This window comes from Camellia sinensis, chromosome 11, assembly GCF_055761805.1.
Source record: "Camellia sinensis isolate YWXY chromosome 11, ASM5576180v1, whole genome shotgun sequence".
Taxonomy (NCBI): domain Eukaryota; kingdom Viridiplantae; phylum Streptophyta; class Magnoliopsida; order Ericales; family Theaceae; genus Camellia; species Camellia sinensis.
In genome coordinates, this window is record NC_138971.1 from 114,166,560 (window position 1) to 114,238,648 (window position 72,089).

General features: G+C 37.9%; 3 protein-coding genes across 3 annotated transcripts; 2 read left to right on the plus strand and 1 right to left on the minus strand.

Moving 5' to 3' along the window:
* Positions 1–4,629: 4,629 nt before the first annotated feature.
* Positions 4,630–7,290, plus strand: LOC114263940 (receptor like protein kinase S.2). The gene has a single exon (XM_082894541.1). It carries the CDS (start codon positions 4,966–4,968, stop codon positions 7,123–7,125), a length of 2,160 nt encoding a protein of 719 aa, XP_082750667.1. The 5' UTR covers positions 4,630–4,965; the 3' UTR covers positions 7,126–7,290.
* Positions 7,291–9,949: 2,659 nt separating this feature from the next.
* On the minus strand, positions 9,950–34,148 carry LOC114287817 (uncharacterized). The gene is made up of 8 exons (XM_082895298.1): positions 34,049–34,148; positions 32,928–33,035; positions 28,943–29,210; positions 25,563–25,609; positions 25,420–25,472; positions 24,215–24,426; positions 18,407–18,586; positions 9,950–10,817 (listed from the first exon to the last, which is right to left on the minus strand). Exons 1-6 carry the CDS (start codon positions 34,146–34,148, stop codon positions 24,397–24,399), a joined length of 606 nt encoding a protein of 201 aa, XP_082751424.1. The 3' UTR covers positions 9,950–10,817; positions 18,407–18,586; positions 24,215–24,396.
* On the plus strand, positions 11,778–14,717 carry LOC114287806 (uncharacterized). The gene has a single exon (XM_082894542.1). It carries the CDS (start codon positions 12,209–12,211, stop codon positions 14,366–14,368), a length of 2,160 nt encoding a protein of 719 aa, XP_082750668.1. The 5' UTR covers positions 11,778–12,208; the 3' UTR covers positions 14,369–14,717.
* Positions 34,149–72,089: the final 37,941 nt, after the last annotated feature.

Here is a 72,089-nt window from a genome sequence, read left to right on the forward strand (position 1 = left end):
TACTATTAGTCGATCAATTCTATTGAAATTAATTTGGGTAATAAACTAGTTACAATTGCTCAAGCACACACGCATAGAGTAGTCAAGAAATTTTCAGCTCAATAAGTTTCTCTAGGATCAAATCGATATAATTTGAGACCTACGAAGCATAAGTGTGGATATGAGTACTGGTATTGGTACGATATGAGTACATCGACATGGTAAAATCTTAAAAATGTAGGGTACGAGTATGGGCATGGTTTAATATGTTGGTAAAAAAATATTTATTTTTAATTTGAAATAGTACAAAAATTGATTAAATGGTTTAATTTGTTAAACCCAACATACAATTGATATTTAATGCCAAAAGCATAGGTATAAGATAAAATTAAATATTATTATATTAAATAACTTATAAACCATAACTTAATTTTAATACCATGCTAAGCACAAAACTAAAAATGAAAAAGAAGTTTAGTAAAAAGAATTTTATCTTTGTAGTTGAAGAAAAATATTATTTTCGACTGAAGTATGGCACGGCTTGGATATATATTAGATATGTCTGAGTAGGCCAAAAATTAAGAAAGAAAATTTTGAGCACATATTTTGTGTACCCTACGTATGCAGAAATATCATACGTCGGTAAATACCCGGTACAGGTACAATATGTTGTCAAATTATCCACGCTTCATAGTCTCAACATAATTCAAAATGAGAATTCTATATTTTTTATTATTTTTTTGCAAAGTATATATTATTTAAAATTTAATTTTTTCATTATTGAGATAAAAAATTATTTATTAAATATTTAAATTTAATTTTTTATATTTGGGGGGCAAATTGATTTTTAAGGTGTGTGGGTGAAAATCTGACCACACTGCCCGTTTAGTGATCAGCTGGAGAGCACAGGCAGAATAGATGGCTTTAGCAACCTGTAACAGAAAGAAAAAGCTCCGGCGGTGGTTCTTCCACCCGGGGGCACTCCGACGATCAAGTCAGTATATCTCTCAAAGATAATCAAGTGCTAAACTGAATACTCAAAATATAAATTGCATACCTTAGACCCACGGGGGTGCCTCTCTTTTATAATATACTCAATCCAAGTCCCACTAGAAGTATGACTTCTATGAACTCCAATTTACTGCTTACTCTGGACTCTTTAAGAGATAAAGATAAACTCCCTAAGAGCTTTATCCTTATCTTAGTTAAGTCCCCTCTTTGTCTTAGGACTCTTGTCCCTTATCTCGGATTCCGATATCTTCGGAGATAACCTCGGCTTCTCCGAGATTATCTCGGCTTAACTACCAGGACACGTGGCACCTCGGCTGACACGTCGGCGTCACCATGCCACGTGTTGGTATTCAGAAAATACATCCCCACATAAGGTATAGTTTGAGGGGTAAAATGAAATCTCAAATGAACTTTGGTGCCACGTTAGCATATTCTATCCAATTGTAGATGGAATGTGACAGCATGGGTTAAATTGATCAATTTGTTGAAAGTTCAGGTACTAAATTGAAATAAATCAAAGTATGGGGGTCAAATTGAAAAACACGTGATAGTTTGGGAGGCAAAATGATATTTCCTCAAATATAAAATTAAATACTAGATCGAGAAAATTTTCAAATGCTAGAAAATTTCTTAAATGGTTCCATAGTCTCAATCAGTTCAAGACTAAGGGTGTACTTAGTTGGATCCATGGTTTCAAATTCGCAAAAACCTATTTAATTATTCCGTAGTCAAGCAATCATAAGTTGTGCGGAGAGCTTTCAAAAAACTCAACAACACCAAAGTTGATGATCATTGTGTAAATTGAGGACAAGAATACAAATAAATATTAAAATAGTGAGAAAAAGACAATCACACAAAACATTAAAGAATTACGTGATTCGGCTTAGCTTACATCCACGGATAATTTCACAAGTAACAGTTATTTCACAAGTAACAGTTTTCACTATCAAACAAAACAAGTGCTCATAGAGCTACAATGGTGTATCTCTCAATCTCACTCTACTCAAATATGAGTATGAAAATACTCCCAAATTATTGCCATGTTTACTTCTTGCAAATTGCTTTTGAAGAGTGAGTTTTATCCATAAGATTTCCATCATTTGGTATTAGAATTTATAGGCTGAATTAAGGTGCCTATTAAACTGTTGAATACTGATTGATAGGTAAGTGAAGCTTAAGAATTTGTATCTAATATTGCCCTGAGAAAATTATGACCCTATTTGGTGCAATTTACTAAATTACTTATATTTTTTTTAATATTAAAAGAAAAGTTATCATCCAAGCGTCCTAACCATCCATCACACCTGAAATCTTTTCCTCAACAGCTATTCCACTTCCAAGATTGGGTTGGGTCAGCCCCATGAAGGTGGTCGAAGCCCATCTTTAGAAAAGAAAAAAAAGAAAAAAAAAAAAAAAAATGGTAGTGGAATAGCTAGTCTAGAAAGCCAGCCAAAATAATTAAAGTGAAAGTCTAGGTATTACATGCGACAGCCATGAGAGAAGAAAGTGCAGGTTTGGTAGTAGTCCTTAGGGGTGAGCATGGTCCGGATTGGACCGGATTGGGATAAAATTAGGACCAATTCGTTTTCTACGGTTCCTAAAATATTGGAACCAATCCAATCCGTTTAAATCATGGAACCAATCCGAACCAATCCATTTAAATACGGATTGGATCGGTTTAGGACCACGGATTCACATAATTAAATAACCAAAATATATTTATAACACTTTAATTTTATAAAAATATAAACAGTGCTATATTAGTTCCACAATAGCAACATATTTTTCTATAATAGCGATATACTGTTCTAAAATTTAAACAACTATAAGAAAATTGGTTTCACTATAAGTATTTAAACCATTACAAATTAAAACTAAAAACCAACAAACAAGAGTAATAAAAGAAGATATTATATGGTTTTAGATTTGAGTTTAGATTTTATATAGAATTAAGAGAAGATACTATGGGAGATGATGTATAATAAAAATATAAGCTATTTGTATACGGTTCGGATCGGTTCCAATCCGGAACCGTGGGGTTCAATCCGGAACCAATCCGTAGACTACGGATTTTTAATTCTTCAATCCGAAACCGAACCGCGGATTCAAAAAACCAATCCAAACCTATCGAATTGGACTGGACTGGATCGAATTACGGATTTCACGGATCGCTTGCTCAGCCCTAGTAGTCCTTTCGTTTTTTCACCTAAAAAACAAGTAGTTGTCCTTTCATTGCTTTGATTGGATGGTCAATTGAACTTCGATCATTGTGAAATTTGACAGAAAAATTATTCCATACTCTTGACTTGAGATGCACCTGTTCGTGATTTTCACCAATAAACCTACATTATACTTTTTGTTATTTTTCAATCACTCAATATAAAATTATGGGTCTCACTTTCTCCACTAATCAGAACAAATCTAAGGCACTATGGTCATGTTTGTTTGGGTGGATATGAACTTGGGATTGGACTAATAGTCTAATAAAATTATTAATCCGATATTTGGTTAAACAATTGAAATACGGACTAATTATTTTAAACTTGACTATTAGTTAAGATATGATACATAATCCAACGGATTCGTAGTCCTAGGACTATTAGTCATGGAAATGCTAATCCAGTCCGCCCAAACAAACATGGCCTATATGTAGGGGTAAACGTCGTGTGATGTTCGATTGTATTTGTGTTGTATCATCTCGGATTCATGTTAGAATTACCTCAATACTCTGACTCGTTTATTAATTGGTCTTATCATGCCGTGTCATTTTCGATCTGTGTCTGGTTCATATCGTGTTGACATGTTATGTCAAAAAAATTTATTATTAATTAAAAATATTAAATTTAAATTACAAACACACCTCCTAAGGTTTACTAAATTACAAATTACCCCTGTGGTTGTAGAAATTACATTATACCCCCTAAGGTTTCTAATTTCATAACAAATAAGTCCTTTTATTTAGAAATCATCAAGTTAATTAATAGTTTTTAATAATGTTAAAATTTTATTTCAATTAATAATTCAAATAATTTTATTATTGTATAGGTGAACAGTCAGAAATTTCACTTTTTTAATTAATTCTGTTAAATAAAAATTTTGATAGGGAGGTATTTGTAATTTTTCAAACCACATGAGGTAATTCATATTTTAAGCAAATCTCTAAGAGTATATTTATAATTTACCTTTAAATTTATGAAAAAAAATTAAAAATTTCTTCACAAGTTAAATTTAATAAAACTAATAGCTAGTTAATACATTAAGATGAAAATTCTATGTTCTTATCCTATAGAATTCCCAAACAAAAAAACAGGATCACTTGCCCCACGTTGATGCTGCCCACCCTCACACGTTTCCTGCAAAATATAAAATTAAGAGAGAGGCTTCTCTCTAATTTACATAGTAAACTAAAGCATACTATTAGGTCTATAACAGGTCATATTTAAATGATCCGAATCGTTTAATGTATAGATCTCATTAAATATTTTATACCAATAAAAAATCACGTTGATCAAATTTTAAAAATCCCTTAATGGAAATACACTTTTGTCACGTTGAACATAATTTTCACGATCAAACAAAACTAGTTCTCATAGAGCTACAATGGCGTATTTCTCAATATCAATCTACTCAAGTATGGCTGCTGAATCTTGACTTTGTCAAATTGTTTTGTTTCATTAGGCATGCCTTATTTATTGAATCTTCAATTTTGTCAAATTGAATCTTCACTTTTGTCTTGGAAATTCAATGGAGTAATAGTAAGGTTATTGACTGTGGACGTGGAGCACAGCCAACCATTGTTGACCTGAGGAGAGACCCAATTTGAGTCTTCCATATCTTCATTTTGTGATCCTCATGTCTTCTCTCATCCCTCCACTCTTATCTTCCTTCATCGTCTCATTCTATCAGTTGATTGCCAGTCCAATTCCGGTGTGCTAACCACATATTCGATCGTGTAGGGATCCAAATCTGAGCAATATGCCAGCTTTTGACAGTGGGAATACAACTACAAACGGCGTGTATCAAGCCGACGAATTGTGCCGTTGGTTTTCATTTGTTGAGATTCAATCCGCGACCAACAATTTCGATAATGCTTTGGTCATTGGGAAAGGTGGATTCGGTAAGGTGTATAAAGGGTTCATCGACGGTGGAGCTACCACTGTTGCCATTAAGCGGTCGAATGCAGAGTCCAAACAAGGGGCAGCAGAGTTTTGGACTGAGATCAAGACGCTTTCCAAGCTCAGGCACACGCATCTTGTGACTCTGATTGGCTACTCTGATGATTGCGAGGAGATGATACTTGTTTACGAATACATGGCCAATGGGACACTTGCCGATCATCTCTACCAATATAGTAGGGAAGGAAATGGGAATGCTATTTATCATCTTACTTGGGAGGAGAGGCTCAAGATTTGTATTGGTGCTGCCCAAGGATTGGCCTACCTTCATACGGATACTGAGGAAGGTGTCATACACAGGGACGTGAAGACCACAAACATTCTGTTGGACGAGAATTGGGTAGCTAAGATCTCAGATTTTGGATTGTCTAAAATGGTAAACACAAGCCATTTGCAAACCCACGTTAGTACAGATGTTAAGGGCACATTCGGTTATTTAGATCCAGCATATTTCTTGACTCGTAGACTAACCAAGAAATCAGATGTGTATGCCTTTGGTGTGGTTCTGTTTGAAGTGTTATGTGCGAGGCCACCAGTGGATACAAGTGTTGAGGAGGAGCAAATCGGACTAGCCCTATGGGCTCAAAAATGCATCAAAAACGGAATGCTTGACGAAATCATTGATCCCTTTATAAGAGGACAAATATCACCAAATTGTCTGAAGGTGTTTGCAGAAGTTGCTAACAAATGTTTACATAATCATTCAAAAGGAAGGCCTACAATGAGTGAAGTTGTGGAGAGCCTCAAGCATGGCATGGCATCACATGGCAATATCCGTATATCTCGACACAAGGGAATAATAAGCAATCTGTTTTTGAGTACTGCAGATGTAGTAGCTAAAGGTATTGATCTTGGATGGAGAAAGTGGAAGAACAAAGGTCCTAAGAACGGCATGTCATGGCAGTTGGGTAGGGATCCATTTGCGGATGGTGTTACCCAATTGTACCATCGTTTCTCTCTTGCAGAGATTCAAGCAGCTACAAATAATTTTCATGAGCTTGTGGGGATGAGTCTCCGTGGTGACGTCAAAGTGTATAGAGGCCATATCAGCACTGGGAATCTTGAGGTGGCAATTAAAAGGTGGAAAGAAGGAACATCAAGAGAGAGGAACTTGGACCAATTTAGGGCTGAGATCCAGGTGCACTCCCATCTCCGTCACCTCCACATTGTTTCTTTAATTGGATACTGCATCGATAAGCATGAAATGATCCTTGTCTACGAATATATGGCCCGTTGGTCTCTCTACCATCAGCTCTATGAAACCAACAAGTATCCACTTAAGTGGGAAAAGCGACTTGAGATTTGCATTGGTGTTGCACGAGGACTGCAATACCTCCATGCGGGTACAAGGCAAACAATCATTCATGGCAATCTGAAGCCGAGCAATATTCTGTTGGATGAGAAATGGAATGCGAAAGTGGTAACCAGCATTGAATCAAGTACGGGCACCGTGGGATATATCGATCCAGAATACCATGTCAATGGAAATTTTACTATAAAATCCGATGTGTATTCATTCGGTGTCATTTTACTCGAACTGTTGTGTGGTAGGAAGCCAATGATCTATTCAAGGGACGAGGATCAAGTGAATTTAGTTCGTTGGTTCAAAACTAATATCAAAAGGGGCACTGTTGATCAGATCATTGATCCGTATCTAATTGACAAAATAGCACCAAAATGTTTGAAAGAATACGTCATGAATGCAGAAAATTGCGTGTGTGATGAGGGGATTGAGCGTCCATCGATGGATGATGTGTTGGGTAACCTCCGGTATGCACTGCAACTGCAGAAGACTTGGCAGAATAGTAATGACCAGTTCAGTACAGTTAAGTCCCCTGAGGCCGTTCCTAGTTCGGATGGCGCTGTGATTGTTGAATTAGCCAGAAGAGGAGATATTGATGAGATGAGTTTGGGGAGTATAGGGGATTCAGATTTTTTTTCAGGTAATCTAGCACGGTAGCACAACTCTTTGGTCTTTACAATGTGCAAACATAAGGCCTTTCCAACTGAAACAGAATAATGCTGCCCCTGTTAATGGATTGCTCTCCCGTGTATGATGTCTGAAGCTATCCACTTCCTATGTTAAAATAAACTTTCTATCATAATGTAATCCACATATTTTGTAGATTTTTGTGTATTGTACAGTATGGTGTTCCAACTCTTGAATCAATTATACCTGCAAATTCTACCACCAACTCAACATCTTATTTCATTGACATGAAAAAGAGATTTAGACCCACCAGATGATTTAGGTCTAGCCTCGAGGGAATTCATTTCAAGTCAATACCAATGCCAAAGGACATTGTTTTCATGCTTTTTAGTATTTACTCCTCAGACATACCAAACTAGATGCACGCTTGAGCAGAATGCATAACTCATTCTAGAGCAAAACTTTCTTTAATCAATGGAAAAGTTTGACCCCTAGTATAGTAGATGAAATATTATATATATGTAGTCCCATATTTCTCCTCGAAAAGTTTAATTTTTCTCAACCATTGAATAATCTCAATTCAATCCTTGTTCATCATATATTCATGCAAGAAAACAGAAAGGTCATCATTTACCCCCTTGCCTTCAAGATGTCAAAAAGTGCATTCTGAAGTATATTATCCAAATCCCTAACAGCAACCAAATAAAAAACCAAACACAGTCACGACCAACCAAACCACAAGTTTGCAGACTGACACATTTATGCTTGATTAGGAAGAAGTCATGAAAAAACAAAGTGAACAAGGACTCTCATGAAACTACCCCGATCAGTAAACCATAAAAAGATGAAAAGTATTCATACAATGTCCTACTATCTAAAATTTTATTAGTCAGAGACTAGTTTCCTCATTGCCCTCAGTCAACTCCAAACTGGGTTCTCAAATTAATTTGAAGTAGAATTGGGTTGGGAAAAAAAAAAATGCATATTAACTAAAAGCTTTATCTTGAGATGAACAGCTCAGAAAATTCAATGAGATACTCCTAAAATATTTTAACAAGAAATAAATAATCAATTCAGCTTGTCATCAGCCAAAAACTAAATAATCCAAACTGAAAGGTCTACAAAAAAAGAGAAAGCTATTAACAACTCATTGAAAAACTAAAACATTACATGTGTTATTGTGATAATGCTAGATCATGTGAAATTAGGTCCCACGTAAAGCTTCGATTTTTATAGTTTTGTTCTCTTCAAATTTGCCTCTTAATGTAATCCACTGCTTGCCAAGTCGATCTTCCTCATTGAAGGCATTGAATTTCGTAGTGGGCTATAGAATTTTAACACACAATGTACACTAATACACAAAGAATTAGATTTTAATTGAAGTGATTGCTTGGGGATTTCAGGGACTAAAGACTAATTGATAATGTTCTGTTTGGTTGCTGAGAAAATGAGACAGACAAGAACAAAATAAGAACTAAACAATTGACATCCCACTTCAGAGGCATTAAAATGTAGGAATAGATAAAGGAATCAAAATTGAGAACAAAAGAAGCTATGTTTGGTTTCTAGGAAAATGTAGGATAAGAAAAGACATAAGAATGTGGACCAACATTATCCAGTAAAACCAAAACCTTCCAGTTAATTGAGCCTAGTGAAAAAAAACTCCAAATAATCGAACATTGTGAAGACTATTTGGGTATATGGAGATGAATTTTTTGTTTAATTAGTACATAAAAATGTTCAAATTTCCTTTTTGTTTCTTCAATTTCTCCTTAGATTTAGGCTTTTTACTTTAATTGGGTTGGCTAATTCTTATTTCAATAAATCAAAATTCTCAGAAACACTGACTTCCTTACCAATTCCCTCATTTTCTGAGCAAAAAGGTACATAAGAATCCACATTAGTAAAATTTTAGTCCAAAAAACATTTTCTGCCTTTTAAAAGTGAAAAATATTTTCTTTGGCTTGTTTCCATTGACTATAAAAAATATTTTCTGTTGACTTTTGTTTTCTATTATAGCAAACACAAGAAAACACGAAAAAGATATTTCAAAAAATATTTTCCATCAAACCAAACAGAGCGTAAGATATGGAAGGCAAAGTGCAAATGGGCACTAGATTATGATATTATTGTCTTAAAAACATCAATAACATATATTATCGTCCTAAAAAAATAGTAAGTATGTAATGTGCTTCACAATTTTGTTTAAATCCCAGAACAACATCCTAACAGAAGGTATTAAATGTAATAAGATAATAAATTGAAATGGTTAGTTTTGAAATTAAGAGACAAAATGCAAATAGGACTAGTTTAAGAAGTTTATTGTAATTTATTTCATTTATTTATTTATTTATTCTACAAATCCAATTTCAACAACATTTCTCAACAGTTCCTTTCAAGTGAAGTTGAGAATCACAACTGCAGACTTGAACCGTTTTATGTTTTTTTAATTCAAAATTAACTAAATAATGTACAGGTAAATTTTATTTCCAAATTATGGTAAAACATGGTTAGCAGTCACATTTTTATTGAAAACCATTATTACTAACAACACTTTTTACTTGAATATAAACACTTTAAATAAAAAAAGTTACTCATATAGTATTATGCAGTAAATAAACATTAAGAAAAAATGCAGTTAACGACCATCCTTCTTAAAATAAAATAAAAAAAATTTGATTGCTAACCAAGTTTTACCATAATCTGAAGGAAAAAAAAAAATTTGTTCGTACACTATATGTTTAATTTTGAACCAAGAATAGGATTAAACACCCATTAAAAGTCTAAAGAAGTGAACTATTTCAAGAAGTTATCTATTCCTTGGTAGGTAAGACATCATGCATTTTCCATGAGCTTTATAGTGCATTTCAAATCTTTGATGAAGAAGAAATATTTATATACACATACATATGCACAGAAGCAATCAAGAGAGGAAGAGAGATGATAGCAGAGAAACATTATTTACAGTTAATTCACTCCTCAGAGTTGTCCAAAACTTTATTGACTGAAAGCCCAAGAAGCAAATCCATGGTGGGTAAGTCAACTTAATCAACCAAAGACACTCTCAAGTAATGCCTCCAACGCTGGCATTTACTTCTGGGTTCTGTTTAGCAGCTTCAATAACTGAGTTCAATGCTGGCTCTTCCAACTTCATCCTGGTAGGACGTTACCAGTGGCTTTTTTGGCATTCAAACCAACATCTGAAAGCTGCAATCTCTTCTTATGTTCTTATCGTTGGTTTTGGAGATACTTGACATTTTCTTTTATTCAGCTACTATCTCCTGCATGGCTGCCCCTAAAGAATCAACTCTCGATTTTAAGTTTGCAAACTCTAAATCAGACCCCATTCCTTCCCTCTTTTCAATGACTCGAAATTCTATTGCATGATCCTTCCGTTCTTCCTTCTTTTTCTGCTCAGCTCCCTCAGAAAACATTTTGAGTAACAAGATCAACAGAGTTATACAACTAATATAATCTGCCAAAAACTATCAGTTTGATTGTTGGAAGCCAAGATGCAAACGAAGGCCTATTTTGGGAATTGGCATTTTTTTTTTATACTCCATGTCTTATCTGTCAATAAGAAAAAATTGTAATTACCAGGAAGAAATTTGTAAAATTTCTAGGAGCTCCTACTCGTTGGGAGCCAGAGAGGATTATTATAGTTTGATTAGCCTCCATCCGCGCCCCTATAATCTGATCTGCTTGTGCTGCATCTCCAAATTCTGATCAGATAAGATTCAACTACATCAACTTTGTTCTTTCTTAGTAATCACCATCCCTGATGAACTGAACTAATTCAAATTGTTTTTCTTTGTAATCAAAATATCCTATGACATTCAAAAGAAGCATAAAAATGAAGCAATTGGGTGTTATTTCATAGGCCAGAGCAGTTCTTTCCTGCTCTTAATTACTCTTCTTCTGAAGAGTGAAATATTCTTTAGTTTGAGTAGAGGAGAATGGACTTTTTGGCTTCTGATTTCCACAAAAAACATGACGAGAACAAAGCATTCTTTAGTTAATATATTAAGATGAAAATTCTATGATCTTATCCTATAGAATTCCCAAACAAAAAAAACAAGATCTACCATCTGACCAGGGGGAGCTCATCTAACTTGCCCCATGTTGATGCTGCCTACTCTTACACGTTTGCTGCAAAATATTAAATTAAACACTAGACTGAGAAAAATTTTGAATGCCAGAAAATTTCTCAAATGGCTCCATAGTCTCAATCTGTTCTAAGAGCTTAAATTATGGTTAAAAAATGTAGACTAACAGGTGTAACTAGTTGGATCCATGGTTTCAAATCCGTAAAAACCTATTTAATTATTCAGTGGTCGAGCAACCATAAGTTATGCGGAGAGCCTCTAAAAAAACTCAACCATACCAAAGTAGATGATGGTTATGTAAATTGAGGCCAAAAATACAAACAAATATTAAAATAGTGAGAAAAAGAAAAACACTTGACACCAAAGAATTACGTGGTTTGGCTGAGCCTACATCCAAGGGCAATCCCACAAGTAACAATTTTCACTATCAAACAAAACTAGCGCTCATAGAGATACAATGGTGTATCTCTCAATGTCGCTCTACTCAAATATGAGTATAAATTTACTCCCAAATTATTGCCCAAAACACGCAGATGAGTTCTCAATTGACTCACTGCTTTGATGATTTAGCAACTCCCCTGAATGGGGTATTTCTGGTAGAGGTTCGGCACTTAGAAGCCAATTGATTTCTGCGTAAAACCAATCTACAACCTTTTCGACGGTAAAGATTTGCGGTACAAAAACTGGCATGTGTTGGCTGCAGAATTTTCACTTTGTCAAATTTATTTGTTTCATTAGGCATGCCTCCTTTATTGACTCTTCACTTTTGTCTTGGAAAGTCAATGGGAGTAGGTTGTTGACTCTGGCCTTGGAGCACAGCCAACAATTATTGACCTGAGGAGGGACCCTATTTGTGTCTTCCATAGCTTCATTTTGTGATCCTCATGTCTTCTCTCATCCCTCCACTCTTATCTTCCTTCATCGTCTCACTCTATCGGTTGATTGCCAGTCCAAATCCTGTGTGCTAACCACATATTCCATCGTGTAGGGATCCAAATCTGAGAAATATGTCAGCTTTTGACAGTGGGAATACAACTACAAAAGGTGTGTATCAATCAGAGGAATTGTGCCGTTGGTTTTCATTTGTTGAGATTCAATCCGCGACCAACAATTTCGATGATGCTTTGGTCATTGGGAAAGGTGGATTCGGTAAGGTGTACAAAGGGTTCATTGACGGTGGAGCTACCACTGTCGCCATTAAGCGGTCGAATGCAGAGTCCAAACAAGGGGCAGCAGAGTTTTGGACTGAGATCAAAATGCTTTCCAAGCTCAGGCACACACATCTTGTGACTCTGACTGGCTACTCTGATGATTGCGAGGAGATGATACTTGTTTATGAATACATGGCCAATGGGACACTCGCCGATCATCTCTACAAAAAGAGTAGGAAAGGAAATGGGAATGATATTTATCATCTTACTTGGGAGGAGAGGCTCAAGATTTGTATTGGTGCTGCCCATGGATTGGACTACCTTCATACGGATGCGGAGAAAGGTGTCATACACAGGGATGTGAAGACCACAAACATACTGTTGGACGAGAATTGGGTAGCTAAGATTTCAGATTTCGGATTGTCTAAAACAGTAAACACAAGCCATACACGAACCCACGTTAGTACAGATGTTAAAGGCACATTCGGTTATTTAGATCCAGCATATTTCTTGACTCATAGACTAACCAAAAAATCAGATGTGTATGCTTTTGGTGTGGTTCTATTTGAAGTTATATGTGCAAGGCCACCAGTGGATACAAGTGTTGAGGAGGAGCAAATGGGTCTAGCCCTATGGGCTCAAAAATGCATAAAAATGGGAACCCTTGACCAGATCGTTGATCCCTCTATAAGAGGACAAATATCACCAAATTGTCTAAAAGTGTTTGCAGAAGTTGCTAACAAATGTTTACATAATTATCCAAAAGGAAGGCCTACAATGAGTGAAGTTATGGGGAGCCTCAAGCAAGGATTGGCATCACAGGGCAATATTCTTATATCTCGAAAAAAGGGAATAATAAGCAATCTGTTTTTGAGTACTACACATGTAGTGGCTAAAGGTATTGATCTTGGGTGGAGGAAGTGGAAGAACTGGGGTCCTAAGAATGGAGTGTCAGGGCAGTTGTGGAGGGATCTGGTTGAAAATGGTGTCATTCAATCATTCCGTCGTTTCTCTCTGACAGAGATTCGAGTAGTCACAAATAATTTTCATGAGCTTTTGGTGATCGGGCAAGCTGCTGACACCAAAGTGTATAGAGGCCATATCAACCGTGGGAATCTTGAGGTGGCAGTTAAAAGATGGAAAGAGGGAACATCAAGAGAGAGTAACTTGGACCAATTTACAGCTGAGATCCAGGTGCACTCCCATCTACGTCACCTTCACATTGTTTCTTTAATTGGATACTACATTGATAAGCATGAACTGATCCTTGTGTATGAGTATATGGCCCATGGGTCTCTCTACAATCACCTCAATGAAACCAACAAGTGTTCACTTAACTGGGAAAAGCGACTTGAGATTTGTATTGGTGTTGCACGAGGATTGCAATACCTCCATACGGGTACGAGGCAACCAATCATTCATTGGAACCTGAATCCCCACTATATTTTGTTGGATGAGAATTGGAATGCGAAAGTACTACACCACACTGTATCAAGTACATGCACCGTGGGATATGAGGATCCAGAATACCTTGTCGATGCACAATTTACTACAAAATCCAATGTGTACTCATTCGGCGTCATCTTACTTGAACTATTGTGTGGTAGGAAGCCAATGATCTATTCAAGGGACGAGGATCAAGTGAATTTAGTTCGTTGGTTCAAAACTAATATCGAAATGGGTACCATTGATCAGATCATTGATCCGTATCTAACCAACAAAATAGCACCGGAATGTTTGAAAGAATATGTCAAGAATGCAGAAAATTGCACATGTGATGAGGGGATTGAGCGTCCATCGATGGATGATGTGTTGGGTAACCTCCGGTATGCACTGCAACTGCAGAAGACTTGGCAGAATAGTAATGACCAGTTCAGTACAGTTGAGTCCCCTGAGGTCATTCCTAGTTCAGATGGTACTGTGATTGTTGAATTAGCCAGAAGAGGAGATATTGATGAAGAGAGTTTTACAAGTATGGGGGATTCTGATTATTTTTCTGGTAATCTAGCACGGTAGCACAACTGTGGTCTTTACAATGTGCAAACATGAGGCCTTTCCAACTGAAACAGCATAATGCTGCCTGTGTTAATCGATTGCTTTCCCATGTATGATGTCCGAATCTTTCCACTTCCTATGTTAAAAAACTAGTTAATACTTGATGTTTAAACCCACCAGATGATCTAGCTCTAGCCTCTAGGGAATTCATTTCAAGTCAATACCAATGCCAAAGGACATTGTTTACATGCTTTTTAGTATCTGCACCTCAGGCATACCAAACTGGATGCATGCTTGAGCAGTTTGCATAACACATATTCTAGAGCAAAACATTCTTTAATCAATGCAGAAGTTGAAAATACAACACCTAGTATAGTAGAGGGAATATTACGTATTTATATATATAATCCCCTATTTCTCCACGAAATACTTGATGTTTCTCAACCATTGAATAATCTCAATTCCAACCTTGTTCATCTTAAATTCATGCAAGAAAGCAAAAAGGTCATCATTTACCAAACCACAAGATTGCAGATCAACACACATTTATACTTGGGAAGAATGAAAAAACAAAGTAAACAATGTCCCAAAAGATCAGAAGTATTCAAACAATGTCCCAAAATCTAAACTTTTATTAGTCAGAGACTAGCTTCCTCTTTTTTGGGGGGTGAATAACTAACTTTCTCATTGCCCTTGTTGGTGTAATATTAGTGTGCAATATCTAGTGTACTATTAGTGTGCAATATCTAGCTGTCCAGCTGTCCCACTAATGATAATATTTCTGCTTTCGGTGTTAGTTAGTTAGTATCCTATGTGTACCACCTTTTCTCTCTATAAATGAGAGTGTTGTAAATCACTGAATAATCAATCAATTGAATACATACAATTTATTCTCTCTGTATTTCTCTCTTTATACATTGAATTTCACATGGTATCAGAGCTATAGGTTAAGCTCTTGGTATTCTTCGCCTTCCGGCGGGCAACAACCTTGCCTTGGCCGCCCGCCGGACCTCAACCAATTTGAGACCTCCATTAACTCCAGCAAGACCTCTCTCACACTTTCTCTCTCTACTTTACAGTGATAACTGCAAAACTTCTCCATATAGCTAATTCTGATTCTCTTCTCGGTAACCAACCCAACACAACAAGTCTCTTGGGTTCAACTATTATGGATTTGGATATACTGAATCTTGATGTGGATAACCAACCCATCTCATTCTCCATGCAAACAAATGTTGGGTCCAACAGGTGGCTGTGAATCAATCAATATGTCATCTCCAATACCAGATCAATCCTCCCGCCGGACCACTACAAGCTCTTGAAATCAAACGTCGACGCTTTGAATCTCATCCAGCTCGGTCTCACTCTCACCGACGCCGCCGGAAACCTCACACACCTCGGCTCCGGCAAGAGCGGCTTCATTTGGGAGTTCAATTTCTGTAACTTCAACGTCGTGCGTGACCCCCACGCACCGGACTCCGTCGAGCTCCTCCACAGCCAGGGCATTGAGCGACTACCTCAAGGCTACTAGTGGGTCCTTTGCTGCAACCGCAGGCACCACCGACACATCTGTAGGCGGTGGATAACAACTGCGAGTCCCCATCGCAACATGAATCTAACGTCGGAGCTCTACCGCCCTCTTCCGGCATCATTGGCAACCTCCCGGCATCGTTGTCGGAGACAGCACCACCATCGTCGTCGATCTCCGTTGATATCGATCTCGAGCTTGGAATTATAGCTGAAAATGAGAAACAGACCGTTTGAAAGAACACACCATACAACACACCCACACCCATACAAAGGGAGATGAAAGACAGCATTTTTTGGAGCTAAACAACACACCCACACACCATACACAACACACCCAGATATACACCATACATTCACACACCGATACAGACAGCACGACACAGACCCACACCATTCACACTTGCATCGAAGCTCTCTCTCTCTCAATCCGGCAAACAGATTTTCTCTCTCTTACTTTACTTTGTTTCCCACGCACCAAAACCTAATCATCCTGCTGGCCATGTATCTTCTTCCACCATTCTGACCAAACACCACTCGGTTCCCCACTACCCCCTTTAATTTTTAATTTATGTTATGTTTTTACTTTTCATCATCAGCATGTTCACACTCTCTTCAACTTTCTTTTCTTTTCTATATATACATACATATTTTTTTTTTATTATAATACCAACCCACATTCAACACCACCTCACTAATTTTTTTGCTCCAAACAACATTGTGCCATTCTTGCCATCCGGCTTGCACAACACCCTTGTTTTCTTCATGTCAAGGCACCCCGCTCACTGTTCTACACACACAAAAAAAAAAAACAAAAACAAAAACAAAAACAAAAAAACAAAAACAAAAACAAACAAAAAAAAACCTTTCTACCATTTTTTTTTCACATCTCCACTATGTGTTGACCCGTTCTGCTCCACTTTATCAATCCCTTTGTTTCAACCTCCAATAAGTTTCTATCTTCAAACCTATTTGAGTTTGAGGGGGGGTATTATACATATATCATGGTGAGCATGGTTATACACCATGCGAACCACCCAAGCCATCCCATGGCGCACTCTCTAAGCCGCCCCCTTAATGTACCACCAAAGTTTTCTACAACGGTCCGGCATGACCCCGTAAACTGTCCCGACATTGATTCCGGTTAGCTTCTACATCGGTCCGGCATGACCCCATAAATTGTCCCGACATTGATTCCGGTTAGCTTCTATATCGGTCCGGCATGACCTCGTAAACTGTCCCGACATTGATTCCGGTTAGCCTCTACATTGGTTCGGCATGACCCCGTAAACTGTCCCGACATTGATTCCAGTTAGCTTCTACATCGGTCCGGCATGACCCCGTAAACTGTCCCGACATTGTCTGCTACAACGGTCTGACACGACCATACAGTGTCTCGTATCCTATTTTATTTTATTTATCAATTTACTTTCCTGTTTTGTTACTCTCTCCAAACTCAAGTTGGTTAGTACCTATCCTCCTTGAGTTTGAGGGGGCTGTTAGTGTAATATTAGTGTGCAATATCTAGTTGTCTAGCTGTCCCACTAATGATAATGTTTCTACTTTTGGTGTTAGTTAGTTAGTATCCTATGTGTACCACCTTTTCTCTCTATAAATGAGAGTGTTGTAAATCACTGAATAATCAATCAATTGAATACATACAATTTATTCTCTCTGTATTTCTCTCTTTATACATTGAATTTCACAGCCCTCAGTCCTCAAATTGGGTTGTCAAAATATTTGAAGTAGAATTGGGTTAAGGAAAAAAAAAATGCGTATTTACTGCAAAGCTTTGTACTAGGATGAACAACACAAAAAATTCAATGAGATGCTGCTGAAATATTTTAACAAGAAATAAATAATCAACTTAGCTTGTCATCAGCCAAAAACTAAATAAGTCAAACTAGAAGGTTCATGGAAAAAGAGACAAAGATATTAACAACTCATCGAAAAGCTAAAACATTACATGTGTTATTTTGATAAGACTTATCAACGCTATCTCAATTTGAGAGAGCGTTTGGGTTTGGTAGGTCCGTTTTGGGATCCACTTCAGTAATCTAAATCGTTCACTTTTTAAGACTCGTTGAATAAAATATTCATGCAAAAGATTAAGATGATTGGATATCAATAATTATATGTTTGAATCACATTTGTATTACAAAAAATAAATGGCTATTCTTAAAATTATTTTTGTAGTTTATTTTTATATAAAAAAAATATAATTCAAACATATAGCTACTTATATGGAATCATCTTTATTTTTTGTAAAAATATTCTACTCAATTAGCCATAAAACGTGAACAATTCAAATAATTAAAATCGGTCTCAAAATAAGTCTACCAAGCCTTACCTTGTTTGGGGACAAAATATTTTAATCAAAAAGTCAAAAAGTCACCATACATTGTCACATTTTTTTACTTTTTGCACATTTTTTTTCATAAAAAGTCAAAAAATTACTAAAATAGTTTATTCCCTAACGAGCCAAACCAATGATATGCTAGATCACGTGAGGAAAAGGAAAGAATGTCATACCTAAAAATTAGGTTCATGTAAGTCTAAGACAAAGAACTCTATCATCACCAGATTTTGAAACTATAACAGACCCATCAAACATTGTAGCCTCGATTTTTATAGTTTCGTTCTCTCCAAATTTGCCCATCAATGAAATCCACTGCTTGCCAAGTCGATCTTCCTCATTGAATGCATTGAATTCTGTAGTGGGCAAGACAATTTTAACACAGAATGTAATACATTAATACACAAAGAATTTGATTTTTATTGAAGTGATTGATTAGAAAGACTAATTGATTATGTTCTGTTTGATTGCTGTGATAGGCAAGAAGTAAACAACTGGCATCCCACTTCAGATTCAGAGGCATTAGGACATCTCCAATGGTGCATTACTTTTTCATCAAATTTGAGTAAACACTCTTTGATATCGCCTGCTCCAATAGAGGGATTTGGTTTTTCATCAAACCACCGGCCAGTCAGTGCAAATTTTTCACAACAATTGAGTTTGCATCATATCACAACAATTCAAGAGCCATTTGACCCTAACTTTCAGAAAACCCTAGACTCTTGTTGATATGTAGGTAGGTCATGGGGATGATGAGGGAAGGAGAGTTCCACGATGATGGTTCACAGGAAAGTGGTGCTTGAGGCTGGTACATGGTTCATGGTCATCAATGGTTGTGGAAGAGGCTGGGGAGAGATAAAAAGAGGAGGTGGTAGCAACTTAGCAAGAAAGTGTGGGTTTGGAAAGAAAGACAATGTTAATTGTATGAGAAAGATTAAGGTCAGTTTGGTTTGGGTGAACAAAGGTTAATGATAGGGGTTGGTGTGCTTTTGACCAGAGGTAATATTAATTTCAGTTAGCTGATAACTTACAGAAGAAAAAATTATATAATAAAAAAAAATAAAATTAAAAAAATCTATAATTGTTAGAATTAGTTAAATCAAACAAAGACCATAAATGTGATTTCAATTCAAATGGGTTTCAATTCAAATGTGTATATCAACAGTGCTCTTGTTGATATGTATGGTAAATGTGATTTTGTCTCATGCGCTCAACAGTTGTTTGATGAAATGCCTCACAGAAATGTAGTCACTTGAAATTCATTGATGTCTGCTTATTTGCATACCCAATACCCTGAAATGGCCATCGAATTGTTTGTAGAGATGTTCTGGTTGGTTGTGTGCAATTAGAAGATGGAGAATTGGGTGTTCAGATGCATTGTTTTTGTTTGAAATCTGGGTTCTGCTTTAACAATGAGGCAGACCCACTTGGAGCTGTGTCACCTATTTTTGTGAGAAGTTTTCAACTAAGCGGGGTGACCTAGTGGACATCCGGTCGGACGTCCAGCCGGTCGTCCGGTGCCCAAAAATAACGATTCTGAATAGTAAAATGCTAAAAAGCCCCAGATGTTCTCAATTTGTTGAAACATTTGTGATATTCTCGATTTGACACGTATTAAGTGAAACCGTTGGAGCAAGAAAATAAGCACATTTTCATCAAATTTGAATTTGGTAATAGATTTGGTACAGGGTTGGAGATGGCCTTAAAATGTAGGAATAGATAAAAGGAATCAAAATTGAGAACAAAAGAAGCTTTGGTTGGTTTCTAGGAAAATGTAGGAAAAGAAAAGACATGAGAATGTGGACCAACTTTTTCACTACTAAAATAATTGGTTATTTTAATTGGCTATTTTAACTTAACCAAAATAATTGTATTTAGAAAGTTAGGGGGGTTTGGGAAGCTAAAAATTAATTTTTTTGACTAATTCACAAAAAGATAAAATAATTAATAAGATAAAATGTCATATTAAACATATAATCATTTTATTTTCTTTCTTACAAATATCACATTAACTAAAAAAAGTCTAACTCTCTTTCCAAACACAAATATTTTAACATATTAAAATAACCAAAAACTAAAATAGATTACTAAAATAGTCAACTTTCCAAACAAGACTTTAGTTGACTTTTTTTTTTTTGTAGTTGATTTGATAATTGTAAGAGAAAAAGTGAAATAATTATGAATCAGATGTGACATTTTATCTTATTAACTATTTTAATTCATTTTATCTTTTAATTAGCTATTTTAACCAAACTCTCTTCCCAAACACCCCCTAAGACAACCTAGTGAAGACTATTTGGGTAGTTTTTCATTTAATTAGAACATAAAATGTTCAAAATTTCATCTTTGTTTCTTCAATTTCTCTTATATTTGGTTTCAGTAAACTGGCCTACCTAATTCTTATTTCAATAAATCAAAATTCTCAGAATCACTGACTTCTTTTCCAATTCCTTCATTTTCTGAGCAACGGGTACATAAGAATCGACATTAATACGTATAGGACAAATTATATTTTCCTTCAACTATAATCGCTTTTCACTTTACTTTTTCAAACTAATAATTGTTACAATGTATTTCTTTTATCTTCTGAAAGTTTTTAATTTAATCCTTATGTCTTTATTATATTAATAAAACTGGAAAAAAATATATATATGTGTAATATGAATATGTCATTTATGATAGATTTTTAAACTGTATTTTTGTTTTAAATACAGGGTGAAACACCAATAAATCGCAATTTGTGAAATTGTGCTCTAGTTAGTCCTGCCTTTTTTTTTTTTTAAACCAAAAGGTCCTAAAACAATTAGATTGACACATTTGTCCTCTTCCATGCACGCTTTTATGTGTTTAATGCGGGCGAATATGGGATTTTGTTGTGGGTGAAATTACATTTGTGGACATAAAGCGCACTATAGCCATTTTTTGGTTTCCCTCTTTTTGATTGAATGTTTGATATGCATATGGAAACATTGCCAAGAAACATTCTCACATTAAAACATTTCCATGTTAGGGGATTGGAACACTAGATGTGATTGAGGGTTTTCTGAAGAGTTGTTCGCACAAATTCCACATTTGTGTTTTCGACTGAAACCCTAATTAGAGGAACCTCTTCGCCAACGGATCACCTTCAACAATAGTTGATCAATCTCTGTCGGTGAGGGTTTGACGTTGTCGTCTCCAGAGACATACATACAGATACAATGGACAGTGTTCGTTGTCGTATACGCTAATTACGCCATTGTCGTAATTTCAAACATCGACAATGAAAGGCGAAGGTATGTAATGTTTGACACTTTAATTGTTGATGTGTTCTACAATTTGTTACCCTTTATTTGTATTCGATTTTAGTTTTGTGATTTGAGTCGTCATTGCATGCCTTAATTGGTTGATGTAATGTGCAATGTGAGATTTGGGATAAATTTAACATTGTGATTTTGATATATGACAATTCCCGCACATCGAATGTGTATGATTAGACATGATGTTTGTATGGTTTTAATGTTATAGTGTTGTGTATTGAATGTTAATAGTCAAAGTTATTTATTAGTTTATGGTGGAAGGGGTATGTTGATATTGTTGTGTGTATTTATAGTCGGAAGAATGCCATATTAGGACGTAGGATATGCATTCTGTTGTTGTGGTAATTTATACGTGTAGGTGTTGTTAACATCATTCATCCAATGCAGGTAACGGGGTTTTGCATCCCGACATTGGTTGTGCATGTTGGTTTTAAAGTGAGATCAACGGGTACGTAGTTATGTTTCCTATGTGTTGTATCAATATGTTCAATGTGGAAATATGTTATGTACTATAAGTGTGTGTCTTGCAGTATGGTATTTCATTTCGTAATGTTTGTGATTTATGTTGGACTCATCGTAATATGCTTAGTGTGTAATGTGGTATGTCGTGATGTTTCCTAGAAAAAGCAAAATTGATTCTCATGATACAAAAAAACAACATCAGCAATTGAAACCCATCAACCGTATATCACTCTACAAAAATCAAACATACAAAAATGGAAATATAAAATGTTACCCTCTCAATCATTACACACAAATGAGCAAAAAAGAATCCCCCAAAATCATAAGGGTAAATGCATAAACTCCACCCATGCCAAATCAAAGAAAAATATTCCTTACCAATTAAATAGGTAATGATAATATTTTTTTAACCACCAAATTAGACTTTAATAATTATTTATTTATATAATTGTCTCTAATGAGATTACATATGAACTGAACTGAAAATTTTTAAAAACTACCTATATGAAATTGATAAAAAGGTAATGATAATTTATAAGATAAAATTAAAATTAACTATTGTGACCAACCTATCTAGAGTCACAACACCCTTAACCAATCTAAGAAGTTCTAAAAAAATAAATAAAACTTAAGAGTTCGTTTGGGAAGTTGGTTGGCTTTTTGGCTTTTTTAATTTTTTGGCTATTTTAATCTGGGGTTAAAAAGTCTCGTTTGGGATAAGTTTTTTTGACTTTTTTGAGAGAAAAAATATAATGATTATGGATTGAATGTGATGTTTTGTTTTATTAGGCTAAAAAGTCAATGCTATCTTTTTGTGGCTAAAATAACCCCCAACCCAACCCAACCCAACTTGCCGAGCGAAGGCAAAGAATCAACATAATCACAACCTCAATTAATTAAGGCATTTGCAACACAATTTACTTTAAAGGTAGCAATGAATAACCAAAAGACTGTTTGATTGGGGGATATAAAGATTGGGATTGGATATTATATCCGGTGGGGTCCATATATCCCATGTTTGCAATTTTTTTTTGAAGGGGATATAATATCCGGTGGGATTGTATATCCCCCAAAAGTGGAGGATATACAATACCACACCCCCCCCCATTATATCATATCCCCTTGGTGGGGATATGATGTAAAAAGTCCAATTTACCCTTTTTTCTATCTAACATAATATAATTTAATATATTTTTTTGAATTTAATATAATATAATTATTGAATTTAATTTAATATTATTGAATTTAATATAATATAAATATTATTGAATTTAATATAATATAATATTATTGAATTTAATTTAATATAATATAATTTAATATAAATTTTTGAATTTAATATAATATAATATTATTTAATTTAATATAATATAATTATTGAATTTAATTTAATATAAATATTATTGAATTTAATTTACTTTAATATAATATTATTTAATTTAATACAAATTTTGAATATAATATAATATAATATAATTTAATTTAATTTAAGTTAATATAATATTATTGAATTGAATTTAATATAATATAATTTAATATAAAATTTTGAATTTAATATAATATAATTATTGAATTTAATTTAATATAAATATTATTGAATTTAATTTAATATAAATATTATTGAATTTAATATAATATAATTATTGAATTTAATTTAATATAAATATTATTGAATTTAATTTAATTTAATATAATATTATTTAATTTAATACAAATTTTGAATATAATATAATATTATTTAATTTAATTTAATTTAATATAATATTATTTAATTTAATTTAATATAAATTTTGAATTTAATATAATATAATATTATTTAATTTAATTTAATTTAATATAATATAATATTATGAGGGCAATCTTGGAAATTACTTGTTATATCCCACAATATATTTTGTAAAACAAACATGCATAACATATATCCAATCTTATATATCAAGTCAACAAACATGACTTGGGGGATATACTATCCAATATTTATATCCTATTCATTATATATCCTGACTAAATCCCACATCATATTATATCCTCCATTTTATATCCAACGAAACAAACGGGGCCCTAATGGCCAGCTTTGTTTTGAGAAGTGAGTTGATTTTTTTATTTTTTACCTTTTTTGACTATTTTAGTTTGGATTAAAAAGTCTTGTTCGGGTTAAGCTTTTTAATTTTTTGATATTTCTGAGAGTAAAAATGAAATAATTATGATTTTGAAAGGTGCAACCTCTTCTTATGTTCTTCCTCATTGTCTGTTTTGGTGACACTTGGCATTTTCTTCAGTTCATATTCGATCTCCTGCATGGCCACCCCTAATGCATCAACTCTTGATTTTAAGTTTGAAAATTCTGAATCGGACCCCATTACTTCCCTCTTCTCTATGACTCGAAATTCGATTACATGATGCTTTCATTCTTCCTTCTTTTTCAGCTCAGCTACCTGAGAAAACATTTTGAGTAGATCAATAGAGATATGCTGCTAATATTTTAATAATCTGCCAAAAACTATCAACCTGTGGAGTCACAGAAAGCAGCAAAAATTCGGTTTAGCAGTTTGATTGTTGGAAGCTAAGATGCAAAGTAAGCATTACTTTAAGATCGAGGAACACATCTTGTAAAATGTGTGAATATAGTGTTTAGTAGACTCACCAAAATAAATGCATCCAAGAGTCACTGATATGATCTCAGATAGTTAAAAATTTCTGCTGTGAAATATATGCAGATGAGAAATTTTATATTTTACCAATAAATATCTGTCTAGGGTTTTTGGGAAACCTTGAAATAACAAGTAAAAACTGGGATGATCAATAACAATTACTAGGAAAAAACCCATCGTTTACAAGAAGAGAAAGAAGCTTCTTCTTTTTTTGGTTTAGATTCAATCATATTAGAGCAAAATCATGTCCAAGCCTATAATTCTTATCATTTTCCATTCTCTGGCATCCTTATTGAGTAGATGGGCAGTAGGATCAATGTGTTGCCTCCTATTTTTCATTTTTTTCTTTTTTTTTAATAATCTAATTTAAGTGAATCAATTTTCTTCTGCATTGTGAGGAATTCCACATACTTTGGCAGTTGCACCCTATGAACGCCCAAAATCCAATACCCCACCCCAATACTCTGAACAAGACATGAGTACTAGTTCCTAGTTACATCATTCATGAATAACAAAGATATCACCAAAGGTCCAGTGATGTATCCTATTCACAGTAGCAATGCAGAAAAAGAAAATGAAAATGAAAAGGTCCATTTTAACACTCATATATGCAACATCAAACAGTTGGTCTCCATGGCAGCTTTGCATCAGCAATACTTGTATCATCCAAGAAGAAAGATTGCTAAAAATGAAGAGTGGGTATGTGGGGACCAATAAATAACATAAATTATGGTGTAAGATAAGGAACATATTTACCAGAAATGATTAAAATATTACCGCCTTCATTCTTTTGAATTCATAGCTGGCATATTTACCCATTACATATATAGCTGTTAAAGGAAAAAAGCATTTGGGTTAGAACTGCTAAATGACAAGTGCAAATCTAATTAATATGCAATCGGAAGTGGGAACAAGAATACCTAATGAAGATATGCAGGTTAAGAAAAGTTGTACCACTGGGAAAGTCCTGGACATAAGTAAATGTCACAGAATTTATAATAATCCATAAACAAACATAATTATTGCAGAGAGAGGTAAACTCAGACATTTGTCCGATCAAAAAAAAAAAAAAAAAAAAAAAAAAGAGGTAAAAGAAAGAAATTGAGATTTATCAAATCAAAGAGAGTCTTCAAGAAAAAATTGGTCTGGACGAATTTAACAATGAATCAATCTGTTCATTGTATTAGACAAATCAGTGATCATTAGGATGTAATAGCCCCAACAATAGTGTAAACATCAATCACTGATCAATATTTATAGCACAAATGGAAATCTAAAACTAATTCTTCATTGTCTAGAAATCATTCTGAATGCCCCCAATGAACACAAAACATGTCAGATATGACACTATAACAAAGTTTCATAGTAGTTTTACTAAGGAACTTCCCTAAGCATTCTGAGAGGGGATTTGAAATAAAAATATCATATCAAACTTCTTTCTTGAAGGCACAACATAAATTTAGAAAAGTGAAAAATTAAACAAAAGCAAACATGTTCTTGGTAATGAAGACCTGATGTGGTCACCTCCTATACAACAAAGAAAACACACATCCTGAAGAATAATAATATTAAGAAGAAGAAGAAGAAGAAGAAGAAGAAGAAGAATACTTATCAAAATAAATAAACAAAAACAAAATAACCTAAAAGGAAAAAAGAAAAGGAAAAAAAGAAAAAAAGAAAAAAAGAAAAAAAGAAAGAAGTAAAGAAACCTCTCTGTCCTGTAGCCAATGCTTTATTATAATTCTTCACTGAATCATAATTTTTACAGAGAATGTTTTCTTTTGTCACTATGTTGTGTAGTTTAATTGATTCTATAATTAATTTCTTCTTTTAGGAATGCTCAAACCTAAAATAAAAAAACTCCAAGAATGAGGGATTAATAGGTATAAATTTATATTATTTTGATTTTATAATAGGATCCCAATTTATTTCTTTAAAACAATCATGTGTTTGATTTGTGTCTAAGCGATGGACATGCGTATTCCCCAAGTGTTTAAACCATGTCTAGTTCTGAAAGATTTAAAAAAAAAAAAACATAAACAAGTGCCAATGTCCGACACATGTCTGCCTTTTGAGCTTATCTTCTTCCTAAATGAGAAACTATTGCATCATTTCTCAATTCCTCGACTCTCATTCTTCAAGCCTTCCGAAAGTTTTGGTCTTTGTTGCAGTCACCACTGTATTAGGCACTGCTTCTAAATCCTCACTTGGAACTACCTCTAGCTTCTCAGTATATCAGTCTTGATTAGCAGTCATGCTAAGATTAAAACTGATTAAAAAAAGAATTCATCTTCCGCCTTACATTAAAAGTATATTTCAATGAACAATCAATTACATAGATAAGATTAAACAAGAATTCTCTATTCTAGTAATTGGCAAGCACCCAATAAAAATTTCAAATTGGTTAGGCTGAAGGGGCCTGAAAATTTTGAAAAATGAAGAAAGAGAATGAAATTCTAAAAGAAGTGGGTGCAAACTACTGAATATCAACTAGGTGCGGCTTCTCTCAACATCAGATCTCAATTTTAAATCTAAACTTGAGAGAACTTGAGGAGTTCGTAGAGCGCACCATGGGTCTCTTTTTGATAATCCGAACTGTTCATTCTGTAGGGCCCTCTGTATATATCATCAATGGAAACAATAAAGTTGATATCGTAACATTTTTATTTCATTGCGTTCATTTTTAAAAAAATGGATGACAAGAATGTTTTGAAAATAGACTATCCATATTTTTAGAGACACTATAAAAAAAATGCCACAATTATCAGATCAATGCTATTTTTTTTTCATGATGATATACACGACAGCTCTACAAAATGAACAGTTCACATCATCGAAACGGGACCAACCCTATTAGGTGGTGTTTTGGAAAGTTGGTAAAAAGTTAGCTTTTTGACTTTTTTATGACTTTTTGGCTTTTTTGTATTAAAAAAGTAGAGGGTGACATGACCTAAAAAAGCCAAAAAGCCAAAAATATAGCTTTTTACTATGTTGCCTAAACGCCCCTAGCTACCTGATAGCTATTCTTAGCAATAGATTAGCATCATCCAACTCTATGGAGGTATTTGATTGGAAGGATTAGGGTATAGGATTGGATTGAAATCCATTCGAAGACCCTTATCCGGGGTTTGTTTTTTTTAGTCCGCCGGACATGGAGTCCATCCCCCATATGTGGGATTACATTGCCGCGGGGAGGGGGGCCCGGGGGGGGGGGGGGGGGGGGGTTCATGGGATAACAATCCCATGGGATTAAACCGTAAAAAGTGTATTTTTCCCTCATCATATATCATTTGCTTCCTCTGTTGTTGGTAGGTACAAGGTCCGTATTTTTGTTTTTTTTTTTTTTTTTTTTTGAGCCTTGAAAAAACATAGCTGGTTATAGATGTTGCTGCTGCTGGTTGTTTGTAGTGTTATGCTGCTGCTGGTTTTTTTTTTTTTTTTTTTTTGAGCCTTGAAACATAGCTGGTATGTTGCTTTTAATCTGTGGGTGTAAAGGCTTTTTGTTGAAATCTCTTCAACTTTTGTTTTTTATTCTTTTGGTTTTTGGGTGTGTGTTCTTTACTCTTTTTCTTTGTTGATGCATTTATGCTTTGCTTATTCTACGCATTAATAAAGTTATTTTTTTACAGATCAAAAAAAAAAAATTTGTGTTGGATAAAAATTAGAAGTGAAATGGTCTTATTTTATATTAACATTAGAAGCGAAATGGTCTTATTTTATATTGAAAGACAGTGACCATTAAAAAGTGTAACTATTGGGAAAATGTTTGTTTGAAACATTGAAAAAATTAAACAATTAATTGTAGTCCACTAATCAATTATAAATAAAGATTAAATTTAAAGACAAATTTAATATTGCTATTATTTAGTAAACAATTAAAAATAATAAAATAGCCTTTTAATCATTTATCCTTATCCAGTCTATCCAACCAAACATTGGATTCACTAAAAATAGTCGATTTTAGACATTTAATACGGGATACACATCCAATCCAACCAAATAATCCGGAAACTCCGATGGATTCTAACCCCCTTATCCAGTCCGTCTAATCAAACATCCCTATGATCTTCCGATAGAGTGGCATTTGATCAGAGCATCATCTAATTCTGTGACATTCAATATATACTGGGAAAGCAAGCAACAACATCCTAGTTCAAAATTAATGATGATTGTATACGAATGAACCAATCCACCATTTCTCTCACAATCAATTTAACAAACATTAAAACACCCAAAAAAAAGAAAAAAAAAATGATCCACAAAAGTATATGGAAGATGGAAAGAGAGAAAATTGGAGTACCAAAACTTGCTGATATGAGGAGGGTTGGAGAAGGGAACCCTAGAGGCAGTGAGAAAGTAAAGCTTCTCAAGCCGACGATGACGACATGGATTGTCGTCTCTTGCAGTCAATGCCCACCCACAATGCAATGGATATGCTCTGTTGCCATTGCAAAGAAGCCTCCCGTGGAGAATACGGGACAAGGATAGAGAGACCCTAGTCTTCAAGAAATGGTCCACTGCATCACCAATATTTTCTCCCTCAATTGTGTTTGTCTCATTTTGTTCACCTTATAATTAGACAATTTATAACAAAATGATATAATTCTATATTTTGTAGCAATAATTAATCAAGCATTGATAAATCTTCTTTTTAAGTGTTTTATTCCATTTAACTCATATTCTTTTTGAGTATTCAATTAAGTCTTATTTAATATAATATGACTAAATCATCATTTTAAATTTTGTGTACATATTTCTATTTTGAAACTAATACATAGTAATAGTTTCTCATTTTGTGGAGAAAATCACTCCCTCATTTTAAAGAGAAAATCTTTTTCTTATTCTAGGAAGAAAATCTCTCCTCCATTCCATGGAGAAAATATCAAATTATGAATTTTGAATCTTTTTATAATTTAAAAATTTTAAAAATAACGCAAAAAAAAATCTGAATAAAAGTCAAAATACGATGTGAATGTTCACAGTAAACAACAAATATATAACTAACTTTTAAAAAAACAAAACACATACTAAAGTACAATATGAATGTACACAATAAAAAACAAACATACAATTAACCTTCGAAAAAATAAATTCATATCAAAATACAATATGAATGTTCATCATTTATAATTAACATACAACTAATCTTAAAAAAAATAACTCACACCAATGTAAACATTTACATTGCAACGTGAGAACATAAAACAAAATAAAAAAAAAATGAAAATTGAATATTTCAATTGTTCAATGGTAACAAAAATGATTGTTCAACTAACAAGTATAGTAACAAAAACAACAAACATACAATTAACTTTCAAAAAAATAAAACTTATACCAAAAATATAATGTGAATGTCACAATTTACAATTAATATACTAGTTTTTTAAAAAATAAACTCATACAAATGCGAACATTCACACTGCAACGTAAAAACATAAAATAAAATTGAAAAAAGTGAAAATCGACTATTTCGATTGTTTAATGGTAACAAAAATGATTGTTCAACCAACAAGTATAGTAAAAATAATAATAAAATACAACTAACTTTCGAAAAAACTTCAAAAAAAAAAATAATATACCAAAATACAATATGAATGTTCACAATTTACAATTAACATATAGCAAATCTTAGAAAAATTAAATTCATACCAATGTGAACATTCACACTGCAACATGAAACAAAATTGAAAGGAAAAAAAAAAAGACTATTTCAATTGTTTAATAGTAACAAAAAAAATTGTTCAAACAACAAGTATGGTAACAAATAACCAATGATATGTGAATATTTAAATCCTACAAATATATAATTATGTCCATAGCTATATTTAGGGGTGTACACGGTCCGGATTGGTTCGGTTCTAAGAAAATTCAAGAACCGAACCAATCCTAACGGTTCTGTGATTTTGAGAACCAGACCAGACCGTTACACTTGTAAAACCGGACCAGAACCAAACCGAAAAAACGGTTCGGTTTCGGTTTGGTTTACGGTTCCAAAAATTTCTATTTACAAGAATAATTTATTAATATTAGCAAAATAATTATTCAAACTAATTACATTTAACTCATGATAAAAACTAATAATATTAAGGCATTACTTAATATTACATATATATACAATCCTAATATCATTAAAATTATAAAAAATCAATTAATAAAAATAAAACTTGATATTATATATATATATTTCATTTTATTTTTTTAAATTCGGTTCGGTTCGGTTCGAACCGCGGTTTTTTCATAAAATCCATTAACCGAACCGTTTTTACGGTTCTTATATTTCTTAATCCGTAACCGAACCAATTCTTAATAGAACCGAACCAAACCGTATAATTCGGTCTGGTTCGGTCCGGATTACCGGTTTGAACGGATTTTTGAACAGCCCTAGCTATATTCCAACACTTATTTTTTAAACTTTCAAACAATGTGAAATGTGAACATTTACACTAATTGACAAAAAAAAAAATAATGGCAGTAATAGAATTAGAAATCTAAAAAAAACTTGATCTCTAAGAAAAAAAAAAACCCACATTATCATATTTATCATTATCACTATCATTAACAATCTATGCAATTTCACTATTCCATCAATCCAAACCCATATTTGATGAATATGTTTGTAGCAAAATTAACTGGACATAAACAGAGTTTTGACTTACAACAATGGAGAAACATAAAGTTTCACCGCAACCATGAAGGAACATAAAATTAGTTGAGAGGGTAATTTATATATAAATTGGACCGAGCTAGGTAATGGGTCGTTCATTGGGCCACGGAAAGAAGGGCTGGATAAAACAGAGCTTGGAGTTAGCCCGGTCCGGAGAACGCCTTATTATTATCCCGGTCCAAAAGAGCCTTGAAGTTATTTCGGTCTAAAGAAGCGTGGCGATTAGCCCGGTTACCATACTTAGAGTTAGCCCGGTCATGGCATATTATGGATAGCTCGGTCAGAACCTAGCTATTTGTTAGCTCGGTCAGGACCTTGATGTTTTGTTATCTCGGTCTAATCACGCCAGGGTTTGTGAAGGAGGAACCGGGGTAAGAGCAGTGAAAGGAAGAACCAAACTAGCTATAGTTCAGTCTACTCTGCGGCTCAGCACAGCCATGCTTACCTCGGTCATATTGGAGTCCGACCATGGTAAAACCATCTCACTTGGTTCAAGTAGTGAGGAGGGTGTTGAAGGATAAGCATTATCTTTCAGGAATGTGATTCCTATCAGGACTCTACATGGAGGAGTAAAAGTCTTACTAGGATTGTGTCACACGGAACTTATAAAAGCGCATAACATCATCTATGGAAAGGTAACACAACTTTGATTCCCGAACACACAGAGCTTTTTGTCTATTTGTCTATTTTACTAACTTAGGCATCGGAGAGGTATCCGACACACACCCGCCGGCTAGCTCATGTTTGTGTTTTCAGGGAGTAAAGCGACGAGGTACGGAGGAGCGCAGACTTGATCAACAGGATTATATGATAAGGTTTATTTCTTTCCCGTACGATTGGCGCCGTCTGTGGGAAACATCAGACTAGAACAAAACCTCTTGATCAAGCTTTTCCTCTTTATAAGCAATGGCGCACAACGAAGATTTTCCGCAGTCCAACATCGACGGACAAACACCAGAGGGGGGTGCGAGGCGCGAAGGCCTACCTTCTATCCCTCCTATGGCGGACTTGGAGCCACAGCGACAGAATCCCAAGAGGGATGCAAGGGGGAGGAGGAGGACGAACAGCCCCCGTCACTCTCGTTCACAAAGTCTTGACAGACAAAGGCGGAGGATTGATCCTCAAGTTCTGGAGGACCACGTGAAAGAGCAAGATGAATTGATAAGGAAGATGGCGGCGGACATGGAGGCCATGAAGCGCCAGATCAAGGGAAAAGGGGTGGCGATAGGAGAGGGGCGCAAAGGCAATGCGCCTCCTCGCCACTCAGAAGATCGTAGTAGGCATACCACGACATCGCAAGCAGAGAGTAGAAGCCTCAGGACGAGCGACACTCAATCAAGGACTTCCAGAACTCGTTACTCCAGGTCTGAGAGAACGAGATCACTAAGGTCTTACACAGAAGGAAGTACCTATTGACCCTCACACACGCACCATACATCATCCAGGCAAACAGAGTTGTCTAGATCGTCCGACTTACGGACTGTGCTTGAAGAAAGGGCGCGACAGAAGGAGGATGCTAGGATGCGCAATCCACACAGAGTTTCAGCCCTTCAGCAGTTGACCCCTCGGACGCATGGAAGTGTCGAGGTTGGGATGCCAATACCGCACCTTGCCTACGAACCAACAGATAAAGCGTTGGCAAGACTCCATTGCTCGCTGTTCGTTCCAGTAGTGAGGAGGGTGTTGAAGGATTGTGTCACACGGAACTTATAAAAGCGCATAACATCACCTATGGAAAGGTAACACAACTTTGATTCCCGAACACACAAAGCTTTTTGTCTATTTGTCTATTTTGCTAACTTAGGCATCGGAGAGGTATCCGACACACACCCGCCGGCTAGCTCATGTTTGTGTTTTCAGGGAGTAAAGCGACGAGGTACGAAGGAGCGCAGACTTGATCAACAGGATTATATGAGAAGGTTTATTTCTTTCCCGTACGATTGGCGCCGTCTGTGGGAAACATCAGACTAGAACAAAACCTCTTGATCAAGCTTTTCCTCTTTATAAGCAATGGCGCACAACGAAGATTTTCCGCAGTCCACCATCGACGGACAAACACCAGAGGGGGGTGCGAGGCGCAAAGGCCTACCTTCTATCCCTCCTATGGCGGACTTGGAGCCACAGCGACAGAATCCCAAGAGGGATGCAAGGGGGAGGAGGAGGACGAACAGCCCCCGTCACTCTCGTTCACAAAGTCTTGACAGACAAAGGCGGAGGATTGATCCTCAAGTTCTGGAGGACCGCATGAAGGAGCAAGATGAATTGATAAGGAAGATGGCAGCGGACATGGAGGCCATGAAGCGCCAGATCAAGGGAAAATGAGTGGCGATAGGAGAGGGGTGCAAAGGCAATGCGCCTCCTCGCCACTCAGAAGATCGTAGTAGGCATACCACGACATCGCAAGCAGAGAGTAGAAGCCTCAGGACGAGCGACACTCAATCAAGGACTTCTAGAACTCGTTACTCCAGGTCTGAGAGAACGAGATCACTAAGGTCTTACACAGAAGGAAGTACCTATCGACCCTCACACACGCACCATACATCATCCAGGCAAACAGAGTTGTCTAGATCGTCCGACTTACGGACTGTGCTTGAAGAAAGGGCCCGACAGAAGGAGGATGCTAGGATGTGCAATCCACACAGAGTTTCAGCCCTTCAGCAGTTTCAGCCCTTCAGCAGTTGACCCCTCGGACGCATGGAAGTGTCGAGGTTGGGATGCCAATACCGCACCTTGCCTACGAACCAACAGATAAAGCGTTGGCAAGACTCCATTGCTCGTCGTTCGTTCCAGTAGTGAGGAGGGTGTTGAAGGATTGTGTCACACGGAAATTATAAAAGCGCATAACATCACCTATGGAAAGGTAACACAATTTTGATTCCCGAACACACAGAGCTTTTTGTCTATTTGTCTATTTTGCTAACTTAGGCATCGGAGAGGTATCCGACGCACACTCGCCGGCTAGCTCATGTTTGTGTTTTCAGGGAGTAAAGCGACGAGGTACGGAGGAGCGCAGACTTGATCAACAGGATTATATGAGAAGGTTTATTTCTTTCCCGTACGATTGGCGCCGTCTGTGGGAAACATCAGACTAGAGCAAAACCTCTTGATCAAGCTTTTCCTCTTTATAAGCAATGGCGCACAACGAAGATTTTCCGCAGTCCACCATCGACGGACAAACACCAGAGGGGGGTGCGAGGCGCGAAGGCCTACCTTCTATCCCTCCTATGGCGGACTTGGAGCCACAACGACAGAATCCCAAGAGGGATGCAAGGGGGAGGAGGAGGACGAACAACCCCCGTCACTCTCGTTCACAAAGTCTTGACAGACAAAGGCGGAGGATTGATCCTCAAGTTCTGGAGGACCGCGTGAAGGAGCAAGATGAATTGATAAGGAAGATGACGGTGGACATGGAGGCCATGAAGCGCCAGATCAAGGGAAAAGGGGTGGCGATAGGAGAGGGGCGCAAAGGCAATGCGCCTCCTCGCCACTCAGAAGATCGTAGTAGGCATACCACGACATCGCAAGCAGAGAGTAGAAGCCTCATAACGAGCGACACTCAATCAAGGACTTCCAGAACTCGTTACTCCAGGTCTGAGAGAACAAGATCACTAAGGTCTTACACAGAAGGAAGTACCTATCGACCCTCACACATGCACCATACATCATCCAGGCAAACAGAGTTGTCTAGATCGTCCGACTTACGGACTGTGCTTGAAGAAAGGGCGCGACAGAAGGAGGATGCTAGGATGCGCAATCCATTCAGAGTTTCAGCCCTTCAGCAGTTGACCCCTCGAACGCATGGAAGTGTCGAGGTTGGGATGCCAATACCGCACCTTGCCGACGAACCAACAGATAAAGCGTTGGCAAGACTCCATTGCTCGCCGTTCGTTCCAGCAATTGAGAACGCACCATTACCCTCAGGCTTCATCCAGCCTAAATTTACCACGTACGAAGGGAAGACAGACCCTTACATGCACCTAAGCCACTTTCGTTAGGTTATGGCAGTATACCGACGGAACGAAGCTTTAATTTGCATCCTCTTCCCATCAAGCCTTGGTGATCTAGGCTTGACTTGGTTCAAAAAACTTCTAGAAGGCAGCATAGCCTCCTGCGCGCAATTGGCGGAGGCATTCGTTACCAGGTTCAGAACGAACACCAAAACCCCGGTGGAAATTAATCAACTGCTCTCCATCGATATTGGCAAAAAATAGTCATTAAAATCCTACAATAGCTGCTACTGGGAGACCTTCAACCAGATTGGGGACTGCCCCACCAATCTCGCCATCGCACAGTACAAAAGAGGCCTTCCAGTCGGGAACAGACTAAGGGACTCAATCACTATGACACCACCTCTCACAATGGAGGCCTTAATGGAGAGAGTGCACCAACACATTCGGGTAGAAAAAGATGGCGCTCGTGCTAAATCAAAGTCTAGCACGACCACAGTACCAGATAAAAAGACCGCGGCAAAGGTTAACACGGTAGAACGTCCGAACAAAAACGGACGAGGCAGGCGGGACAACAGAGAAGACCAGGATAAAAGATGGTTGAGAATCCGCACTGCCATTACCACGGTATTCAAAAAACCAATCTATCGGATCCTAAGCGAGATACGCGATGAACCTTTCGTCAGATGGCCTGCCAAGCTAGGAGAAGCTCAGAAGGACTACGACGAAAGATTGCGGTGCACCTTCCATAAAGAAAAAGGGCACCGCACTGAAAATTGTACACCATTGAGACAGCATTTAGAGGAGTTGGTGGCAGCCGGTCACCTGGATAAATACATTGAAGGAGGGGCGCAGCCAGCCCCCCAGAATGACGATCACCCGAACGGTATGCCAATCGACCCCTCACCTCAAGGCGTGATCAACGTGATTCATGGAGTATTCGAACTTGAGCGCGTATGCGAGCTCAGGGGCATGATAAAGAAGGCTGAGCACTTAAGAGAGGTACTAAGCGCCCAACCTACCATAAAAAATGGGAGAACAGAGGCCACGAACGTCATGTCCTTTTCAGGCAAGGACTTGGAAAGAATATATTGCCCTACAACGATGCATTGGTCGTCACCCTCCGCATCAAGGACTACGACGTCAAGCAAATTTTGATAGACCAAGGTAGCTCGTGTGAGATCATGTACTACGACACCTTCAAACAACTAAAATTGGAGGACAAAGACTTGGCCCCAACTGTATCCCCCCTGATCAAATTTAACTCAATGCCAGAATGGCCAGTCGGCAAAATTATCCTGCCAGTCAGGGCAGGAAGCGTGACAAAACAAGTGGAATTTTGGGTATTGAAGGTCCCTTCCACTTACAACATAATCTTGGGAAGAGCATGGCTGCATGCCATACGAGTGGTAGCTTCGTCTTACCATCAAGTAATGCGATTCCCTAATGAAACCGGGGTAATTGAAGAGGTCTTTGGAGACCAAATTATGTCCAAGCAATGCTTTGTCACAGTTAATGGTAGCCACGCTGCCAAGGGATATGTTCATTCGGTGGAAGAACCTGAGAGCAATGAACTGTTCGCAGATGTCGGCAAAGTAGCTAACCAAAAAGCGGTGGAAGACTTGGTAGAAGTAAGAATAGATGAAAAGAACCTGGATAAATTCTTTTTGCTCGGATCATCGTTGTCCAGCATTGAGAGATTAGAGGTTTTGGAATTCTTAACCTCTAACATCGAAGTGTTCGCCTGGACACCCTACGACATGCCAGGCATTGATCCAAACTTCATTTGTCACCAACTCAATATCCACCCATCCGCCAGACCAATCATTCAGCGCACTCGCAGATCGGCACTCCACCACGCCGAAATAGTTGCGAAAGAAGTGGGAAATCTGCTAGAGGCAGGAGCTATCAGAGAGGTGCACTACCCTAGGTGGATTTCCAACACAATCGTGGTACCAAAAAAGAATAGCAAATGGCATGCCTGCGTCGACTATAAGACAGTCAACAAAGCATGCCCAAAGGACAGCTTCCCCCTACCTCGGATAGATCAACTGGTAGACCTAACGACAGGGCACAACCGACTTAGATTTCTTGATGCATACAGAGGCTACCATCTGATCGCCATGTACGAACCAGACCAGGAGGTCACGTCCTTTACAACTCCAAGAGGACTATATTGCTACAAGGTCATGCCCTTTGGCCTAAAGAACGCAGGGGCAACATTCCAAATAATGGTCACCAAGATGTTCGAGCCGTTGTTAGGCAGAACAATGGAGGCTTACATCGACGACATGGTGGTCAAAAGCAAGGATGAGAATGACCATCTGAGGGACCTAGGTGAGATGTTCCAGATTTTGAAGAGACATAAGCTGCGCCTTAATGCATCTAAGTGCGCGTTTGGTGTAGGGTCTGGCAAATTCCTGGGCTTCTTGGTGACCAACCAGGGTATTGAAGCAGACCCCTCCCAGATCAAAGCTATTCAGGATCTGGAGAGGCCTAACTCAGTAAAAGAAGTGCAACATCTCACCGGTATGGCAGCTGCACTCAACCGATTCATTAGCCGGTCGTCAGACAGACTATGACCATTTTTTCTAGCATTAAAAGCAAAGTTCAAGTGGGACGAAAAATGCGACCGCGCTCTGGAAAACTTGAAGGAATACATGTCTTCTCCACCACTGTTTGTCACCCCAATACTTGGAGAAGAACTCTTCTTGTACCTGGCGGTCTCTCAGCACGCAATTAGCGCAGTATTGGTCCGTGCAGAAGGAATCCAACATCTGCCCATTTATTATGTCAGCAAAACATTGTTGGGCGCCGAAACGAGGTACTTGCCACTGGAAAAACTGGCCTTGGCCTTAATGATGGCCTCAAGAAAGTTGTCGCACTACTTCCACGCCCACACCATAGTCGTCCTCACAACTTTCCCATTAAAAGCTTTGTTTGAGAGGGCAAACTTTTCTGGGTGAATCTTGAAGTGGGCAGTAGAGTTGGGACAATTCGACATCAAGTTCCAACCCAGAACCGCAATAAAGGCCCAAGCTTTGGCAGACTTTGTCGTAGAATTTACTCTTGGAAGCCATCATATCTGCCCAGTCGACCTGACTAATGCAACCGAACTAGGGATGGAAGTTGACGCCGGAATAGCGTAACCCCTGGTGCAAGATACTCAGTCGGACCCCAAGGCAGATCAGAGTAAAGAAAGCAAAACAGAAGCGAACCATGCTACACCAAGCCAAGACTCACCAACAAATAAAGACTTGGTTCAATCAGATAGCGAGGGGCAGACAACAAGTATGGACCTTGAAGAAGACACCAGCAACATTCTTGACCCCACGGCATCATCTGATCCCTCCACTTACTGAAAATTATTCGTTGGAGAGATATGGAAGCTCTTTGTAGACGGAGCATCTAACCGGCATGGTACAGGCCTTGGCATAGTCTTCTTCTCACCAGACGGCCTGGTTGTGGAGCAAGCAATCAACCTTGGATTCCCAGCATCAAACAACGAAGCGGAATATGAAGCGCTTCTTGCAGGTCTCAAATTAGCATTCTACATGAAGGCCACCGAGCTAATGGTCTACAGCGACTCACAACTGGTGATAAACCAAATTTCTGGCGACTACAAAACAAAGGATGATAGGATGGCCAAGTACCAAGAGTTTGTCAAAACAGAGATCAAGAAATTTGAAGTAGTAAGGATAGAACAGATTGGCAGGGAGAAAAACAGCAGAGCAGACGAACTAGCAAGCTTTGCTTCAATGGCAGATACGTCCATCCCTCACCCACTGCTAATTGACTACCTGCCAAGACCAAGCAGTGAAGACCCCGAAGCAGAAGAGGTATGCTGTGCCGAACTAGGCCCTTCATGGATGGATCCCATCATACTATTCTTAAAAGACGGCGTCTTACCAGAAGAAAAGAAAGAAGCCAACAAAATTAGAACAAAGTCACAGCGATTTTGGCTCTCCCCTTCTATGGCATTGTACAAAAAATCATTCTCAGGACCTTATCTAAAGTGTGTTCACCCCAGCAAAGTGGAAGCATTCTTGTTCGAGATATACGAAGGCGTGTGCGGAAGCCACCAAGAAGGAAGATCGTTAGCCTACAGAGCCATTTCACAAGGATACTGGTGGCCATACATGCAAGCAGACTCAAAGAAGTATGTGAAGAAATGCGAGAAATGTCAGAAGTTCGCACACCAAATACATCAGCCAGCCAGAGAACTCCTACCATTGACCAGCCCATGGTCCTTTGCAATGTGGGGCTTGGACATAGTAGGACTACTTCCAACAGCACCCGGAAACAGGAAGTTCTTTCTCGCAGCAACAGACTACTTCACAAAGTGGGTGGAAGCAGAAGCATTGGCATCAATCAAGGAAAAAGATGTGAAGAAGTTCGTCTGGCAAAATATCATTACTCGATTCGGCATACCTAAAGCCCTAATATCAGATAACAACACTCAGTTTGATGGCAGAATCTTTACAGGCTTTTGTGAAGAATACAAGATAGAGTTCTACAATTCTACACCGGCATATCCCCAAGCTAACGGCCAGGTGGAAGCATCAAACAAGGTCATCTTGGATGGACTGAAGAAAAGGTTAGAAAGAGCAAAAGGCAAATGGGTTGAGGAACTTCCTCATGTTTTATGGGCTTACCACACCACACCTCGATGATCAATGAGAGAAACACCATTCTCCTTAGCCTACAGCATGGAAGCAGTAATCCCGCTGGAAGTTGGCCTCCCTACAATTAGAAGCGAAAATTTTGATCCAGACTTGAATGGAGAAGCCATAGCATTGGAGCTCAACCTCGCCGAAAAAAGAAGAGAAAAAGCACTGGTTCACATTGCCTCATACCAACAAGAGTTATCCAGGAAATACAACAAGACAGTACATCCAAGACAATTCAAAATCGAAGATTGGGTACTGCGCAAAGTAATGGGAAACACCTTGGTCCCAAGAGATGGCAAATTAGGGCCTAATTGGGAAGGACCTTACAAAGTGGTCGGATTAGCAAGAAAATGTGCTTACCACTTGGAAGACGAAGATAGCAAAGCAATTCCCAGACCATGGAACACTGCCAATCTCAAACTATTTTATTTTTAGCTTTACTTTAAAATACTTGTAATTTTTCTTTTCCCCAATAAACAAGTAGTTTTCTTTTCAGCATCAGTGTTTTTATTCTGTAAAAGTTGTTTTAGTAGGCTAGGGGCATTAAAAACATAGTTGGCTGGAAAAACCGACTTAGAGATTGGCTGGAAAAACTAACACCTTTCCTAAGCCCAGGATAAGGATTCAGGCTGCAGGACGTTTGGTCGAAATAACCAAACACTTTAGTTTAGGTTGGTTGGAAAAACCAATCTAAAGGTTGGCTGGAAAAACCAACACCCTCCTAAGCCCAGGATAAGGATTCAGGCTGCAGGACGTTTGGTCGGAATAACCAAACACTTTACTCTGGGTTGCCTGGAAAAACCAATCTAGAGGTTGGCTGGATTAAACCAACTCTTAGTACTCTTTAGCCGAAGTAAGGATATCGGCTAAAGAGTGGTTGGCTAGATTAAACCAACAATTAGTACTCTTCAGCCAAAGTAAGGATATCGGCTAAAGAGTGGATTGACTGGATTAAACCAACACTTAGTACTCTTCAGCCGAAGTAAGGATCTCGGCTAAAGAGTGGATTGGCTGGATTAAACCAACAGTTAGTACTCTTCAGCCGAAGTAAGGATATCGGCTAAAGAGTGGTTGGCTGGAATAAACCAACACTCGCCTACTCTTCAGCCGAAGTAAGGATACCGGCTGAAGAGTGGTTGGCTGGATTGAACCAACTCGTAGTACTCTTCAGTCGAAGTAGGTATCTCGGCTAAAGAGTGGTTGGCAGATATAATTATATTATAAGATTAAGACCGAGATAATTATCTTGGTAAGAAAATGTTAATCTGTATACAAAAGTGAATGCAGGCATGGCACAGATGAAAGGTTTTTTCATTCAACAACAAAAATAGAGTACAAGCATAGAGATCAACCGAAATAAGAGTTGGAACACAAAAGCAGACTTCATTAAAAATTCAAAGCAAGTACAAAGGATAGGGCCTCAGCCCGATTACAATCTGTGTCCAAAAGCAAAGAAAAGAAAATACAAAAATCAAGCAAAAAGAAGAGAAATACGAAGTCAGACAAACAGATCATCAAGATCAGCATCAAGTTCAACTCGCAGCCCGGTTTCATTTGGAAGCTCGGCTTCGGTCGGGAGTATGGTCTCGGTTGGAAGCACGATTTCAGTTGGTAGTTCGGCAGTCAGATCTTCCACCATTGGCTCCACCCGAGTTGACTGATTGGCAGGTTCATTGACGACCGGGATATCATTGGGTACGGTTTCTTCTTCATCATCCGAATCTTCAAGAAACTGTTGTTGAGTGGTAACAGCATACTCAGCCAGTGAGCTTGGTATAAAGTATTGAGGAGGATTAAATACCTCGGTCTCAGGCCCATGATCGAGCTGCACCACAGCACCCCTCCACCCGCATTTAAAGAAGAGATTCTTTGCAGCTTCACACTGCTTAATGTATAGGGCTTCGCCCTCTTTAAAGCCCCGGTCCTCTGCAGCCTCCAGCTTCTTCTCAAGCTCCGTTATTTCGGCTTTCTTTTTTTCTTCAAACTTGGCTATCTCACGCAAGTATTTGTCTTTCATCACGGCCAGGGCCGTTTGTTTATTAGTATTAACTGAGGTAACTAGTCCGGTTGGACGGATCACCTTGGCCTCTAGCTCGGCCGTTTTCTGTTGAGATGCTTCTAGCTCGACCGTCTTGGCTTCAGCTTCTGCCATGGCCTGCCTTGTTGTTTTCCTAAGTTCTAACACTCGCTTGTGAGCGATATGGTTTTTCTGTATGGCCTGCAAAAGGTTGGTAAGACACTTTTTCAATATAACCGAGCTGAAAATTGAAAATTTTCTCTAGAAAAAATAAAGTAAAAGGGCAACTTACCAACACCATGGATTTTGTGGACGAGCGAAGGGCCTTTAGCTCGGTCAGGTGGTCATGATGCCTCATGTCGGCTGGAAGGCAATTACCTTTAGCCAGGTTGAATGCCATCAGGTGGTCTTTCTCTGCGACCACTGAGTCAGAATCCGTAATAACACGGCTCTGAAAGGTAATTTTCGGAGCCCACTTTGAGGAAGTAGCTCGGCCAGAGCGCTCCGGTTGTGGGCTCGGTGGAGGGCTTGGCAGAGTGGTTTGAGGAACCACGGTTTCATCTTCATCAATAAGACATTGCTTGATTTGGGTAGTCCGGGCACGTTTCTTTGGGCGAGATGATGAAGGTTGTTGAGAAGGCAGAGCTACTACGGTTTCTTGAGTTGGACCGGCTAGCGGTACCTCGGTCGGATTTGTTTCAGTCAGAAGGGCTCGCACGGCTCTCTTCTTGGCCATCTCTTGCTTAGTAGTTAAAAGGGATTAATTTGATTTGGGGCAAGGTTGGGTCCGGTTCAGGCGAAGCCTCCAACAAGAAATCAGTTACCTTGGTCTTTCGTTTGCCACTGTATCGATAAGTCGACTGAAAATTCAGTAGCTTGGTCCAACTTCGGTTTGGATATCGCAGCGCGGCACGAAGTGTAGCTAGGTTGGGGTACCTGTACTGTGACTTGAGAAAGTTTGAGTCTGCCTAAAAAGAAGACAACTTTTAGTTCCGATTTAAATATTGAAAACCGAAGTAAAGAAAGGCGTACAATGAAGCCGAGGTAAACCTACCAACTACCCCCTTGTTCCAGTTTATTCTGTCACCAGGGATCTAGGCTTGTTGGTCCTCAAAATTCCCAGATACCCAGAAGAAATCGTCGTCGTTCACATCTTTGTCCGGAGTATCTTTTATTATCTTTTCACGCCGGCATCTTATTCTTAAATAATAGACCCATCCATCTTTGGCGGATCCTATAGAATATTGGTGGAAGAGTTCTGCTAAGCCGAGGTTAAGACCAACCCGGCGATTTAGCTCGACTATTCCGTTTATTATGCGGTAAGAATTGGTGAAAAGTTGGGTAGGGCAGAGTTTGGTTTGCCTGAGGAATTCACAGAGTAAGGGTTATACTGGGAAGCGTAGACCGCACTCCACAATGGAAATAACATTAAAAGGGACAAAGCCTTGGTTTCCCCATGGTGTGATATCTAGGTCGGCTAAGGTGAGGTGAACATCATCAGGGATGTTATAATCCTTTCGAAATTCGGCCATACCACTAGGTGTGTTTACTAAAAACCTATACTTTCCCATTTATGGTTTAAGTTATGAATAAATTATACTTGGGTGTTAGTTCGGTCGGAGAATGGTGCCGAGTAGCTCGGTTGAGCGCTCAAAAGAGTGCCTGGGCAACCTAAGTCTGCAAAGTAAAGAAACAAAGGTTAAGCACAGATCGTTGGACCGTGCTAAAAGAAACACAGGCAAGATAAATGAAGTCCTAGCTCGGCTATGTGAATTGCTTCGTGTCTTAGCTCGGTTTGAGCAAGGGGTCTGTTGGCTCAGTTTAAGCGCAGATTTGCTAGCCCGGTTTGAGCAAGGGATTTATTAGCCCGGTTGAGCCTATAGGGGCAGCATTCTTAGTTCGGTTTGAATTAAGAAGGCTGGTTTAACCTCGGGTTGTAAGCTCGGTCATGGTCAAGGCTTTCAAGCATACTATTGCGCAAACCTAGTACGGATCGATAGCTCAGCTAAATTAAGTGAAAAGATGGTTTAACTTGTTGAAACTACTTGTAAAGCATGAAGAGTTAGTTCGGTTGGTTAGTCTGGCTAGACTGACATCAACTGCAAACAACTTCCTAATTTGGTTACATGAGATTTTGGATCGAAACCAGTGTTTCTCAGGTTATTTCGTAAGTTCAAGTGATTCTATTACTAAGTTTTTTCCAGAAAAACGCATGACCAAGCAGAAAATGTGTTTTGTAAAAACACAAAACAATATGCCATGAATTGTAAAAAAAACAAATGCGAAGACAACAAAAACAAGACAGATTTAAGTAGCTTACCAGGTCAAGAGGAGGAAACTGAAGATGGAAGCAAAGACAGTGAAGAACACGAACTCAGCAAGCTCAGGGTCGAGGAGTGTCAAAGACTCGCAAGAGAGAGAAGTTGAATAGTAAAGTGAATGATTCAAAGCATTAGGGCTTGTTTTGTGAAAAGAGAAAGGAAAAAGGCGGGAACTGTTCAAAAAACACGAAGACGGCGTGACAGCTGCCTTTAGCCAATAAGAGCATGCTGCGTGTCCTTGGAATGAGAAGCGATTCAGTCTCTGTGATTGAAGAGACGTTTTGATCAGACAGGTACAGCCCGGTGTAAATTTAGCTCGGCTAGGAAAGGCTAAAGGGTTTTTAAGCTCGGCTGGAAAGGCTAAAGAGTTTAGCTCGATCGTAAGGATAAAGTTTTTAGCTCGACTAGTAACAGGTAATCCCTATCATGCTATGCAGATGGAATTAAGGGACAATTGAGAAGGTAATTTATATACAAATTGGACCGAGCTAGGTAATGGGCTGTTCATTGGGCCACGGAAAGAAGGGCTGAATAAAACAGAGCTTGGAGTTAGCTCGGTCCGAAGAACGCCTTATTATTATCCCGGTCCAAAAGAGCCTTGAAGTTATTCCGGTCTAAAGAAGCGTGGCGATTAGCCCGGTTACCATACTCAGAGTTAGCCCGGTCATGGCATATTATGGATAGCCCGGTCAGAACCTAGCTATTTGTTAGCTCGGTCAGGACCTTGATGTTTTGTTATTTCGGTCTAATCACGCCAGGGTTTGTGAAGGAGGAACCGGGATAAGAGCAGTGAAAGGAAGAACCAAACTAGCTATAGTTCGGTCTACTCTGCGGCTCAGCACAGCCATGCTTACCTCGGTCATATTGGAGTCCGACCATGGTAAAACCATCTCACTTGGTTCAAGCAGTGAGGAGGGTGTTGAAGGATAAGCATTATCTTTCAGGAATGTGATTCCTATCAGGACTCTACATGGAGGAGTAAAAGTCTTACTAGGATTGTGCCACACGGAACCTATAAAAGCTCATAACATCACCTATGGAAAGGTAACACAACTTTGATTCCCGAACACACAGAACTTTTTGTCTATTTGTCTATTTTGCTGACTTAGGCATCGGAGAGGTATCCGGCACACACCCGCTGGCTAGCTCACGTTTGTGTTTTCAGGGAGTAAAGCGACGACGCACGGAGGAGCGCAGACTTGATCAACAGGATTATACGAGAAGGTTTATTTCTTTCCCGTACATTAGTTCACCACCATGTGTAAATTAGAGTTTCTAAACCCTACCAAATAGAGAGTTTCAAAATCCTAGCACAATGAAATAATACCACAAATATGAATGAAACTAATCAAAAAGAAAAACTTGAATAATGGTAACTACCAAAATAGAGGTAACAATAAAAAGGAAATGTGTATATCCTTTTTCTACATAATACATATTAACAATAGACATAAGGGTATAATAGTCCAATAAACAATATAAATTAGAAAAAAAAAAAAAAAGACCTCATGGAATAAAAATATAAATACATGAGACTAATTAGGTTATAATTTTCCTTGGTGGATTTGTTGGATTAGAACACCTCCAAATAGGATTTATCAATAAAAAAACCCCCAAAAATTATAACCAAATACACAAAAAAAAAAAAAAAAAAGAAGAAAAAAAAGAAGAAGAGGTTATAACTAAATAATTCAAAATAATATTATAATTTAAAAAATGATCATAATTAAAAGTGTATATATGGTATAAAGTTTTGATCATAACTAAATGTGCATACGGTATCTCAAAATAATATTATAATTAAAAAAGAAAATTGATCATAACTAAAAGTGCATATGGTATGTAGATAATAGAATTATCTCATTTTGTGATTGATTTTTGTAAAGGCAAATTACACTTTATCCCGTCAACTATTACAATTTTTCATTTTATCTCTTCAAATTAAAAATTTATACAATGTATAGCTTCATCTTTTGAAAGCTTCAATTTAATCCTTATGTCACATTCTGTAAGCTAAATAGATGGAAAATGTGCATGTAATGTGCACATGTAATTTTTACGATGAAAATACCTCTAAAATCTGTCATAAATATAATATGTGCACATTATATTAGGGTGAAAATTGGCCTGCCTAGTCCTATTTTTTTAGGATTTGGGAGGATTGTTTTAGTTTATAGGACCGAGCTGGACTAACATTTTTAGTCTGATATATTAATGGGATGGATTTGAAATTTATACTTTCAAACCAGTCTGGCCTACTATTAAATTAATTAATTATAATATATTAAAATATATATTTTTTTGTTGAGATCTAAACTTTATATTTATTAATTTTATTGAAACTCACATTTGTGGTGATGTGCGATTGAATTTATTTAAGAAATCTTTTAAGTTATACACAAAATTCTCAATTAATAATGATGTCAGTATACTTATTTAAGAAATCACAACCTAATTTTCTCAAGTTTCAAGAAATCACAATCCAAAAATCATACCTTGATTTTAACAATTAAAATCATAACCTGATTTTAAAAACACATTCTTAAAAACTTCCACAAAATATTTTTCAAATACTTGTGCCTTTCCTTTCCAACTTTAGAGTCATTTTATGAAAAGATCATACATATCAACTTCCAGATGTATACACAAACATATAGACTAACTATACAAAGGTTAGATTAAATGTGACCACACCATAATGTGCTGTGCCTTTCCATACTTGATCAAGACCCAATGGATGGTGCATACCTTCCCATAAGGAAATGGAACAATCTGGAAATTCAAGTGTTTGAATTTTGAACACAATAGACACATTGTTTCATGACATTGTAGCTGTTAGTTTTGTATAACATATTCCAAAAGTTGTGAACTTTGGCAATGGTTGCCATTATGTTTATAAATACTTGGCAGAATGTGTTCTTCAGACATGATTTAAAAACCATTGAACTAGCAGCACAAGTATACTTCTGACGTATTGTTTTCATCTTGCGTGATAAACACCCTCACGGGAATATCAATCATCATCATAATTTGTTTTTCCTTCAGTGGTATCAAAGTCATGTTGTATTATTACGGCAAGAATGGAGAACCATAGTTGGGAGGAAAAAGAAATTTCAAAATGTGTTTTGGAAAAAATCCAAAATACCATTGACGAACAAGCACGTAATTGGTTACATCGATTTGTCTATTCGACCATTATCAACGTATTGTAAACCCTTTAGCGTATCCGAAAGAATTGGTGATTGGTGGAAACGATGATTGTAGTTTTGATGAAATTGAGACCAAATACTATCGGTGGAGGATTTTTTACAAATCATTTTTTGGACATCAATCTGATTCATCGTCACCGCCATCTTGTTCATTGCACAATTTTAGTGATGAAGATGCTTTACCCAGTGAAAAAAAAAATCAGCCCAAAAGAACCTTGTTTCAATCTTTGGTCACCGATCGATCGTTGCCCAAGAAAAAGATGCCAATGGTAACAATACTGTTGTTGGATTTGAGGATTTAAGAGAAAGCCATGTCACCAAGCCATTATTTGTGCCTAAAGCTAGGGGTGTAACTCGGGCGGGTTCGGTCGGGTTGGGAGGTTGTCCAAACCCAGCCCAAGTTGTGCTAAGACTTGCCTAAGCCCGCCCAAGTGCTAAGACTCTGCCCAAGCCCGACCCGGGCTAAACCCGAATTGCCCGAGTTGCCCGAATTGTCCGAATTGTAAATGAATTTCAGTTTTTTTTTATTATTATTATTATTTTTATTTTTTTATTATAGAAAATCATTAATACCATCAAAACAAACAATTTATATAATGTAAGAGAGATGCCACTATAGTAGTCGTTACAATTTATGAGTGAAAATAAAAAGAAAAAAAGTAAGATTTTATATTATTTGTATATATAATATATATTTAATATGATTTAATAATATAAATTACTTTAATATCATGTAATGACTAATAATTTATATTTATATTTAATATTTATATATATATATATATAATTCGGGCTTCGGGTTGCTCGGGTTGTTTGACATCTTTGCCCAAGTCCGTCCAAATTTAATTTGGGTTTCTGAATTTTTGCCCAAACCCATACTGAATTTGAAAATATTTTATCCAAGCCCTAAAAAAATTTGGCTGGGCTCGGGTTGCTTGGGTTGAACCTGCCCAAGTTGCACCCCTACCTAAAGCTGAGTCTCAAACCAAAAAAAAAAAAAAAGATCCACTCAAATTGTTTTGGTCTAAGTTGGACGATGTCGTTTCACAGAAAAAGCAATCAATTAATACTTCTGGTCCATATCAAAATTCAAACAAGAAAGGTCCAATTTAGGAGGACTGCCAGGAAATCTGTAATTAAAGCCCAAAGTTTACAGAAGAAATTGACCCAGCCCAATAAGGAGCCCAGCCCATACGTGCAGACCAATTCTCCTATGTCAGGCCCAAGCCATGTTGCCCCGCGTATGCCACAAATTCAGCCCCAGCCAGTTCAAATCAAACTAGTTTTCTCAATCCTTTGAACTGACAAAACCCATTTTTGGGTGATTTTTCGGATCATTCTCATTCATTTCAAAGCCGTTTTCAATCATTCAAAAGACAAAATTTTCATAATTCAGTTGCAGATTTTTCAGATTTTTCTATGGATCATTGTTATGAGTTTCCAAGGGACATCATTAGGCAAGGAGGTTATTCGAGAGTCTTGCCTAAAGAAACTCCGAAAGAGAAAGCATTTAACAGGCGTAATTGTGTTCCTTGGGCATGTACCTGGGTTCATAAGACTCATAAGAAAAGGATTGGGTTCACAATTCCTGATCGTTTGCACTCTCAGATATCTAACAATCATCGTGTTAGAGGACATAATCCGCTTAGGATTGAAAGGGTCGTGGAATTAAGTCTGAGAGTTAATTGGCCATTGGGTTTTCATCACTATTCTTACCCCAGGCAAGAAGAATGTGTTGCTCTACCGAATCGGCATTTTGCTTATCACAGGGACCGACTTAACAATTACAAGGCTCAAGCCTATTAAAATTGTTATTGTAATTTATTTTACAATTATTTAATTATTATTTGTATTTTATTTTTAGTGAAACACATTTTATTTAAATTAAGAGTGCTAAGTGATATTTCGAGAATTGAGATGCTTAATGGAAATATTTTCTCTTGAATATAGTAGTACCTCTTTTCTTATTTTGTTGCACATCCACTCATAAATCAAATAATTGGATTCAAAATAAGTGGATAAAGGATGATGCAATCGTCAAGGCTACAATGTTACACAACATGGAAGATAATATTATTTCGCTATTTGGAGAAATAATGGAAGCACTAAAAAGAAAGTACAAAGTTAAGTCAGTTACTCGAAACAATTGCTCTTGGACAAATATTGTAACACTTGTATGAGTAACATGACAGTGTTAGTCATCATGATCATATGGAATTAATTTTTTTTTTTTTAACGTTTATCATCTTTTGTCGGATAAGATGTGTGGGTGTTGTTTTCCGACCACACAACCAAATGAGGAACTCAGCTGGAGAGTACCGGCAGAATAGATTAAACCAATCACCTGCCAACATGAATGTGAGAATACCGCGGTGGTTCATCCATTTGGGGGCACTCCGACGATCAAGTCGGTAATCAATATCTCTCAAAGATAACAAATAGTGTTTAACCCACTAGACAGAACATAAAAAGTATCTCAAATAAAGCATACCTTAGACCCGTAGGGGGTGCCTTACTTTTATAATGATCAGTGTCCAACTTCCTCTAGAAGTCTTACTCTATGGGACTCTATCATTTACAAAGATAACATCTATCACAACTCACTCTATTCAGATTAAGATGAACTTCCTCAAGAGTCTCATATCTATCCAAATAGGTAGTTTGATGTCATCTAGGACTCTAGTCCTCTATCTAAATATATCGAATTCCATATCTCGGCACCATGGTCCGCCCACGTGGCACCTCGACTAACAACCTCGGCCACGTGGACTACCCAAAAATATGTCCTCACAACTGCCCCCTAGGTTTTATTACCTCGGCAAACTGAGGTGATGGAACCTATACATGTACTTCTCCGACTGAGATCATAACTCGTTGGCACCAAGAAACAAGGACTCAAATGTCCACTCGTTAGGAATCAAGAATTAAGAACCAAGAACCATGAACCATCATGTTCCGTTTCATCTAGGTCCAACATCTCGATAGAGATCGCACTGCTAGCAGAGATCACGACTTGCTAGTTCAGGAATATCAAGATCCTAGTATCAACTCATCAGAAACCAAGAATAAAACAAGTTCTGCCCGCATCCAAATTCAACATCTCAACCAAGATCGACATCTCAACTAAAATCATGTTAACCAAGATCACCATCTCAACCGAGATCGTCATCTCAACCGAGGTCATCATCTCTATCGAGATCAATATCTCAACTGAGATTGCACTTCTCAATCAAGATCATCATTAGATTGAAGCGTATCAACCACGTCCCCATCATGTCGCATCAGTTCTGCCCCCCGCCACCTGACGTGAACACGGGCACGTCAGACCATCATCGTTGTTTTTGAAGCTTTCATTACTATGAATACTCCATTTGTGCCCAAAGTTCAAACTCCACCGGCTGAACCAAACTAGCAGCCAAGCACTTTATCAGCTACTCCACGCATCAACCCACCACCTTAATGGCAGTGCAAACACCGACATAGCGACAATCTTGCAAGTAGAACCAAGAACATGAAACACCGAGATCCTAAGCCCCCAGCTTTAGACCTTGATAATCCTCCAATCGCCCTATCTGCGAGTAACCATTGCTGTAACCAATGAAGACATGTCTCGCCGAACTCTTGTCGCAGAAGACCTTCGTGTTGACATCCCTGATGTCATAACTGTGCAATCCACTCCATCTCCTTAGAGTCAATCCAACATGCTCATGCCTCCAACAACTCAATATCTCGAAAGAGAAGCACATGAAGCAAGTAGACTAAGTTACTGTTGCCAAAGCCGAGGCCATTGCTTAGGCCGAAAAAACAAGTCAACATGGCCTACAACAAAGGCTACTATCGCGGCTAGATAGCAGCCCTAAAAAAAATGTCTGTCCCCGATGACTCACCTCTCCGTGATATGGGTCAGCTCAATGTCCCTTTCTCTCCCTCTCCCAATTAATCTGAGGATGAGACCGAGAAAGTAGAAGAGGCCGACGACGAGAAGGCCAGAGACAAGGAAAAGGCTGAGGCTGAGGTTGCCGAGAAAGAATCTGAAACTACTGCTGGGGCCAAGTCCCTTACTCTAAATGTTCAAGTCCTGGACTTGACAAAGGAGGATGAAAATAAGGTCTTCAAGAGCACCTCGCCAAAGAAGGTCGACACTTCTGAAATCGAGATCACTGTCGTTGCAAAGAGCCTGGACCAGACACTTCTAGAAATTGACGCCGAAATCGCGACTGAGAAGTTTACCCATCTGTCTGTCGAAACCGAAACAATGCCAACAACCGAGGTTGAATAGTCTGAGATCAATGCACAAGATCCTAGTACTTAGGAGTTTTTCTTTCCATTGTACTTTTTTCTTTGTAGTTGTATTTTCTTCTCTGTTTTGAACAGTATCTGTTTTGTCAAGCCGATGTGCCTGTTTATGTACTTGAACAAGCTGTCTCTTTTCAATGCAAGTCTTTTCTTTTCTTCTAAGTATTGAATATTGCTTTCATGTATGCCTTTTATATATTCTCTATCTTGTATGTTTTCATATTTATATTTTTCTGATCTTTCCAAGTCTGACAACCTGGCTCCTTAGCTCAAGTTCCTAGACCTCAGATGACATCACACCTCGGAGTAGAACACTCCAATCACCTCGGATAAAAACCTTTACTGTTTATCTCGGCCAAACAACATTAAAAAATATTTTATCAAACAGTTTTACAAGTGATGTCTTTTCACTTGCACTTGTTGTCTTCTGGCAAGACTCCACCCTTCCAAGTCTAGCACCTTGGCTGGGTATCTTGGATAATTACACTTCAGGTACATAGCAGTACTTCCATCTCGGATTAACTCATCTCAGATTGTTCCACGTATCCATGGGATAACTTCAATTTGAAATTTCAGAAAATTTTACAAGTGTTATACTCATTCTCACTTCCTGCCCCCTAATGTGAACTCGAGTATCACTTAGGTTCACATTAAGGACGCATCACATGGTTATCGCCTAAGTCTCTCTTAGAGATTATTGGCTGAGGCCATTATGTTTAGCTCGCCCAAACGAAACACTTAAGGCTTAATCTTAGTGTACCAAGTGTACCATATTCCCCGGCTTTCTTTTCAAACTGACCAAGGCATGGCCAGTTTCATTATGTTTCATATCGAAATATCATAAACTTATTTCAACTCTACTATATGGCAAGTCTAAGTTGTCAAACTTGGTTCAACTCTACCATATGGCAAATCTAAGTTACTCATCATGTTTCATTCGGAAACATCACAAACTTAGTTCAACTCTATTATATGCAAGTATAATTCAACTCTGCCATAGAATAAGTCTAAGTTAATTTAACTTAGTTCAACTCTATCATATGCAAGTATAATTCAACTCTGTCATATAATAAGTCTAAATTACTCATCATGTTTCATTCAGAAGCATCGCGAACTTAGTTCAACTCTATCATATGCAAGTATAATTCAACTCTGCCATATAATAAATCTAAGTTACTCATCATGTTTCATTCAGAAATATTGTCAACTTAGTTCAACTCTATCATAGGCAAGTATAATTCAACTCTGTCATATAATAAGTTTAAGTTCATTCAACTTAGTTCAACTCTATCATATGCAAGTATAATTCAACTATGTCATATAATAAGTCTAAGTTACTCATCATGTTTCATTCAGAAATATCGCCAACTTAGTTCAACTCTATCATATGCAAGTATAATTCAACTCTGCCATATAATAAATCTAAGTTAATTCAACTTAGTTCAACTCTATCATATGCAAGTATAATTCAACTCTGCCATATAATAAGTCTAAGTTACTCATCATGTTTCATTTATAAACATCACGAACTTAGTCCAACTCTATCATATGCAAGTATAATTCAACTCTACCATATAATAAGTCTAAGTTAATTCAAATTAGTTCAACTCTATCATATGCAAGTATAATTCAACTCTGCCATATAATAAATCTAAGTTACTCATCATGTTTCATTCAGAAACATCATCAACTTAGTTCAACTCTGTCATATGCAAGTATAATTCAACTCTGACATATAATAAGTCTAAGTTACTCATCATGTTTCATTCAGAAATATCGCCAACTTAGTTCAACTTTATCATATGCAAGTATAATTCAACTCTGCCATATAATAAGTCTAAGTTACTCATCATGTTTCATTTAGCAACATCGCCAACTTAGTTCAACTCTATCATATGCAAGTATAATTCAACTATGTCATATAATAAGTCTAAGTTATTTAACATGTTTCACTCGGAAACATCGCCAACTTAGTTCAACTCTATCATAGGGCAAGTATAATTCAATTCTACCATATGATAAGTCTAAGTTTACTAGTCATGTTCACCATGGGAACATCGCCATAAAACATTTCGGTCTTATTGCACAATCATGGATTCCAACAATATTTTCATGCTTTTTTACATAAGCTTCGACATCCTTTTGCATGTAGCGTCACTAGAATCCCTGTGATATAGCTCTGTGGGCAAGGGATCTGCCCCCTGCATGGATCTCATGTAAAAAGTCTTCAACCTGGGAAGGATGTTCACATCGCAATAGAGGTCCAATAAAAGTCCTTTTGTACAAATGGTCTTCTGCTGACAAACAGAACCTGACCGACTTCAGTCTGATCTTGTGTGTTTCTTTTTTTCTTTCTGGGATCTGCTTATTTAGGTTGAGCTCTTATCTTTTCAGACCTAATCATCTAGGCCGAGATCTTTTCTTCTGGTATTTGGAATCCGGGATCCGGGATCTGCTTACTTAGGCTGAGCACTTGTCTTCTCGGATTTACTCATCTAGGCCGAGATCTTGTCTTCTAGGATCTGGGATTCGAGATCTGGAATCCGGGATCTGCTCACATAGGCTGAGCTCTTGTCTTCTCGGACTTAATCATCTAGGCCGAGATCTTGTCTTATGGGATCTGCTCACTTAAGCTGAGCTCTTGTCTTCTCGGACCTACTCATCTAAGCTGATGTAGACACCCCATTTTTGACCGTCCTTGAGACTTGGACGTCACCGCTTGGAACACTCGGTGGTTATTCATGTATGTGTTCGTTTAGAGTTCCCGGAGGTTTCGGCTCGCGCGCCCTGCCTCAGGATCTCCGAACTTGACCGTTTAGTGTCTGGTTTCACACCGAACACTTATGTTTTGCCTTGGAAGGGCAAGGAAGGCCTTGTAAGGCATCCCCACACACCACCGGCAGTGGCTAGAGGCCACCGGCTGGTCTTTTGCTTCCATCGGCACATTTTGTTGCCGGTCGGCACATTTTATTGCCGGTCGGCATAGTTTGTTGTCGGTCGGCACCTTTTTTTGTCGAAATAACTTTTTTGGGCAGCCGACCACTGTTCATCCACTTTATGAAGATATTTTGTGCCAGCTGTGATAGCTGGCACCAACTCTGCCTCCCTCCATACACGTGTATGGAGGGATCTCCCTCTAAGCAAGCTTGTTGTATAAGCTTTGCAAGAGGGAGTCTTATAAGAGGGAGGGCCTTCCTCTTTGATCTAGGTTAGAATTTTGAAACCAAAAACCAGAGCTTTGAGGTATAGATACACTCTATCTCTATATCTCCCTCTCCCCCCTCCTTTGTGTGTGTTTCCTTGGCCTAAAGGTGGTTTTTACCTTACTTTTGCACCATTACACACACTATTACACCTTACTCCGAGATTGAGGAACTTGGGGGGTTGATTCTTGAGTTTTTGGACTGGTTTTGATCAAAAGAAGAGGGCTAGACCATTTGTTCTTCAAGGGTTCTTCAAGGGTGAGCATCTTGCTTTATATTCCCCAAACTTGCAATAGTTTTTTACCTATCTTGCTTGCTGTTTTAGCTTTTGTGTATAACAAGAAAAAGGCCTATATTTTCATGCTTTAGAACTTTCATTAAGGTTGTTTGGTGTTTTGAGTGCAAACTCACTCTATTAGGCCTTGTTTGGCCACTTTTGTTGCCTCTTTGGTTAAGCTTTGGTCATCTTTGTATTTTGATCTCTTCACCACTGAAAATCAGTGTATTTTTAGTGTTGAAGAGGTCGGTTTGAAGTCTTGCATAGGGGAGGGACACCCCTCTCCCTTTATTGTCTTGTTTCCTTGAGTTGTGGCCCAAAAGGGTGGCATGCATGCTTGCTTGGTTTTTGCTTCATTTCAGAACTTTTTGGGTGTTTTTAGGTCATGTGGGATCTCTGTTTTTGGCCGGATTTGTGCCTCCTTGTATGCTTGTAGCACTTGCTTTGTATTGCTCCATTTGGCCTAGAAATGTCCCTTGTGTTTAGACCATGATTCTTGTGTGTGTTGGCTTAGTTTCATGAAGCTTTTAGCATTGTTTTTCCATGCTTAAAGTTTGTTGGTTATCCATTTGGTCATGCTTGACATGTTTGTTATAGGTGCTATGTATTTTGGCTTGAAAGCTTTGAGCATGTTGACCTCTAGCATGCATGGTTGTGATCACCCTCATGATTTAACATCATTTAGGACCATATTTTAGTCCAAGAATCATGTTTGTATGTGTGCATGCATGACCTCTTTTATGCCTTGAGGGTGTACCCTCTTATGCCTACATTTGAGCCTTGGTGCATATGCCTCTTGGGGGTCACCTTAGCTGCCATATTAGGAGGGTTTGGAGTCCTATCTTGGTCTGTAAAATTTTGTTTTTACTTTTTTTAATCATGCCATGAGAGGACATGTTGGTGGGGGTAAGTTGTCTCCTTTTTGTGCCTTAACCTTGGGACCATGAGTTTGCTTGTTAACATGAGTATTGGTCCACCTTTTAGACATCTTTTGGCCACTGTTTTGGGGCGGATCAAGGTCTGTCCCTTTATGGCATAGGGCCCCATTGCATGCTTGTTCCATGTTTGTCGCATGGTTGCTTCATTAAGCCTCGTAGCATGTTAATCCCATTCCCAAATTGGTCCATGTTTGCATCATATTTGCACCTTGTATGCTTGGCATTGCACATTTGTCATGTTGGTTGCATAATGCATGTTGTGCCTTGCATCTTGGTATCATGTTGCATTTTGAGCCATGTTTGCATAACATGCATTGCATTTACTTGGTTTGGGGTGTCAAACCAAGTGTGGGAATCAAGGAACATTCATACTTCAAGTGATGTAATGTGCCTCGATTCCCGGTCACCGGGGCCTTTGACTCCAACTTGATAAGGCTTCGGTTTTCATTTTGTTTGTTGCATGCGTCTTAATATCAAATGACAAATTTGATCCTTTGAGCCACCACGCACCATTGATGGTTCGAGGATCGAAGGACATGCCTCCTTGAGTCCAAAACATGATAGGAAGTATGACCATGCTCACATGTGCCTGAAAACCCCATGCCATGCACTTTTTGTTCTCTGTTTGCTGTCAAACTGTCTTCTGCAGGAAGTTTCTGCCGACCGGCAGAATTTGGTGCCGACCGGCAAACATTGAAGTGCCGATGAGTCCAAGAACAGCCGGTGGAAATTATAGAGTGTCGGTGGGAATTCTGTCTGGCCGGTGGTGCTCTGCAGAGTGTAAGGAACCTGCTCCTGGACTTTGGCAATTTTCAGAGAGACAAGGCAGTACAAACAGAGGTGGCAGGGGTACGGTACGGGTTTTTCGGGCGAGCCAAGTTCCGAGCATGCATCATCTGCGCACCCCGAGGCAGAGGCTGTGGCCACCCTCTTTTTTTTTTCCTTTCACATCCTTTCTTTTAATTAATTAGAAAATTCTGTAATAATTTTATTTGTTTATTATTTGGGACTGTAATATTTATTTGGGCCCTCCGAGTGAGGGCAAATCTGTAATAAGTGTGTGTGGGTGGTGTGTATGTCTTCCAACCCCACTTCTTTCTTCCCTTTTATTTACCTGCTTACGATGGTAGATTAGGGCATGTTTAGATTCAGCATACCTTATGCTATGCATGCGTGCATTCATGCATTTGTACTGCATGTATTGGGCTCGGTACATCACGCTAACTGCATTTGTATTTCAATTTACAAATCGAATATGTGATAATTGATCGCATTACATACGCCATGCTTAGGTTAGCCGAGCCTACTTTGATTGCATCTTGTATGTGTTGCATTAGGCAATCTAACATGAACTAGGACATGCATTTTGCTAACTAGTTTACTGTTTTGGCACGGAGTACTAGGTAAGCTTTTATGCTTTAGCATATTGCATGCGTGTGAATGTTGCCATGATAGCATGATTACCATGAGGCTAACTGCTTATGTGATATAACTGCTTGAATGCCTGTGGATGGAGGTTGAATTACCTAAATTGGAATAATGCATTAAAACTGTGAGTTTTAAGCCCACTAGATAGTGGCAAAATCATCTTTTCTAAAAAGCCCACTTGAGGGTGGCAAAATCCGCATTTTAGCCTACTTGCGAGTAGCAAACCATTTTTTTCAAAACAAACATAAAATGTTTTGTTCCAATTTGGGCGATTTAGTCTATACTTGTTTGCTGCACGCACAACATAGTAATTCTAGGCTAATAACCGGTTTAAGAACACATAAACGTTTTCAAAATTGGATATCACGGTTAGTAGAGGCCGGTCTTCGGACCGGGCGAAAGGGTGCTCATAGCTGACCTTCCCCGATCGTACCCAAGCTCCCGAGCCGAGACAACTCCGGTGATGACGGACATGTGGCCTTCGGCATCGAGTCAGGGTTTCCTAAATTTCTCAATTTTAAAAATATTTAGGTGGCGACTCTGTATCTGTCAAAGCAGTCCATGTTTGGCACTACTTTTTCAAAAATCTGTTTCTCAAAACGATTTGCCAGATTTGGACTCTTTGGTTCAGATTAAGAACCGCGACAACAAAAATCGCGAGTTCGAACTGTAGTAGCACGAGCCCCCCCCGCGGGCGCGTCTACAGCTGAGATCTTGTCTTCTATGGGATCTAGGATCTGGAGTCCGGGATCTGCTCACTCAGGCTGAACTCTTGTCTTCTCGGACCTAATCATCTAGGCTGAGATCTTGTCCTCTGGAATCTGAGATTCAAGATCTGGAATCCGGGATTTGCTCACTTAGGCTGAGCTCTTGTCTTCTCGGACCTACTCATCTAGGCTGAGATCTTGTCTTCTCGGATCTGGGATCTGCTCACTTAGGCTAAGCTCTTGTCTTCTTGAACCTAATCATCTAGGCCGAGATCTTGTCTTTTAGGATCTGGGATCTGGGATCTGGAATCCATAATCTGCTCACTTAGGCTGAGCTCTTTGTCTTCTCAGACCTACTCATCTAAGCCAAGATCTTGTTTTCTACGCTCTGGGATCCGAGATCTGCTCACTTAGGCTGAGCTCTTGTCTTCTTGGACCTAATCATCTAGGCCGAGATCTTGTCTTATAGGATCTGAGATCTGGGATTTGGAATCTGGGATTCGCTCACTTAGGCTGAGCTCTTGTCTTCTCGAACCTACTCATCTAGGCCGAGATCTTGTCTTCTCGAATCTAGGATCCGAGATCTGCTCACTTAGGCTAAGCTTTTGTCTTCTCGAACCTAATCATCTAGGTCGGGATCTTGTCTTCTGGGATCTGGGATCCGAGATCTAGAATCTGGGATCTGCTCACTTAAGCTGAGTTCTTGTCTTCTTGGACCTACTTATCTAGGCCGAGATCTTGTCTTCTAGGATCTAGGATTTGAGATCTGGAATCCGGGATCTACTCACTTAAGCTGAGCTCTTGTCTTCTCGGACCTACTCATCTAGGCCGAGATCTTGTCTTCTAGGCTCCGGTATCCGGGATCTGGATCCAAGATCTACTCACTTAGGCTGAGCTCTTGTCTACTTGAAGGTCATCTTCATCTCCCTGGGAGCGCTCATGCCCCCTTATCTTTGCATTCATCCTTTCTGGAAGGGCCTTAATTCCGTCAATGTTGAAGCATTCTCCATCTTCCCTGAACTCGTCGTTGTCGAAATGTTGATCTTGCACGATGATGGCCATCTATTCTAAGTAAGTTCCCATAGACAGGGCCAAATTATGGGCGTTGATTTCTGACCACACAATCAAATGGGGAACTTAGCTGGAGAGCACTAGCATAATAGATTAAACCAATCACTTGCCAACATGAATGTGAGAATATCGTGGTGGTTCATCCACTCAGGGGAACTTCGACGATCAAGTCAGTAATCAATATCTCTCAAAGATAACAAATAGTACTTAACTCACTAGACAGAATATAAAAAGTATCTCAAATAAAGCATACTCTAGACCCATCGAGGGTGCCTTACTTTTATAATGATCGGTGTCTAACTTCCCCTAGAAGTCTTACTCCATGGGATTCTATCCTTTACAAAGATAACATCTATCACAACTCACTCTCTTCAGATTAAGATGAACTTCCTCAAGAGTCTCATCTTTATCCAAATAGATAGTTTGATGTCATCTAGGACTCTAGTCCTCTATCTACATATCTCAGATTTCGGTATTATCGCACCATATCTCGGCACCATGGTCCACCAACATGGCACCTCGGCTAACAACCTCGGCCACGTGGACTACCCAAAAATATGTCCCCATAAGATGCAAGCAACTACCATATGTCAATTGTCTTCTATTGTCTTGAAATCATGTAGTTACAATCTCTAACTAAAAGTTCAATATTCTAAGAACATGCACATCGATGGTCGTAGACTCCACCAAAAAGAAGATTGGCAAGGCGGCGAATATAAAGCCATGGATTCTTTTTGCAAGGAAAGTGGCATAAAACATTTGTTTACAATGTTATATACTCCACAACAACATGGGATTACATAATGACAAAATTGTACTCTAATGGAAATAATAAGGTTTATACTGGCTCATGATGATCTTCCTATTCATTTTTGGGACAAGGCTATTCCCAAAACCTAATGTGTCTACATCTAAAAGTTTGGGGATGCAAAGCACATGTACTTATTCCCAAACCTTTAAGGGATAAATTGGGAAGTAATACTTGGGAATGTAAGTTTATTGGCTATACTGCAAATGGGAGTGGTTATCATTTTTTACCATCCCGAACGTAGATTAATAGAAAGTAGATATATTATTTTTCTTGAATCCACTGATCTTGTTACTCCAATTGAACAAATTGAATTGCTCTCCGAGGTATCTTAGGATTCTTCTGTCCCCTTATTGTCACCAACACCACAGGTTCTCCCAAAACCACCTACTAGTGGGAGGAAACGAAAACTACATGACATTGTTTTACCTGCTTCAAATCTTGAGATAAGTGGGAGTAAGAGACTGTTTTCCAAGTTGAAGAACTTAATAACTTAGTAGATGATTCTACTAGTTATAATGAAGCAATGAGTAGCAGTGACGCTACACAATGGCTTGAGGAAATAAATGAAGAAAAGCCATTGGTTGCAAATGGGTTCTTAGAAAGAAATTCAAAGTAGATAAAAGTTTGGAGAAATACAAGGCAAGGCTAGAAGCCAAGGGATTCACACAACCACCTAGAGTAGACTCTGTGGACACGTATTCTCCTGTTGCAAAATTTGCCTTAATAAAGATTGTAATGGCGGTAGTAGCCAAGATGGATTTGGAATTGCATCAATTAGATGTTAAAATTGCTTTTCTCAATGGAGAATTAAAAGAGAAAATTTGTATAATGCAACCTGATGGTTTCCAGATCCAAGGCAACGAGGATAAAGTTTACAGGTTGAAAAGATCCCTGTATCGACTCAAACAATCTTCAAGACAATGGTACTTGAAATTCCACCAAGCCATTTTAGAAACAGGCTATGTTGTGAGTCCATTAGATCATTGTGTTTATATCTAGAAAAATGACGAAAAGTTAGCAATATTGTCTTTATATGCGGATGACATATTGTTAGCAGGAAATTGTCCAGATATGATTATAAAAAATAAATTTTTTTTGGCATCTAGATTTTAAATGAAAGACATGGGTCCTGCAACCTATGTTCCAGGAATTAGAATTTCAAGAGATAGAAATTCAAAGTTATTATATCTAGATCAAGAAAGATATATAGGAAAGGTGCTCAAAAGATTGAATATGAATAATTGCAATTCTTTGAGCACATTTGGTTGCAAGGGACAAAGTCTTAGTAAAAGTATGAATCCTTAAAATAAGTCTGAAATTGAAGAAATGAGAGATGTCCCATATGCTAAGGCAGCAGGCAGCCTAATGTATGCTATGACAAGCATAAGGCTTGATATCTATCATGCAATAGGATTGGTAAGTCGATTTCAATCCAATCCAGACAAGGAACATTGGCAAGCAATTAAAAGAATATTCAGATATGTAAAAGGTACCAAGGGTTTAAAACTGTGTTTTGGTTTGTATGATCTAGAAATAAAAGGATACACTTACGCAGATTTTGTAGGAGATGTAGATGATAGAAAATCTACTAGTGGTCATGTGTGTTCCTGTTTGATGGAACAACAGTTTCTTGGTTATGTATGAAAAATTGTTGGTGATAATTACAAATAAAACACCAGAAAATACAAATAAAAAAAAATTACAATAACAATTGTAAGGGCTAAGGCGCGGGAAATTCGCTCTCTTTAAGGAGATTCAAGCCATCTGCAGTTAGGCAAAGCCTCACACTGGTGCAGCAGAAAAAACCATGACTTGTCCCTCCCCAGGATACAACAGCCCGACTAAGTCTTATGGTTCACCAATACTGCACAATTGGTTGAACCCAAAGCTTTATCACATACACATTTTATTTCTTTGCCTGATAATCTCTCAAATAAGAAACTTGAGCTACCAATAAGAGAGGTGAAAGGCTCAATTTATAGGAGAAGAAAGCTTGGTCACCAAGAAAGGGGTTAACTTGGAGGAAAAGTATAGGAGAGGAAATTGGTGGGAAATTTCCTTGGAGGCTTGGTGGATAAGAATGAAGACTTGACTTGGAGACTTGGTGGACAAGTTTTCTTAGAGGAAAAGAAAGGATTAACAAGTTATTTGGAGCTCAATCACATAATATAATCTATAACACATTATAATATTAAAATATCTACTAACATTCGCCCACCTATTTTAATATTATAGGTAGCAAAATCTGAGATTATTAGCCTATCACCTTGCACTACCACCTGAACTATCCAATGTCCACAGTGTGTTTCACGTTTCAATGCTTCAGCGGTACCTTCGAGATCCAGAGCACGTTGTTGATTACGAGGATCTGGAAGTTCAGGAAGGCTTTATGAAGAGTAACCAGTACAGATTCTCGATCGTCGTGATCAAGTTCTCCAAAACAAGACCATACCACTAGTAAAGGTCTTATGGCGAAATTATCATATCGAAGAAGCTACGTGGGAAACGGAAATTCAAATGCGAACCAAATACCCACACCTCTTCGAAAATTAAGGTACGTCAAGTTTGGGGACAAACTTCTATTTAAGAAGGAAGAAATGTGACACCCTGAACGTTTAACTAAATATCACATAAATATTTTTAGTTATATATAATTGTGGGTGTATGTGATAATATATTATTAAATAAATAATTATAAATATAGAATCTAATTTGGCATTGGGTTATCAAATATGTGATTAATTAGGGATTATTATTTGTGGCCAAATTAATAGAATATAGAATTATAATACTAGTTGGGCCAAATTAGAGTTAAAGATAGTAAATAAATAAAATATAAAAGTAAAAGTAAATAAATGTTAATATTAATAATAATAACAATAATAATAATAAAATAGCTAAGCTATATGTGCTATGTAAATTAATTTGTCATTGTGGTTATCAAATATATAATGAGGAGATTTATTTAGGAGCTAAGTTAATCACTAATTAATGTGAAAAGATTAGCATGTATAAATATAATTAAATAAATTAAATATCATTAATTACAAGGATTGCGAATCTGCTGAGATGAAGAAGTGGGGAGCCACCTGGACACCTAGGGTTAAGGAGGGGAGGCGAGTCATCACCTTGGGGCCATTAGATAAGGATGAGTCATCACTTGAAGTTATGTGTATAAATAGGGGGAGGAGGTGCTGTAAAGTGAAAGGAGAAACAAAGAAGAAGAAGAAAAAAAAAAAAAGAAAAAAAAAGAGAAGGAATCAACAAAAAAAAAGAAAGTAAAATAGAGAGCAAGAGAGGGGCCGAAAACCACTGGAAATAGAAAGGGATTAGTAAGACTCAATCTTAAGGTAAGTTATATTATATCTTGAGTCACCATAATAAATTTTATATATATTTTGACTTACCATAATTTATTTTATATAAAATATATTTTATAAGTTATATTAATATTTCAACTACATGGATTAATTTTGGAACTCTATTTGTTTAAAATGAAACCCATGGATATGTTTGTTTAAATTTTAAAGAATATTTGACTATGACCTTATAAATAATTATGTTTTGTAAATACCACCACGGGAGTCCCACGTCTTGGGTGACTTAAATAACCATTGGCCTCTGTTTGACCACTTTGTGGTCCTCTGTTTGTCATGGATCATTGACCTTTGTTCTGATTGTCGCTTCTGTGACTTCTGTTTTGTTCTGTTCTCTACCGTGGTTATGGTTATTTATTTACATAATTTTTGTATTTCAATTTTTGCCACTTAAATGATTTATTTACCAAATTGAGTTATGTAAATATTTTGGCCGAACTAACTATCCATGGTTATTTTGTATTCCCTATACTTTTGGCATAATATTTCTCACTCTGCTATGTGCTTATTGCTGTTACCCTTTTAGGTGACGAGATGTAGGGGAAACTCATAACCTCACGTAATGGAACCCGCACGAGAATTGATGTTGAACCACTATTCTTCTTTTCTTTTTTTTTTCTTTTTATATTTTTGCTCCCTTTTGTTTCTACTTGGGGCCGGTCACTGAATAATAAAATAATAAAAGCCCTATAGATGTATTTTCTCTTATTCAAATAGTAAAGTGGAGTAATTTCCTGTTTAATTATTTTTATTTCTGCTTGCGCAGTTTAATTTGCTACGAATTTTGTCATGACCCAACCCCAGGGGCTTGGGGTTGGAATCGCAACTTACTAATTTATTCTATTCGTAGCAAATTAAACTGCGCAAGCGGAAATAAAATAATTAAACAAGGAATTACTCCACTTTACTATTTTAATAAGAGAAAATACATCTATAGGGTTTTTATTATTTTATTATTCAGTGACCGGTCCCGAGTAGAAACAAAAGGGAGCAAAAATATTTAAAAAAAAGAAAAAAAAAAGACAAAATAGTGGTTCAACATCAATCCTCGTGCAGGTTCCATTATGTAAGGTTATGGGTTTCCCTTACATCTCGTTACCTGAAAAGGTAACAGCTATAAGCACACAGCAGAGTAAGAAATATTATGCCAAAAGTATAGGAAATACAAAATAACCATGGATAGTTAGTTAGGCCAAAACATTTACATAACTCAATTTTGTGAATAAATCATTTTCAAATTATTTAAAGTGGTAGAAATTGAATTACATAAATTATGTAAATAAATAACTATAACCACGGCACAGAACAGAACAGAGGTCACAGAAGTGACAGTTAGAACAGAGGTCAATGGATCCATGACAAACAGAAGACCACAAAGTGGCCAAACAGAGGCCAATGGTTATTTAAGTCCCCCAAAGCATGGGACTCCTGTGGTGGTACTTACAAAACATAATTGTTTATAAGGTCATAGTCAAATATATATACTAAAATTTAAACAACCACATCCATAGGTTTCATTTTAAACAAATAGAGTTCAGAAAATAACCCACGTTGTGGGGAAATATTTTCTGAGTACCAACATGTGGCAAGGTGACGCCGACGTGTCAGCCGAGGTGCCACGTGTCTTGGTCGTTGTGCCGAGGTCATCTCGGCTAGGCCGAGGTTGCCTCCGAAGATATCGGAATCTGAGATAAGCGGATAAGGGACAAGAGTCCTAGAATGAAGAGGAAACTCAACTTGGATATGGACAAGAGTCCTAGATTGGGAGAAGACTTCAGTTTGGGTAAAGATAAGACTCTTAGAGAGTTTATCCTAATCCCACTGGGAGTCCCAGATTAGCAGTAATCCTAAGTCCATTAGGGCCAGGCTCCTGTTGGGACTAGGATTGTATTGGCTATAAAAGAGAAGCACCCCCATAGGTCTGAGGTATGCTTTTGAGACTCAAGCTTGTGAGTTTAGTATTTGATTTATCTTTGAGAGATATACTGACTTGATCGTCGGAGTGCCCCCGGGTGGTCGAAACCACCGCGGGATTCTTATATTTCTGTTGCAGGTCAGTCAGGTGCCATCTATTCTGCCAGTGCTCTCCAGCTGGTTACTAAGCGGGCAGTGTGGTCGGAAAATCACCCACACAATTTGGCGCCGTCTGTGGGAAAGAAAGAAGAATAGATGGCCAGTGACGAACAGAAGGATCAGATTAGAGACAATTCTCCTACTGGGAGTGGGAGACCTATCGATCTCGACATTGAAGGGGACGATCGCAACACAGAAACTCGTGATCAGAGTCACGGAGTTAAAGACGCCGGCCAGGAAGGTGACGCACCAAAGACAACAGATCGAAGCAACGAAGATGACCTTCAAGTATGGAAGGATAGATACCTGTGGAAGAATGAAGACCCTTCCAGAAGGGATGCAAAGATAGGGGGCATGAGCGCTCCCAAGGAGATAACATTCAAGTATAGAAGAACTCATCTTGAGTGAGCAGATCCCGGATTCCAGATCTTGGATCCCGGATCCGAGAAGACATGATCTCAGCCTAGACAAGTAGGCCCGAGAAGACGAGAGCTCAACTTGAGTGAGCAAATCCCGGATCCCAGAAGACACGATCTCAGCCTAGATGAGTGGGTCCGAGAAAAGAAGAGCTCAACCTGAGTGAGCAGATCCAAGATTCCAGAAGATGAGATCTCGGCACCTGAGTCCGAGAAGAGAAGAGCACAATGAGCAGATCTCAGATCCCAGAAAATAAAAAAGAAACACACAAGATCAGACTAAAGCTGGCCAGAATTGAGAAGTATGCTAGGGCCGAGGAGGATATGCCGGGAACAAAGGTGTCGGAACAAGAAAAGAGAAACGGCTCGCCGATGCGAGGCCGAAAATCAAACTCAGGTTGGAACCAAGTAAGATCAATAGAGAAACCAAGGCCGACAACCTCGGCTTGAATTAAACCTCGGCGACAAGGTCGAAGCTACATGTATGATGAGAACCCAAGTGGATTTTAAGTTCACACTGGGGGCGTAAAGAAGAAGAATGCGTTTACCACTTGTTGAAATTTGTAGCAATTTACAAGTTGGTTAAACCAATATGATGCTTAACCAAAGTTAAGCCCAGATGATGTTTAACTGAAGTTAAACCGAGACAATGCTTAACCGAAGTTAAGCCGAGATGATGTTTGAAGTTAAGCTGAGATGGTTCCTTATCTTCACTTGTTGAAATTCGTAGCAATTTACAAGTCGAAGTTAAGCCGAGATTATTCCTTAATACACTTGTTGAAATTTGTAGCAATTTACAAGTTAGAATTAAGCTGATTCCTTATCTTCACTTGTTGAAATTTGTAGCAATTTACAAGTTGAAGTTAAGCCGAGATTACTGTTTCTCTTCACTTGTTGAAATTTGTAACAATTTACAAGTCAAAGTGAAGCCGAGGTTATAGTTTGCACACCTATAGCAATCTACAGGTTGGTCCAACCAAAGAAGATGCTTAACACTTGTTGAAATTTGTAGCAATTTACAAGATAATGTCAAGCCGACATATGATCATCTGTTGAAATTTGCAGCAATTTGCAGGTTGAGTTAAAAGCTAAGTATATTGTTTAACACTTGTTGAAATTCGTAGCAATTTACAAATAACTTATTGTTTAACACTTGTTATGTTAATCCTTGTTGATCCCTGTTACAGTATATGTTAATCCTTGTTGAAATTTGTAGCAATTTACAAGTAGGCTAGACCGAGATCACCGTTTAAACACTTGTTGAAACTTGAGAAAAAGTTTGCAAAAGTTAACATTGAGTAGTATATGTTCCACACTTGTTAGAATTTATGAAAAGTTTGCAGGTCAGTATCTTGCCGAAGTAAAAGTTTTGTAGCTATTATACCCGAGGTATGTAACCCTGAGAAGATTGCACAAAGGAGGCAAAGTATGAAAGGCATGCAAAATATTCTAAGTATAGAATCATGCAAGAGTAGTTAGAAGAAGATCAAGACAGAATTCATGGTGATTGACACGCCTTCACCTTACAACATCATCTTGGGAAGGCCATGGTTGCATGCAATGGGGGCAGTTCCCTCAACGTTGCATCAACTATTGCGGTTCCCCACAGTACATGAGATTGAAGAAGTCAGAGGAGACCAACTGCAGGCAAAGAATTGCTCCATGGCAGCAATGAAAACTACCTGCAACATTCGGGAACCAGGGAAGGCAGAGATTGAAGACGAGGACATGGAGGTCCTAGATGATGTCGGCAAGGAGCCAGCCAAAAAGAGTGAAGAGACACTGAAGAAAATCCTCGTCTAGGAGGGCGACGAAGAGCGCTTCATTCAGAGAAGGAAAGTTGAATTAGACATTGAAGAACAAGGAGGCACATCGGCCATATGCAGAGTTTACATTATCTAAAGAACAAAAAGGTACAAGAGTACAAGCGACAAAAAAAGGAAAAAACTTCAAAAACTGAGATGATGCTTAACCGAAGTTAAGCCGAGATGATGTTTAATCGAAGTTAAACTGAGGTGAGGTTTAACTGAAGTTAAACTGAGATGATACTTAACCGAAGTTAAACCAAAATGATGCTTAACACTTGTTGAAATTCTGAGCGAATTTACAAGTTAAAGAGTGCACAAAGTTAAATGTCGGCAAAAGATTCGCCGGAGTCAAACGTCGTTTTGATTAGAACCACTAAAGTGCACGCCAAAAGTGGTGACCAGAATTGTGAAAGGAATAAATGCTTCAGGAAACAGCGATGATAGTTTGCAAAGGCCAAGAGAAAGAGGGTCTAAAGGGGGTGAATTAAATACCAGAAGTTTTAATACATTGGCGAAAGAAGAACACATCAGGTCTGTGACTACAGCACGAAGCCCACTTCCCTAATGTGATCCTAACGTTCACATTAGGGGGTAGGGAGAAGGTGCAGGGGGAAGGAGTGATAATTAAGGAGCAAGGAATGTTAACGCTTGTTGAAATTTTTGAGCAAAATTACAAAATGAGTTAACCAAAGATTATGAAGTCTACCACTTGTTGAAATTTGTAGCAATTTACAAGTTTGGTATAGCCGAGATAAACACTGAAAGACGTTTCCGAGATATGGTCAACCGGGATGACCAACTAGCTTGTTAAGAGCTGAGAAGGTTGGCAAGTACAAAAATGAAGACCTTAAAGAACTAGGGACTGAAAGCAAGAACGTCGGACTAATCTGCTTCGACGGACGACAATGGTTCAGCCTCGACAGTAAGTTGGAGGAGCTTCTCTACCGCTACCTCGGCATCAATTTCAAGAAGGAAGCAAACTACTCGGCATCAGCGGTAGGTTGTGTCTCACCCCCAGAAGACAGTTGGAAAGAACTTCTCGGCAGCTTTCTCAGCCACGAGCCCAGCATCGACCTCCTGAAGAGTTTGATCAAAGCTCTTCTTGGCGATTGGCACCTCGGAGTTTGAAGGCAAAGATTGAAAGCAAGAATCTGGAAAAAGACACAGAAAACAAAAACATGAATGTAATTCGTAATCAAGAATGATGATGAAGCTATCAAGAAATCAAGGCAAAAAGATTGCATAAGTGTGTCAAGCCAAGAACAGTGGTAGAAATCAACAGATGTGTGAACAGTGTGTATTTAAGAAGATGATTTGGAAATAACGGGTAAAACAAGCAATGGTGATTAACAATGAAGCAGAGCTTCTTGGAAAGCAACAAGAAATAAAACCAGGAGGATCAGTGGCTTACCAGAAAGAGGGAAGCCGGAATGAGAATTGCCGAAGTCTGACGACAATGACAGAATGACGTAAAGCTTCACCGGAGGAGAGAAACAAAGACAGTTACAGAAGCTTGAAAGCTTGGAACAAATGGCGGATTCAAGCAAAAGAGCTAGAAAGCGAAGAAGCCAGAGGATTAAATGAAAAAAGAGAAAAACAGAAGTCAAGAAGATGACAAAGTTCAAAGAATAAAGCCAAGTGCACAGGCACTAAGTAAGTATGTGAAGAACAAGAAAGTAATGAACCAGACATGATGCTCGCAACAGAAAGCGGATATGACAAAGAACAGTTCCAGGCATTTTAGCAAATAAGAAATCAAAAACTTGAAGACAGACGAGAACAGAAGGCCACAGATGGCAAATAAACAGATTCAAAGTAAATCAGAAGAGTTATGAAAGATTGAGCTTAATAAAAAAATAAGAGTTTTTGAACCTACAAAAGTGAAATGAACGCCGATATGAAAATCGTCGGAGTCAAATAGGTGACTGGAAATCGGGAACTCACCAGAGAGTGTGAATGGAGCAGTTGCAAAACTCTTGGAGTTTACGAATTAATGGAACCAGAATCTCGGCTAGGAGGTACGATTTCAAGCAGCTTGGAAAGCATGAAGCTTGATACTTGACAGAAGTGGACAGTAAAATCCAGGGAACTTTGGGGTCGGCGAGTTTGATCTCGGATAGAGGGGCACAGATGAACGAACAGTGTAGGTTCCATCACCTCAGAATGCCGAGGTAATAGAACCTAGGGGGCAGTTGTGGGGAAATATTTTCTGAGTACCAACACGTGGCAAGGTGACGCCGACGTGTCAGCCGAGGTGCCACGTGTCTTGGTCATTGTGCCGAGGTCATCTCGGCTAGGCCGAGGTTGCCTCCGAAGATATCGGAATCTGAGATAAGCGGAAAAGGGACAAGAGTCCTAGAATGAAGAGGGAACTCAACTTGGATATGGACAAGAGTCCTAGATTGGGAGAAGACTTCAGTTTGGGTAAAGATAAGACTCTTAGAGAGTTTATCCTAATCCCACTGGGAGTCCCAGATTAGCAGTAATCCTAAGTCCATTAGGGCCAGGCTCCTGTTGGGACTAGGATTGTATTAGCTATAAAAGAGAAGCACCCCCATGGATCTGAGGTATGCTTTTGAGACTCAAGCTTGTGAGTTTAGTATTTGATTTATCTTTGAGAGATATACTGACTTGATCGTCGGAGTGCCCCCGGGTGGTCGAAACCACCGCGGGATTCTTATATTTCTGTTGCAGGTCAGTCAGGTGCCATCTATTCTGCCAGTGCTCTCCAGCTGGTTACTAAGCGGGCAGTGTGGTCGGAAAATCACCCACACACACGTAATTGAAATATTAATATAATTTATAAAACATAACTTGTATAAAATAAATTATGGTAAGTCAAAACATACGTAAAATATATTATGGTGGCGCAACGTTATACTCTTCAAGTATTTACAAATCTACGTATTTAATTGTTAATTAATTTCTCTTGGCTTTATTATTAGTATGCTTATTATTATAATTACCATTTCTTACTATTATTATCATTATTATTCTTATTCCATATATTTATTTTATTATTATTGTTGTTATTGTTCTTATTATTAAATTATACTTTATCTCATACCATGACAAAATTAATTATTTTAATTTACTATTATAGATTATTATTATTTTTATTAATAATCGTGGTTCGTTGTGGTATTAATTAAATATTTAAGGTGTCACATTTCTCCCCTTGAATGTCCACAATGTGTTTCACGTTTCAATGCTTCGACGGTACCTTTGAGATCCAGAGCACGTTGTTGATTACGAGGATCTGGAAGTTCAGGAAGAACTCTCTTATGAAGAGTAACCAGTGCAGATTCTCGATCGTCGTGATCAAGTTCTCTGAAACAAGACCATACCACTAGTAAAGGTCTTATGGCGAAATCATCATATCGAAGAAGTTACGTGGGAAATGGAAAGTCAAATGCGAGCCAAATACGCACACCTCTTCGAAAATTAAGGTACGTCAAGTTTGGGGACAAACTTCTATTTAGGAGGGGAGAAATGTGACACCCTGAACGTTTAATTAAATATCACATAAATATTTATAGTTATATATAATTGTGGGTGTGTGTGATAATATATTATTAAATAAATAATAATAAATACAGAATCTAATTTGGCATTGGGTAATCTAATTTGGCATTGAGTTATCAAATATGGGATTAATTAGGGATTATTATTTATGGCCAAATTAATAGAATATAGAATTATAATATTAGTTGGGCCAAATAAAAGTTAAAGATAGTAAATAAATAAAATATAAAAGTAAAAGTAAATAAATATTAATATTAATAATAATAACAATAATAATAAAATAGCTAAGCTATATGTGCTATGTAAATTAATTTGTCATTGTGCTTATCAAATATATGATGAGGAGATTTATTTAGGAGCTAAGTTAATCACTAATTAATGTGAAAAGATTAACATGTATAAATATAATTAAACAAATTAAATACCATTAATTACAAGAATTGCGAATCTGCTGAGATGAAGAAGCGGGGGGCCATCTGGACACCTAGGATTATGGAGGGGAGGTGAGTCATCACCTTGGGGCCATTAGATAAGGATGAGTAATCACTTGAAGTTATGTATATAAATAGGGAGAGAAGGTGCTGTAAAGTGAATGGGGAAACAAAGAAGAAAAAAAAAAAGAAAGAGAAGGAATCAACGAAAAAAAAGGTAAAATAGAGAGTAAGGGAGGAGCCAAAAACCAATGGAAA

Excerpts from the sequence above, each read along its gene's own strand:
- LOC114287806 (XM_082894542.1), top strand. The coding sequence starts at position 12,209 with ATGTCAGCTTTTGACAGTGGGAATACAACTACAAAAGGTGTGTATCAA.
- LOC114287817 (XM_082895298.1), bottom strand. The coding sequence starts at position 34,148 with ATGCGCTTTTATAATTTCCGTGTGACACAATCCTTCAACACCCTCCTC. Across the intron at positions 29,211-32,927 it reads TGCCAACGCTTTATCTGTTG|GTGAACAAAATGAGACAAAC; the intron begins GTTCGTAGGCAA and ends TCTAATTATAAG. Across the intron at positions 25,473-25,562 it reads AACCTGCATATCTTCATTAG|CTATATATGTAATGGGTAAA; the intron begins GTATTCTTGTTC and ends TTCCTTTAACAG.
- LOC114263940 (XM_082894541.1), top strand. The coding sequence starts at position 4,966 with ATGCCAGCTTTTGACAGTGGGAATACAACTACAAACGGCGTGTATCAA.